This window comes from Centropristis striata, chromosome 17 (genome assembly GCF_030273125.1).
Source record: "Centropristis striata isolate RG_2023a ecotype Rhode Island chromosome 17, C.striata_1.0, whole genome shotgun sequence".
In the NCBI taxonomy this organism is placed as follows: domain Eukaryota; kingdom Metazoa; phylum Chordata; class Actinopteri; order Perciformes; family Serranidae; genus Centropristis; species Centropristis striata.
The window spans coordinates 4,996,998-5,061,424 of NC_081533.1; the positions used below are offsets into that span (position 1 = coordinate 4,996,998).

Genomic DNA, 64,427 nt, shown 5'->3' on the forward strand with positions numbered 1-64,427 from the left:
TCTTTTAGTCATTTTGTGTGTTGTTTTTGTCTTTTTTGCTTTGTTTTCACGTCTGGATGTGATGAACAAGTCAATCAAATCAATTATCCGTAAAATAAGGCTGTTTATTGTTATTTGACAGTAGTGAGTGTTTGGCAACTTTTGCTTGAAATGATATAATGATAATAATGATGAAAACATAACTGGGTGTGATCATGAACATTTTTTAATCTGTATTTGACTCGACTTGTCAGAAATACAGAGTCATTCTGAAAACATTAACAGCATGTTTGGTTTGGAAAGGACAAGAAGAGGAATCAGGTCATGCTTTTATGACAATACAGTTCAACTGTTTTGTACTTTTCTTTTTCTTATCACTTACTGAACATTGAACTCATTCAGAGTGAAACTGGCACAGGTACAATTTTATTGGTGTTTTTTATTGTTCCCATATCTTCATCCACCCACTGACAGGATGCAGTATAACTCTATGGAGTCTTTTATTTTTGAATCCTTTTCATCCTGCCTGTATTCACCACTTAAAAATGTTTAAATGCCATGTTGTATTTTTATGTCTTCTTTTTTTTGTCATTTTGTGTCGGTTTTTTTGGTCATTCTCTGTCTCTTTGCGTCTTTTTTGGTAATTTTCTGTCTTTTTGTGTGTGTTTTTAGTCATTTTGCATCTTTTCGTGTCTTTTTGTGTCTTTTTGTAGTGATTTTGTATCTTTTTTTGGCCATTTTCTGTCTTTTTGTGTCTTTTTTTGTAATTTTGTGTCTTTTCTGCTTTGTTGAATCCTTTTCATCCTGCCTGTATTCACCACTTAAAATGTTTAAATGCCATGTTTTATTTTTCTGTCTTCTTTTTTTGTCATTTAGTGTCTTATTTTAGTCATTTTGTGTCTTTTTTTTAGTCATTTTGTGTCTTTTTGGTCATTTTCTGTCTCTTTGTGTCTTTTTTTTTTGTTGTCATTTTGTGTCTTTTTTGGTCATTTTCTGTCTTTTTTTGTCTGTTTTTAGTTATTTTGTGTGTTTTTGTGTCTTTTTTTTTTGTCATTTTGTGTGTTTTTGTGTCTTTTTTTTTTTCATTTTGTGTCTTTTCCGCTTTGTTTTTACGTCTGGATGTGATGAACAAGTCATGCTTTGGTGCTTTTGGAGTCTCCTGAGGGATAACTATGTTCATGCCATTCTTCTTCAACTCAAATCTTTCCACCTTTATATCAAAATATGTGCAAAACTTTACAGTTTACAGTTAAACTGCTCATTAACTCCAAATAAAATAACAATATTTATTGCATACTTATTGAATTTGAATTGTTGCCATGTTTTAAAAAAAATATATTTTATTTATTTTATAGTATATAATATCGTTTTGCGTTGCCTTTTAAATATGGCAACATTAAGGTCATTGCAGCTTTCTTAAACACGTTACTTTCCTAGTAAGTCACATGATTAAAAGACAACGTGAGGCATCAAAACCTGTCACTCCAACTATTCAGAAGGAGGTTAAATCCTTATTCTGTGCCAGCTGCTGCAGATCATACATGCAGATTGTGCATAAAACTGTTCCTCAATATTGTCACAGAATGCACTTTGTGTTGATTTATTTAGTGTTGCTCAGCTCTTTGCTTGCCCATTTGAGCAATATTGTGCGAATGGAAATGTAGGCTACCAATGAAGGTGCATGTGTGCAGATGCAACACAATGTGACATTTTTAACTAGAAATTTTCTTCTGGGGAAATTCTGAAAGGGCCACGGGAGCTACTGCCGATGTGTGTACACTATGATGAGATTCTTCAGAGATTTCAAACTATGCCCTTTAACCTCAAAATGTGTGTGTGTGTGTGTGTGTGTGTGTGTGTGTGTGTGTGTGTGTGATTAAAATCACATCAAGTTACCTGTGTGTGTGTGTGTGTGTGTGTGTGTGTAGCGAAAATCGCATAAAGTTACCTGTGTGTGTATGTGTGTGTGTGTGTGTGTGTGTGTGTGTGTGTGTGTGTGTGTGTAATTAAAATCACAAAGTTACCTGTGTGTGCATGTGTGCGTGTTTGAAGCAGGTGTATGCATGCGTGAGGAGTTTGCACACTTAAGCGCATGTGTGTGTGTGTATCTGTAACTGTAATCACATCAAAGATCAAAGGCAATCAGATCAAAGCAATCAACAGAATTAACTGACACCTGTTAATGTTCCCAAAGAGTGACAGCAGCCAGAGGTGGACTGGAATTTCTGGCCTCGAACAGAAAGCATTTTTGGTAAAACCATAATAGCTATCATTGATCTGACTTCACTTTGAGCGTCCTGAGTTCTTCCTGAACGTCTACATTTGTAAGCTTTGTTAGAGCGATCTAAAAAAAACTGTTACATCTCCCTTTTTCAGAAATCTTCCTGCGTTTTTAATATGGGAGCCAATGAGGCTGTTGGTGCGTGTTGGTGGCACATCTATGCGTCCTACGCACAAACTATAACTCTGTCAGCTTTACCAGAGGATTGTGAGTGAGAAGACAAATTTTCCTACGTTTCTATGTATACATTATTTCTGTAGAGTAGAATTTGCGGCCTGGAGCGCAGTTTTCAAATTTATTTTTTGACAATTTTTTCTGTCCCTCTACACTCTGGCGATGATGTCACACACTGTGACACGAACATTCCATGCAATACACACCCATTATAATCTCAGAATTTCTCCAAAAATGATCATGGTCATTGAACAGGGATTGATAAAAAACTATATGACCTATCGAAACGTGGATTAATACACTGATACACAAGACTTGTGTCTACTGTTTAAAGTTTAAATGGAGTCTCTAGGTGAAATTATGCCGGAGAAGTAGACGTTTAAAAATCTCCAATTATTGTTCTTTTTCGCGTGTCTACGTGTTTTTGTTGTAGCAACAACTGTAAGAAAATGGGATGAAATGCAAAATGAAAACATAACTGGGTGTGATCATGAACATTTTTTAATCTGTATTTGACTCGACTTGTCAGAAATACAGAGTCATTCTGAAAACATTAACAGCATGTTTGGTTTGGAAAGGACAAGAAGAGGAATCAGGTCATGCTTTTATGACAATACAGTTCAACTGTTTTGTACTTTTCTTTTTCTTATCACTTACTGAACATTGAACTCATTCAGAGTGAAACTGGCACAGGTACAATTTTATTGGTGTTTTTTATTGTTCCCATATCTTCATCCACCCACTGACAGGATGCAGTATAACTCTATGGAGTCTTTTATTTTTGAATCCTTTTCATCCTGCCTGTATTCACCACTTAAAAGTGTTTAAATGCCATGTTGTATTTTTATGTCTTCTTTTTTTTGTCATTTTGTGTCGTTTTTTTTTGTCATTTTGTGTCTTTTTTGGTCATTATCTGTCTTTTTGTGTCTGTTTTTAGTCATTTTGTGTCTTTTTGTTTCTTTTTTTAGTCATTTTGTGTCCTTTCCGCTTTGTTTTTACGTCTGGATGTGATGAACAAGTCATGCTTTGGTGCTTTTGGAGACTCCAGAGGGATAACTTCGTTCATGCCATTCTTCTTCAACTCAAATATTTCCACCTTTCCAAATATGGCAACATTAAGATCATTGCAGCTTTCTTAACCACGTTACTTTTCTAGTAAGTCACATGATTAAAAGACAACGTGAGGCATCAAAACCTGTCACTCCAACTATTCAGAAGGACAGTTAATACTTATTCTGTGCCAGCTGCTGCAGATCATACATGCAGATTGTGCATAAAACTGTTCCTCAATATTGTCACAGAATGCACTTTGTGTTGATTTATTTAGTGTTGCTCAGCTCTTTGCTTGCCCATTTGAGCAATGTAGTGCGAATGGAAATGTAGGCTACCAATGAAGGTGCATGTGTGCAGATGCAACACAATGTGACATTTTTAATAATGTCACAATAAAAGGTCCATGGCCCCTGGGAATATAATAATCTTTAGGAATATTAAAGAGGAGTATTCTGAAAACAAAAAGAGCTTTGTGTGCTCCTGTCTGCCAAGCTGCTGCTTATTCAGTTCGGTAAGTTTGTTAAACTTTTTAATCACTGCCGGACGGTTTAAAATCTGTTTTAGATCACTAAAGATACACTGTTTGTTGCAGAAAGAAAAAAAATCACTTTATTCTACAGGAGAGGTTTTAAGTAGAAGTTTTAAAAATGTAAATATTTCAATATGTACAACAGACAACATTCATGACACTTCAGTACTTGGAAAAGTGATTATATATAGATTAAATTAATTCAATTTAAATAATAATAACAATAATAATAGAAAATTATAATAATAATAATAATAATAATAATTTATCAGAAAAATTCAACTTGCGTCTTCTCTTTATGATGTATGTCATTATAACTGTTATTCTGCACAAAAACATGTTTTAGTTGTTCCCACTTACATGATTGTGCTGTGCTTTTATATTTTGCAGTGAAATACAAGACCACAGTGAGAAAAAATGTATAAAAATAAATAAATAAATAAATAAATAAATAAATAAAAAAGCCTGGTGGGGTTCTTGGGGATCAGAGGGTTTAGGCTTGAGCCTTCAAAATAAAATACGTCAGTAATCTATGTTTAGGACATTTATTTAGTCATATTTAGGCATATTTATATATATATTTTTTTTTTTGAAATGCTCTTCTTCTTTTCTCTTCTTTTCTTCTTTAACATATAGCACTCCTGTAGCGATGACAGTAGTACCTTCAGGTTGAATGCACTTATTGTAAGTCGCTTTGTTCAAAAGCGTCAGCTAAATGACATGTAATATGACAAATTGTAATGTAATAGACACAAAATGACTAAAAAAGACACAAAATGACTAAAAAAAGACACAAAATGACTATAAAAGACACAAAATGACTAAAAAAAAGACACAAAATGACAAAAGAAAGACACAAAATGACAAAAAAGACACAAAATGACTAAAAAGGACAAAAAATGACTAAAAAAGACAAAAAAATGTCCAAAAAAGACACAAAATGACAAAAAAAGACACAAAATGACTGAAAAAAGACAAAAAAGACAAAAAATGACAAAAAAGACACAAAATGACAGAAAAAAAAGACACAAAATGACAACAACAAAAAAAGACACAAAATGACAGAAAAAAAAAGACACAAAATGACTAAAAAAATACACAACTAAACTTTACAAATTAAAAACGACAGAGGGCATCCACAAGGACAGCGTTTATTCAATGTTTTTGAACAAATAATGTATTTTTGGTGGGATCGTGGCAGTGTAGTTTATAGGGGGGGTTTCTTTTCCGGGGGTTTTCAGACGCCTCCGGGCAGCAGCATCATGGTGTGGATGGTGGAGAAGTGGGTGATCCCATAGGAGATGACCAGGGAGGACTCCTCCAGCTGCTCCGTCTTGAAGACCATTCGGAAGTCCCCAGCTGTGCAGACATAAAGAGACTTAACTCAGACGTCTTTACCACAGGTGAGAGATAAGATGTCATGTAGGCCTACACTGTAAAAAAAACAAAAAAAAAACATAAAACCTGTTGTTTTACGGTAAACAAAAAAACAACAACAACCGGCAGCTGTGGTTGCCAGACTTTACTTTACCGTAATAAATACGGCGCAACTTTTTCTAATATTACGGTAAAATTATTTTAGCATTGTTGATTTCACATTTAAGATTGCCATTTTATTCCAGATTTTACCGTAAAAAATAAAACGTTTTTTCATCGAAATAAATGCTGTTCTGCCATATAATTGAATAAATTAAAGATTTTACCGTTAAATATTACCGTATATATATATATATATATATACATATATATATAAAATTTATAAATATATATAAAATATGTAAAATACTTATACTACTTTATAAATAAATGTATATAATAAAAACTTTATATATAAAATACTTTTTCTCACTATATATATATACATATATATATATATATATATATATATATATATACATATATATATATATATATATATATATATATATATATATATATATATACATATATATATATATAACAGTGAGAAAAAGTATTTTTACAAAACATGTATATAATAGTGAGAAAAAGTATACATGTATCTTAAAAGAGAAAATGTAAAAAAATGTGTTTTGGCTGATATATACATTCACGGTGTATCATTTTACGGTCTTTTACTGTCATGGTTTAGCAGTTTTTCACCGTAAAATCTACAGACATTTTTTTCAGTGTATAGCAGGAGCCCATCATCAGTACTGTGCGCAAATTGTCGCTCTATCGCATTAGAGAAATTAACTTTAACACTCATTGCCTACTGGATTCTTTGTAGCTTTCACTTGAAAGCTGTTTTAAATGTATTATTAGGTTATTAGTTATAAGCTTAAACAGTAACGCAGTCTATCCATTAACAGATTGACAAAGACATGCCGTTTATAATTTGTTGTTTGATATGTTTATTTATCATGTCAGTAAGTGTTATTTAAACGATTAAAACGACTTTTAAAATGACTGTCTGTGGATTTTGATCTGCATGTGAAGATATATAAAATACCACATGTAATGTATTTATATTAGGTCTATTTAGAGGAGCGGCTTTATTTATAAGATAAACATGGAATATTTAGACATTAACAAGAGAAGAAACACCAGACGTACCGATCTTCAGTCGTGCAGTAATTTTCTCTTTTAGTTGCTTCACAGTGAAATTCTTCATCTGCTCGTCAGTGTCGCACAGATCCACGATCATATTGTTTGTTGTGGGATCAACTACGTTCAGCTGAAATGGCATTTTGCTCAGTGAGGACTGGATGAGGAGTTTGTTTAATTTGGTTCAGGTGCAAACCATGCAGATGCAAAAGAAAGGAAAGCTTTTATAGGCTACAGGGTGTTTCTTATCTCTCATTTTAAAATGATGCGTCATCCACGTTGACTGAAAATCACATGAGCACTGGTAATCCTTCAGTGGAACCTCTGTCTCCTCTGCAGTCTTTGTTGTCGTGTAGCCTTGAACCTTTGAGGAATTCAGCAAATGAACAGAAAAAAACAGATCTGAGCAACAATTGAAACTGAACAGCCAACATGCTGCCCGTCGTTGTAGCCGTTTTAATTGGACTGCTCTTCATCGTTTGCTTATTTGCTCCTAAAAAGCTGTACAACACTTTGACACCAGAAAAGAGGTTTAATGATACTAGCAACAATGCAGCAACTGGACAGGAGAAGCGTTATGACCCCAAGGACTCCACACTTGTTTTTGTCGACGGAGATGATGATATGGATTGTGAGTACCCAACAAATCTGAGTTATTAGATTAGGTTAGATTATCTTAATATTCCTAAAGATTATTATATTCCCAGGGGCCATGTACCTTTTTCTGTGACGTTATTAAAAATGTCACTATATGTAATTTTGCACATAGTTTGTTTTGAAGAGTTGCAGCTAACAAGGAAAAAAGCCTATAAATACACATGTTTTATGGGAGTTTTTTGTATATAGTTTTATTATATTTACATTTTTAGCTTTTTATATATTCATATTTATATCCTATGTTTACATTTTCAAGTTCCAAAACAGTTCATTGGGCATAATAGCCCAAGATTTCAGAGGGTTAAAGAATAGTATTACCTCATTCTGTGATTTGATTTTGAGCGATTTATGAGACAATGATGATATGATCAATTTCCGGTACATTTCCAGAAAGTGAAGCGGGGCAATTTTAGAAATATTCAAAATTTGAAAAACATGACATTTCAACAGATTTATTTGTGAGTAGAACTTTATCAAGTTTTAATAATTTTATTGAACAATCAATTTTTTCATTGAACAACAAAAACATGAATTTGAGTTAAATCCCCCCCCCCCCATTAAAAAAAAGTCCCATTCAACATGTTAATGTAGAATTGAACATGTGATGGAGGAATGCACAGTGCATGTAGGGGGCGTGGCCTCCACAGGGGGCGTGGCCTCATTAGCCCTGCAGTAAGCAGTGTGGATGTGATTGACTAACAGTGTAGATATTCAAGTGTACTTGCATGAAATCTGGTTGTTTCAGTCAAGATTATGCTCAAAAAATAGATTTTCCCCAAATATATTTAAGTTCCCTGTTAAGGGCCGACCTTCAATTTAGTAAATTCACGGTTTATTCCCATAAATCCTTGTTAATTCCCATGTTTAAATTTTCAAAGTTTACAACTTTGAAAATTCCCAGAATTTTGCAACCCTAATCCAGTAACACTTGTTTGTGTGTGTCTCATAGTTGAGTGCAATGACTTCAAGTCTCTCAAAGCCAAGATGTCCTGCGGTCACACTGTCACTCCAATGTCTCTCACCATCTGGTGTCGCAAACAGCTGGACCAGGTATCATAAATAGTTGGCAGAAACAATATCTAAACAGTGACTAAGTTCCTTTTTTTAATTAACATGAACAGAAAGTTTGACTTTTTTTATTTTCTATCCCAAAGGGCGAGGGCAGATTTGTGTGTGGTGTCTGTGATGCTGAGTGGCCGTATGAGGAGGTCCGTAAAATGGCTCTTCTGACCCCTGAAGAAATAAAGCACTTTGAAAAGGAAATGTTTGCTTACGCTGCCAAGAATTACTTTGATGTCAAATCAGTAAGTGTTACACGATTGATTTTCTGTACATTGTTGTTGTAAATAAAATAAATGAAATCGTATTTTTCAACCAACCCCACTTCCCAGTGTCCTGGCTGCAAGTCTGCTGTGGTGAGAACTGACCTGAATGATCTACGGGTCAACTGCACGGTTTGCAAAGCAAAACAAAATAAGACCTTTATATTCTGCTGGCGGTGTTTGAGGGAATGGAAAGGTCCAGCAGCAAGTTCTGACCGCTGTGGAAATGAAGTGTGCCAAGGCCCACTGAAAATACTAAGAACCTGCCCTGATATCAGATTTGAAATTGTGAGGGGGGTCACTGGCTGTCCCTCCACCCGAGCCTGTCCCACCTGTGGTTTGCTGGTGGAGCATAACAGAACTAAATGTAAAAACATCACGTGTTCTCGATGTAAAGTGGAGTTCTGTTTTGTGTGTCTGAAGCTCACTGAAGAATGCCTGAAGCTAAAACGAAACTCGTGGTTTGAACTTTGCTCCACTGGTGTAGCACCAAGACAGACCTCCATACCTGTATGGAACAGGAAGTAGTCTGTGTGCAATAACTTCTGTTGATTTACCACTCTTGAGACCCATGGTCTGAAGCATATGGGTCTTAAAGATTCCTTAGGTCTTCTAGTTTCATATGATGCCAGTATTTCCAGTATATTCCTCGAAGTGAAAAAAAAAACTGTGAAAATTGATATTATATTGCCACACAAAACATCGCTTTTTTTCGTTGTCTGGTAACATTATATGATTATACAACAATGATAATCAGCTATATACCAACTCTGAGCCTAAAAGATAATTTCTCTGTACAAATGTTAAAATGTGCACAAATATCATTATACACTGTCATAATTAATCATGTTAATGTTGTATTTACTGTTTGTTTTGCCATGTTTTTCTTATTATGCTATTGTATCATCATTTGTTATCATTATGTGTGGGGCAGGAAGCAAAAAATAAATAAATTAAATAAAATAAAATAATTTGAATTCATTATTTCTCTTTTACATTAAAAATGATCACAGAGACGGGAAATAAAAAAATAAATTGAAGCAGTTGTTGTTTTGGACTGGTGGAAAGAAAACTTCCAAAATCCACATTTTGCTGTTTATTTTACTTATTTGTTACTTGTTATGGTGATAGAGAGCATGTGGAAAAAAAATTGTCGCTTTTGTCTGGCAAGGCCCCTTTATTTTGCTAAGCCGCCTGACTAAAAGGAGTAATGGTCATTTTAAAGACCTGGAGGTTTTGAAAATGGGGCATTTCTTGGAGTCAAAAATTGGTCAAACCTTTTGTTAGAATTTTTTTTAGGGTTAAACCATATTTGCACCTGACTAATAGGTCATTTCATTTTAAATCACATTTGGATGAATGGGTCGTTTTTGATCCATGTGTGTAAACTTGATGTCATAATAGAAAAACTATTTTTCTTCATAAAGAATGAAAGGAAAATGGATATAAATAAATTAATGGTTAATGAATTAATGAATGGATTACAAAAGATGGATCAAAGAAACACACAGCCAGCATTAAATAACATGGGAAATGAATGTGGGTCATTTATGACCCATGTTGTGCATTAGAAGGGGGGTCCATATGATGACTGTTGCTGTGAGAGATAGAGATAGAAAGGTAACGCTTACCGAGTTCTGGTGATCATATAATGAAAGCAATAACATGGAGAGGAGGCTATAAAACACAAGTTGTACTTTCAATTGCTTCTCAGCTGTCTGACCTCTAGCTTAGAGACACGATGATCTTATGATACCACAGAAACTAAAATCCAGAGAAGGAAAGAGGCCCTGCCAACAGGTTTGGGTGCACCTGGTGTCCGATTATCCAAAATGTTGTTAACTTTAAAAGTATCTCCATGGATTTCTCTCATTTTTCATGAATTAACTCATTTGTCTCTTCCGGGCCCTGTGTGTGTGTGTTCTTGTACTCCCTACATAGTGAGGACCAGAACACGTTTTTTTTAACCAACAGAGTGAGGACATTTTTGCAAAGTGAGGACATTTCGGCCGGTCCTCACTTCTTTAAAGGCTTTTTTTAGATTTCAGACTTTGTTTTAAGGGTTAAAGGTTACATGATAATGATAATTAACTGAAACTGTATTGTGTGGATACAAAACTATTTTTTTTCATACATAATGAAGATGGATCAGACAAAGGAAATAAAGGCAAAATTTACTGTGACCTCTTTTAATCTCCCACCCAACAAATACCCCATTACAAAAAACTAAAAATGAAGCTCTGCGTTAGTTCAGGTGGAATACGGTAGTCACGCCTGCTTGGCTGTCAGCTGGTCTGACAACCGCGCCAAGCCCAACCAATCACTATCACACACACACAACTAGGCGGTCCATTTGAACTGTTCTGCCTCTCATTCCTCCTGCATCGCATCACTCTGCTGCACACACTGCTGCGTTAACCTCCCTCCACCACCCCAAGCACCACCTGTACAAACCAGAGTAAGAGTATTTTTAGGATGAATTATTTGCAGTGTTGTAATGTCTGCAAGTGTCAGTACTATTGCATATTCAGGTTCTGCTCTGCATGTCCCTGGGGGATTGAATGTTGCACTCTCAGCCAGAATCTGTTGCATGCTGCACAGATACTGCCTGATAGCTTCTAGAGCAGAACCCACACCGCCAAATACAACTGTACCAAACATCTTGCAATAAATGGTTAAAATCATGACGAGAGTATTCCTGACTGAACTAATAAAAACTAAACTAAAACTAAAGCATTTCAAAAAAATAAATACTAAACTAAAACTAGCAAACTCACTCATTAAAAACTCATTAAAACTAACTGAATTTGAAAACAAAAATTCACAACAAAATTAAAATGAAAACTAATGAAAAATCCAAAACTATTATAACCTCGCAAGGGAATTCATTATTACAATGATGGTCCTCACAAAGATAGAAGTACAAGTGTGTGTGTGTGTGTGTTCTTTCTTTTCGTTTTGGTAAAATAGTCAGTAGTCATCTGCAAACAACAAAATGTTATCCTAATCTACCTTATCTTATCAATTATCTTACCTAATCAATATGTTTTCGTCATTCATATAAAGTGACCTTCATACTTTCGCTTATGTGCAAGAAGGTTCAGGTTGTGTTAAAGGCATGTTCTTTGACTGCTCTTATCTGTATTACCTACAATAACAACTGCCATAATCAGAGTTTCGTCCTCCACATCTCAAGAAGTTGAGACACATGAAGTTCTTCATAATCTTTATTACTTGACGACCTGAAACTTCTCGCACGGAAGCGAAAGTATGAAGGTCACTTTATAAATTAAGCCCAGCTCACTGGTTGATGGTATAGTCCAGGGTTGGGCAACTTAAATGCTGCAGGGGGCCACAGTTGTTAATGTTCACTACCACAGGGCCACATATAGGACCGTGCACTTAACCAGATATGGTGAAACTGCTATTTTAAATATGTTTACAGTGCAGTAACGTAACATATTTCATGCTCTAATGCATGTAGAACAGTATAAATAGGAAGACAAAAGGTTTGAAGCAAATAAAAAATAACCACTTTAACCACTTACTGTGATTTCTTTTTTTTTTTCAGTGTAAGAACAGCAGACCAACATTAATTGCAAGAAGTAATTTTGTGCATTTTTACACTGCACTTTTAAGATTTCATGTTTTTGGTCATTTTGTGTCTTTTTTTGATGATGTCATCACTCTAGCCTCTCCATAGGGTAACATTGGGGGGATTTTTTGGTGTGTTTTTGTCTTTTTGTGTCTTTTTTTGTTCAATTTTGTGTCTTTTTGTGTCTTTTAATTCTTTTGCACGTATTTTAACAAATATGTACAATATGTCATTTTTGTTTGAGTCTATGGAATCTGTAATGTTTTCATTTATCAGAGGATGTTCAAAAATAACAGTAAAGAGAAAATAATACTTCTGTAAGTGCAAAATAAGAAACAAATAATAATTTTATTCAATGACCTACAGGATCTTGTTTGAAATAAAACCTACTCCGTTCTTTAGTGGTTTATAAACTCGACATCCCTCCAGGTATTCATCGGTCTGGCACTCCCCCTTGTGGAGGTGAAGATAATGACACCCAAACCCACTAAAGAGGAAAGAAAGACAAACATTAATGCAGGAAATGTGAGGAAAGGAAAAAACGGACCCACAAGTTAATATGTAGAAAATGAATACATAATTATGAATCTACCTGCCGGTGCAGAAAAAGGATGAAGATTTGTTCTGGCAGGTTGATAAAGAACCAAACATGGCTCCTTCACCTAATACAAAAACAATTAAAAAACCCATTAACTGATCTTATCAAGCTGTTTTAATGCATTTGCATCTGTAAGGCTTTGTGTGTCTATTTTCCTGTGTTCTTACTTTGTTTTTACCATACAATAACCAGATTTTGCATGTTTTTATAAGGTTATTACATTTAATACATTACATTTTTCCAGCTTCTCCCTGCCTTGCTGAGCCTGAAGCCCATGTGATCGACATGACCCATATATTTATTTTTTATTAATCATGCTACACATGTCTGTCCTGTCAATCAAAGGTAGCCCCGCCCCAAATGATACGATTCTTTATCTTCTATTTTCTTCTAAATGGGGCCATTATTAGAACTATTAACATCAGATTGTCTTGAAGAAGATTTTTACTAGTGATTGAGACCATAGTGTTGTCCTAAAAAACATTTGAGGTAATAAATCAAATGAGAAGTTTTCTCATTAGGGACCGAGCACTAACAGTGGGAGGACCCTATTGTTATTGGTCTGTCCTTCTGAAAAATGAATCGCTAATTTGGAAGCTTTGTCATATTCCAAAACTCACCATTTTTGGAATATACGTCAATCTCCCGTGAAATTTACATATTCTAGTATTCGCTGGAATGGGCGTGGCAAAATGACTCACTAGCGCCCCCAAAATTGAATTCCCTCACACAGGTTTGTCGTAGATGGGAAGACGCACCAAAAAGTCTGGAGAAGCCATTCCCTAAATGGAACAGAAAGTCGGCCATCTTGGATCGAATATGGAATTTTCGTATTTTCATTTCCACGCCGCATACTTTAACGAACTCCCCCGGGTCCGTATGTTGTTTTTTACAAATTCCACATCCACATTCAGGCAGTATGTAATATCCTCCAATATCCTCTAGGGTTGAAATTCGGAATTTGCAAGTATTTCAATGAGTCCTATTAAGGGTTAAAATGAATTACTAACACAGTGAACTTGGTCTTGTGTCTTATTCAGTCATTTATTCAGGATGATTGTCATGGGTATTGGAATTTAGAAAACATAGTAAATGTTGCCATTACATGAATATACTGTAGATATGGCCAACATGCAACAAGGCACCAAATGCTATAAAAAAAAGAAAAGGAAAACTCTTCCAAACGCTAGTCATTGCATACTTCATCACTTATTACAGCATTCAAATGTACCTCTAGGGCAGTAGTTCTCAACCTTTTTGAGTCGCGACCCCCAATTTAACATGCATGTTGTCCGCGACCCCCACTCACTGAACAGAATCTCACATGCACAGTTCGGATCACCCAAAAAAGAAACAAGATGACCAAAAAAGTAAACAAAATGACCAAAAAAAGACACAAAATGACCAGAAAAGACAGAAAATGACCAAATAATGAAACAAAATGACCAAAAAAGACACAAATTGACCACAAAATGATAAAAAAAAGACACAAAATGGCCTAAAAAGACACAAAATGGCCTAAAAAGACATAAAATGACAAAAAACAAACACAAAATGACCAAAAAAGACATTAAATGACCAAAAACACATTAACACATGAACACTTTAACACAGTGGAGACAGAGATGACTTCCTAAATGATTTGGCGACCCCCAGAAATCATCTCGCGACCCCAATTGGGGTCCCGACCCCAAGGTTGAGAATAGCTGCTCTAGGGAACAACGTTCACATCGACTGTTGTCTTTTCAGGTGTCTATATTTCTGATGGAGAACTCGTTCACCAGGACCCTCTGATGCACTCAAATGTTGAAGACAATATTGACTACATGTCCTCAGATATTTAGTGTATGAACTTGTTCCCAGTATGCCAGCATTATTTTAGAAATGATTGTGAAATGTAGTGCTTGCATGTGTGGTTGTGTATGTGTGTACATGCGTGCAAATAGACAATATATGCTTTTTAATTGCCATTACACACTGGCTATGATTTTGTCAGTGCTTGGCTACCACCCTATGCTGCACGAACCAACCAGGCTCTTGTTAAACTCCTCACTTAATGATATCATGATCTAGAGTCCCAAAAAATGTAAAGCAAAAAAACAACAACAGAGAAATAAAAACTGTGGTCTGAAAGCGGTCAAACAGCCCTGCAGGGTGGCGGCTGCAGGAGATCTCAGAGGTCTTTTCTCTCTAAAAGCCCCGTCTAACGGCTCAGGTTTTCTTTCAAATCCAGTTCCTGCTCCTCATCTGTGGCTCCCGTTCAAGCCGATGTGTAAACTTATGTTTTTTATGTTACCTGAAAAGTCACTAAATCTGTCAGCTAATTGTAGTGGAGTAAAAAGTAAAATATTTCCCTCAAAATGTAATGAAGTGGAAGTATAAAGTTACATAAAATGGAAATACTCAAGTAAAGTACATCAAAATTGTACTTAAGTACTTGAGTAAATGTACTTACTCACATTCCACCACTGCAGTCACATAAATATAGAATAGGAAAGAATAGGTTCAAGCCGATGTGGTTCGACCCTTCTGTGAATTGTTCAGGGCTAGCTGCATGGCCCAGACGCTCAGAGGCCTCATGTAGGCCAGGGAGCGGTAGATGCCCTTCTCGCAGTAGGCTTCAGGCGTCTGGAAGGCCATGCCCAGCCTCTCCCACACAGTTCGGTAGCAACCTTCCGCCGTGCGCATCCCCTCCTCCTGCATACCCTGAGGACCAAGACAAGCGTTAGGACTGGGCTCATTATTTGCAAACTGCGTTTGTATGTGTGCCCTGTGTTTTAGTTTTCCTCTTTTAACCCTACGGAGTCTTATAGGGCTATTTGTCCATTTTTGAATCCTTTTCATGTCATTTTGTGTCTTTTTTTGTCATTTTGTGTCTGTTGTTGTGTCTTTTTAGTTGTTTTGTGTCTTTTTTTTGGGTAATTTTGTGTCTTTTTGATGCTGATACTTTTGTACTTTTACTTCAGTAAGTTTTGAATGCAGGACTTTAACTTGTAGTGGAGTAATTTCAGAGTGTGGGATTAGTACTTTTACTGAAGTAAGGGATCTGAATACTTGTTCCACCACTGCATACAGTCAACACAACCAGCTGTACGGTACAACTTCAATTTTTTGGATAAAAGGCCTATTTACTCCTTGAATGGAATGCAGATATTAAAACTACACACACACACACACACACACACACACACACACACACACACTTACCTCATGGATCATGGTGGCTGCCAGTCCATACACTACTCCAATCCAGACCTCATCCGACTGGACACTGGAGCGGTCAGGGACTCCCTCAGGACGCATGCCGTTCACCGCCCCCATCTGGCCTCCAGCGAAGCTCATCACGTTCAAGTCAAAGACACATTTCAGTGCGCTCTGGATTTTTTCTTTTGGAAAAGCCTGGAGGGAGAGAATAAGTGATGCTGAGAGCACACAGCCGATATGCATGTCCTTATCTGAAAACATTGATGGAAGTTTGAACAAAAAACAATTACTTGCAAGAAGTAATTTTGTGCATTTTTACACTGCACTTTATTTATAGAGCACAATTTTAACAAACACAAGGTTTCCAAAGAGCTGCACCAAAAGATAAATATAATAAATACATGACACAACAAAAACACAATAAAAAGATGACGTAGATAATAGAACAATAAAATAAAATAAAATAGAATAAAATAAATAAAATGCACTGCCTGCACAAAATAAAATATGCATGTAACAGACGGCAATTTATTTATTTAGTTATTTTGTGTCTTTTTTTGGTCATTTTGTGTCATTTTTTAATAATTTTGTGTCTTTTTTTAGTAATTTTGTGTCTTTTTTTGGGTCATTTTGTGTCTAATTTTGGTTATTTTGTGTCTTTTCTAAGTCATTTTGTGCACAACTGGATATATAGACTAGTTCAGGGATGGCCAACTTAAATGCTGCAGGGGGCCACAGTTTTTCATGTTCACTACCACAGGGCCACATATAGGACCGTGCACTTAACCAGATATGATGAAACTGCAATGTTAAATATGTTTACAGTGCAGTAACTTAACATATTTCATTCTCCAATGCATGTAGAACAGTATAAATAGGAATAGAAAAGGTTTAAAACAATAAAAAATAACCACTTACTGTGATTTCTTTTTTTTTCAGTACAAGAACAGCAGACCAACATTAACTAAGTAATTTTGTGCATTTTACACTGCACTTTTAAGATTTAATGTTTTTGGTCATTTTGTGTCTTTTTTTTTGTTCATTTTGTGTCTTTTTTTTGTTCATTTTGTGTCTTTTCTGGTAATTTTGTGTCATTTTGAGTATTTTTTGTTAATTTTGTGTCTTCTTTGGTAATTTTGTGTCATTTTTTGGTGATTTTGTGTCTTTTTTGTTAATTTTGAGTCTTTTTGGTGATTTTGTGTCCTTTTTTTGGTGATTTTGTGTCTTTTTTTTGTGATTTTTTGTCTTTTTTGGGTAATTTTGTGTCTTGTGTCATTTTGTTTCTTTTTTGGGTGATCTGAACTGTTTGATTGTGTTCAGTGAGCGGGGGTCGTGGACAACATGCATGTTAAATTGGGGGTCGTGACTCAGAAAGGTTGAGAACTACTGGTGTAAACAGTGTCTGGATTTCCTGGACTTTGGATTAAACTTCCACTATCTCTGCGGCCTGCTGGGATGTAGGTGTGGACTTCCTCGTCTCTGTTGGACGTAATAAAAGTTAAGTGTCCTTTCCTGTAACTGTCCAGGCTTCTGCTACACTCCTGCTGCAGGTTGATGTGCATTATCAGCTGGTTTTGTTCCACAGAACAGTTTGAGAAGGCGTCACTGAAACCCATTTGGATAAGAGCAGCTTTCAGAAAACACTTGGCAGGTGATTGGATGAAACTTGTCCATCACAGGCTTCAAAAGCCATTTAGGAGAAGAGTGAACAAACATATTTTCCATTGATAAAAGCCTTTTTTAATATTTTCTCATCTCCAATTCTGATAATAATAACTGATGCTTTTGCAGCATCTACGCTCACATCTTTCAGCTGTTGTTTTGAACAGACTTTGGCCTCTCTGTAACTGTCAGTAGCTCCTCACAGGACGCTGATGCCTTTTCTTGAAGCTCTACAAAATGGATTTTGTGTAATTTTGTGACCTGTCGATTCTTGCGTGATTCAGTGATATTGCACTTATAACTTCACCGAAATTGTATTTACACGGTTGCCCATAAGGTTGGAATAATTTTGTTTTCAAACATACAATCCTGTTGATTGTGGTTTAATTTTCATTGTGATATGTTTGGAAAAACAGAAATAAAAGAATACATCAACAAACAGCCCCAGGATTAAATAACAATAGGTGCAAATCTCTATACTGTTTTGTCTTATTAAAAAAATTAACAACAAACAGAACAAGCATCAAACAAACAACACCAACTTAGCGATCTCTGTTTGTTTACAACAGGCCGGTAGCAGTCGTCCTTCAGGCGATCGCTATCCCGGTACTTTCTATCTATTTCATGTCAGCGTGAAAGACGTGAATATCGAGCACAAAAAGAAAGACAGCTGCTACCGGATCGTTTATTATATATATATATATGTAATTTTTTGTCTTTTTTTTGTTATTTTGTGTTTTATTTTTAATAATTTTGTGTCTTTCTTTGGTAATTTTGTGTATTTTTTTGGTTATTCTGTGTCTTTTTTGTGTCATTTTGTGTATTTTTTTTTGTCATTTTGTGTCTTTTTTGTAATTTTGTGTCTTTTTTTTAGTAATTTCATTCATTTTGATACTGCCTCCAGCGGCCCCCAGGTAATTTTTAGTTTGAGAACCCTGATCTAAAACCAAACGTCACCTCCAGAGTCTCTAAATCCCTCTGGGGATCTTTTTTTGTAATGGAGACACGCAGAGTGAGCGGACTTTAAAGAGGGCGTGGCCTGAGACTTTCCCAGCGGACACTCTTCCCCCTAAAGGAAACACGGCTACTGATCTCATAAGTGGCCTCTGTGAACTCCAGATGACGGAAATCCGTCGTAGCGTCAGAGAACTTTAATCGATGTGTTTGATATACTGTAATTTGCAAACAAAAACTAATGAACACACTGATTAAAAAACTTGCCTGGTAGTCTCCGTCTCCCAGTCCGGACGCTCTCAGGAACCAGTGGCCAGCACACTGGTCAGACATGACGCTATTAGAAAGGTCTCTGCCACTGCTGTCATAGTTGTAGTACTTGCCTGAATGAAAGGAAAATATAAAGGAAAAGGCAATTCATGTCTTAAGCAATTTAACTGCAAAACAGACTGATTGATTTCATTTTTACTGATTTTTTAGGGGTCGGTGACAAATAAGGGTTGGCAAGATGTCAAATGGTGTAACCACAAAAGAATGATAAATATAAGTATAATAATATATAATAAATATATATATATATATATATATATATACAGTAGGCTAATAATATCTCAATAAAACACTTATTTTGTGAGTATCACATATACAACTTTTACAAGTGCCTACAAGTGTCATGAATATTGAGAGAAAAACGTGTCTCCACATGCTATACATATTGAACTATTTGCATTTTTACAACCTCTACTTGAGACCTCTCCTGTCCTCTCCCCTCTGCTCTGTGTAAACAGCCTGCAGTTCTGTCTGATGTTCAGTGAATTAACCAAGAGACTGTTCTGGCTCCATTCCTGTTCTCACTGTACACAGCAGACTTCAAATACAACTCTGAGTCCTGCCACATACAGAAGTACTCAGACAACACTGCTATTGTGGCGTGTATAAGTTATATGTAACAAGTTGGACTGGTCCCTAAACACAGACGCTCTCGACAAAAAGGGGCATAAAAAACATAAAGTGCCATCAGTGCCATATAGGCTGACCTACATGCTAGAAAACGTTTTGCCAACTGGTGCCCCACCACTGAAAATACTTCACTCCAATAACAAGTAAAAGTGATGCTGTAGATGTTTAAAAGGGTGCTAATTTTATCTCCAAATGAAGGTAGCTCAGCTGTAATCTGGAGAGGAACAAAATATGTCACTTAAAAGTGGTGGAGTAGAAGTATAACGGCATTAAATGGAAATACTTGGGCGTTCCCGGTGGCGCACCTGGTAGAGCGCGTACAACAGAGGCCCAGTCCTCGTGAGCGGGCGGCCCGGGTTCGAATACGGCTCGGCGCCCTTTCCTGCATGTCTTACCCTCTGTCTCCCCCTTTCACTCTCTGTACTCTCAATAAAAAAAGCTACAAATGCCCAAAAAAAAAAAAATGGAAATACTTGAGTAAATTGCAAGTACCTCAAACTTGTCCTTAAGTACAGCACTTGAGTAAATGTACTTCATTATTTTTTATAATTTGCAAACCACTGTGGAACATAAATATCTTGCTGTAAATGACTGTATAAACTGTAAATGTAATGTTATTTAGCAGCATTGGCTGTAATTTACTTTACAGACATAAATACATGATGTCCAGCCTGTTTGATGATTCGCTGAAATACTACATAAAACATATAACACCCATCTACATGTATGAAACAGAGATTTAATAAAACATCATTGATCAGAGTCAGTGTCAGCAGCAGTGTCAAATGTTCAGATCTACTCAATATTTACAATGTGACTTTGACTTAAAATATTTAAAAACAGCTATTCCAAGTGACAAAAAAGATCACCTGTAGATTCAGATATTCTCTTTGTTATTCCATCACTTCCACGGCTCTTTTCTGTCTTTATCCCTGCTCTTTGGAGCCTCTTTTTTCTCTCTACAACTTGAAGTTTTTGATCCCTTTGTCCCAGTTTTTGTGTCCAGGTTGCAGCTGCTGCCTTCAGTCTCCTTGTCGCTGTTTGGACTCTTTGATTTTCTGCTCAGCTTTGGTGAAAAGTTCCCCCCACTGTGTTCACGCATCCTAGAGGGACTCTGCATGTGTGCTGTCCTGCACCGAGCTGCAGCAGAAGAGCAGTCACTCGGGGAAACATGATATGACTTTCCATCACAATGACACATACATGCACCGACACCAGCCTCTCTTTCCTGTTTGGCACTATTTCCTTCTAGTCTTACCTCTGTTACTGCCTCCTTTTTGATTCTCACAGCTTTAGATTCTGCAGCTCTGGTCCTTATGCTACAATCCTTAACACTTGTTTTAGTCTTCGCTAGGATATCATTTGGTGTTTCCCAGACAGTCTCATTTGCATTCAGTGTTTTCTTTGAAGATGCACGGTTTTGCTCTATCATACTGTCCACATGGTGCAGGTTTGTATCAAGCTGCCGTCTCTTCTCATGATGTTTCCGTCCTCCGTCTTTTTGCAGCATCGCAAATTTTGACGTCTGTGTTCGCAAACTGTCTCCATCTTCCACAGAGTCTGACTGAAGCATCTCATGGTGTGTCCTCCCACAACCTGCTCTCAGGTTTGTCTGTTTCATCCCGATCGTATCATCGTGGCTCTTCTTTAATATCTCGCCATGCAAGTGCTGCACAGTTTCCTGTCCTTTGAAGCTTTCCTGCTTCGGTTGACGGTGAGAAACGAGAGCCTCTCCTCTCTCTGCCTCCTCATTCCTTCCTTCTGCCTCCACATCTGACTGTGTACAGAGAGACTCCTGGTCACCTTCATCAGTTTTATCGGGATTCTTGCTCACTTTAAAAGAGAAAAAAATGTGTTATTACTGACAAAAAACAGCAGAAGTTAACAGTGTTGGGCTGTAACAAAATCACATTGTCACCACATGATTATTGTGGCCAAAATAATTTACAACAATGACATAATCTCAATATATATAAGCAATATATCCATAAGAAAGTCAAATTCATCTTTAACTTTGTTTATCGTGTGTTTTATAAATGAATTAGACTTAGAATAAAAGTGCAGCGAGGTGGAGAGAGTCTGGAACCAAAACTGACCAAAAACGTACAAGAAAATATGGGAAAATTAAGAATTAAGTAGGATTTTTATGAGGATAAACACTCCTGGATCTAATTTCTTTTTCCCTTTTTTATTCATCTATTTACTTATGTATAAATATTTGTTTTATCCTATTTATTTCCCCTCTCAGAAACTATTATTCCAGTGCTTTTATTGGTACTGAAGTTGGCACCACTTATTGACTAAAAATACTGATAAATTATCATCCTGAAGACACACTGAACCTGAAAAGTAAAAATTACACAAATTATCGTAGAAGGAAAATGTAAAAACAGGCACCATTTTCAAAATTTGAACTTTCCGACAGTTCTCGAATGGATCATAGGTTTAGAAAGTTCCCATAGGTTTAGAAAAAGTAACCAAAACAAAGCTAAAAATTTTGATATTTCTGTCAAAATCACTTTATTCTACGTGTCTCATTTAAAACATCGCCAAAAATAAAGCATTTGTAATAACTACATCCTGTTAAAAACATTAAATTCTAGACATTTTTCATGGTTTTCTTCATAATGATTTTGGTTATAATCAAGAAAACCATGGAAAATGTCTAGATATCAGCTCTTAAAAAAAAGTTTGGACACCCCCGTTTTTTTTTGACCTAATCATTATTATTTAATCGATCGGCTGGATTCAACTCCACATTAAGTAAACGGAAATAAAGCAGTTTTCATCTTCAGTGGCTGAACAAAGTCCCTTCTTGTTGACACATTTTAAAAACAATAACTACTCTAAATGGAACTAAACAAAAATAAATGAACTGAATGCTGTACATTTTAAAACTCACCCTTCCTGTACATGAGGAGGTAAGCTGTAGAAGACCTCAAATACTTGTCTCCAGCTGCAAACAGTTGCTGTTTCACCTGAAGGATTGAATTTCATGATGTTCAGTGGTTGAATGTAACTAAGTACATTTACTCAAGTTCTGAACTTAAGTACAATTTTAAGGTACTTGTTCTTTACTGGAGTATTTCCATTTTATGTAACTTTATACTTCTATTCCTTTACATTTTGAGGCAAATATTGTACTTTTTACTCCACTACATTTAGCTGACAGCTTTAGTTACTTTTCAGGTTGAGATATAACATAAAAACATGATCAATTTTAATGCATCAATACATAAATCTAGTAATAGATGCAATTCTGCATACTAAGTACTTTTCCTTTTGATACTTTAAGTACATTTTTGATGCTGATACTTTTGTACTTTTCCTCTCTGGTGGAAGAAGTATCCATATCATTTACTTCAGTAAAAGTATTAATACCACACTGTGAAATTACTCCACTACAAGTAAAAATCCTGCGTTTGAAACTTATTTAAGTAAAAGTACCAGTAAGTATCAGCATCAAAATGTACTTAAAGGAACACTCCACCGTTTTTTCATATTAAAACATGTTATTCGGTCAAGTAAGACGAGTTGATACAGACCTCTTGCGTCTCAATGCGTGCACTCAATCGCCCTGGCGCGCGGCGCCACTTGGCTAGCACTTAGCTTAGCCCAGTTCATTCATTAGGATCCAAACAGATGGACAGTTAGAAGCGACCAAACTCCTCCACGTTTTTCCTATTTAAATACAGCTACACGAGTAGTTAAACGACCAAGTATGGCGACACAAAATAAAACGTGGCGCTTTTCTAAGCGGATAAAAAGGATAACTATAATGTATGGCGGAATAGCACTTGGGAGCACTTCGACTCGGCGCAGTAATATCATCACTCCTGAAAAATCTTCTCCCCTCAGGAGTGTCCATCTGTTTGGATCCTAATGAATGAACTGGGCTAAGCTAAGTGGGCTAAGCCGCACGCCAGGGCGATTGAGTGCACGCATTGAGACGCAAGAGGTCTGTATCAACTCGTCTTACTTGACCGAATAACATGTTTTAATATGAAAAAACGGTGGAGTGTTCCTTTAAAGTATCAAAAGTAAAAGTACTTGTTATGCAGAATGGACCCACTCGATGTTTTATATATTCTAAATATATTAGATTGTTATTAGTATTGGTGCATTTATGTAAACAGAGTTTTACTGCTGTCTATGTAGAGCTCATTTTACCTCTTTAATATACTTTATGTGATTTAATTTAAAAACATGCGTAATCACTTTAAATGTATCATATTTTTATGTTAAATCTTCGCCTGGAAAGTAACTAAAGCTGGCAGCTAAATGTAGAGGAGTAAGAAGTACAATATTTTACCTTAAAATGTAGTCAAGTAGAAGTATAAAGTTACAAATGTGGAAATACTCAAGGAGTACCTCAAAATTGTACTTAAGTACAGTACTTGAAAAAATGTACTTAGTTTCATTCCACCACTGGTTTTACTTCAGTAAGTTTTAAATGCAGGACTTTTACTTCTAGTGGAGTACTTTCACAGTGTGGTATTAGTACTTTTACTGAAGTAAGAGATCTGAATACTTCCTCCACCACTGATGGAGTTAAGGAGAATTAAAAGCAGCTTTATTAATGTAGCACATTTCATACACAGGACAACTCAGAATTAAAACATACAATTAAAAAGCGAGAGGACAGAAAAAATAGAAGGGCAGAAAGAAAGTATATTATATAAAAATAAGTGGAGCATAAAATAATGATTGAACAGACAAGGCAAATAGAAGAAAAAGTGTTTAAAAGGAGCTTATCCATAAACACATGAAAAGAGAAATATGTAAGATAAGATAGAACTTTATTCATCCCGAAGGATATTCTGGTTCCAGCTTGCTCCAAAGATACAAAACAATTACAAAAACAATCACAATATAGGATAGTATAAGAAAACAATGAACAAAATATCTAGCAATAACAATAAATAATATAAATATCACACTACAAAATAAAAATAAAAAATAAAGTGCAGATGACATGGCAGGATGTAGTAGACAGATATATTGCGCATGATAATGAAAATGAAAATAGAATAGTATAGACCGTGGTATTGAATATTATGTATTATATATATAATATAATACTTTAAGCAGTGTGAGGATTCGTGAAAAGAGAAATGAGCCTCCTTACCTTGTTCACAGTGTCGTCGTTGAAGTGATACCACACGTGAGTCTCAAAGGATTTGATCTGAGCCGTATAGTGACCTCCTGTTAGATTTCCAAAGTGGTCGACGAGAGCGTAGAGGTCGTATTTGCAATTCTGAAGAGACGGAAATGGAACAAAGTCAGAGTACTGATGGACCGTTAAAGCCTTTAGTGGCTGAAAGAAGAAATAACAGGCGCGTTTCCATCAGGTACTTCTCCCTCTAGTGAACTGATGTGGATGCTCAGAAAGTACCTGCCTCGGGTTGCTACCAGGCGGCAACCTCCTGGTCTGAGCAGGGAGGCCAACCAGGAAGTGCCTTCAGCTGCATTCTACTGAAAATGACAACAGGGGGCGCTAAGTGTGGCTGCAAGAACATTTCTGTCCATTCATTTCAGTGCAAAATGAGAAAACTTCTCACTTGATTTATTACCTCAGAATTTTTTTCAGGACAACTCTATGGTCTCAATCACTAGTAAAAAATCTTCTTCAAGACAATTTGATGTCAATAGTTCTAATAATGGCCCAATTTAGAAGAAAATAGAAGATAAAGAATCGTATGATTTGGGGCGGGGCTACCTTTGATTGACAGGTCACTAACAAGGCGAGACGTCATCAGGAGAGAAGCAGAACAATGCGTATCCACGGCAACGTGTCAATAAAGTTATATATAAAGTTATATAGATATTAAAAAAGGATGTTTAGCGGTTTGGTCTCATAACTTCGACCCTTTCACTGTATCTTCACTTAATGACAGTTTATTTGAATGTTCATTCATTACCATTAACCGCTTATCCGCAATCGGGTCGCGGGTGCTGGAGCCGATCCCAGCTAACATTGGGCGAGAGGCGGGGTACACCCTGGACAGGACGCCAGACTATCGCAGGGCTAACACATAGAGACAGACAATCACACTCTCATTCACACCTACGGGCAATTTAGAGTCCCCAATTAAACCTAAGTGCATGTTTTTGGACTGTGGGAGGAAGCCGGAGTACCCGGTGGGAACCCACGCTGACACGGGGAGAACATGCAAACTCCACACAGAAGAGCCGCAGGCGGGAGGCGAACCGGCGACCCTCTAGCTGTGAGGCGAGAGCGCTAACCACTACACCACCGTGTAGCCCTTATTATTATTATTTGAACGTTTTGTTCATTAAAAGTCTTGTTCAGCGTTTGTTCAGTTTTCTGAGGTCATTAACAAACATTTTGTTTTTGTTTTTTGCCAAAACTAACATTAACAAGTTAATGCTCCAGTTAATGCTACAATGAATCAGTCAGGTTGAGGTGTAGAGAGGTGATCAGACCCCTCTCCTCCTCCACAGTCCAAATATGGTCTGCTCCCTGTTTCAGGAAACAAGATGGCGGCACAAGATGGCATCAAGTGTAACACTGAACTAGATGTTTCCAACGAGCCACAAACCAACGGGTGACGTCACGGTCACTACATCCATTATTTATACGGTCTATGATGGGAACCGAGGCTGAGGGGAGCTGCTAACTAGTGGGCGGAGCCAAAACACTCAGCCGCTTTCCAAAAGGTACTCAGTGGAAACACGCCTATTGATATAGAAACTGACCTTGATGTGTAAAGTTTCGGGGACGTCCACGTTGCAGTGAAGCTTGATGAAACATCGGAGCTTGTTGTCGAAGCTGAATCTCTTCAGCAGGAGGGTCAAAATGTCTGGACTCTGTGTCATCTCACATTCCTAGAACACATCATTAAAAACAAACTGCATGAGCACGAGAGTTACAAAGTCACAGAGCAGAGAGGAGAGGACAGGAGAGGAGAGGTTGTAAAAATGTAAATAGTTCAACATGTATAGCATGTGGAGAGACTTGTGGACTCTTGGAAACGTGTTGTATATATAAAACTAATTCCCTGAAACGGCTTGGGGTTAATCCATTAATTCACTTATTTTGGGAATGGGCTTATTTGGTTGTCTTTGTATTTGTCTTTGCCTTCATTTAAAGGCAAAGAACTTTTAAATATTTCTTCTTGTTTACATTTTAACACATTTTTATATGTTTCTTGTTAATATTTTTTTTTCTTATGATGATGAATATGATGATATTTTAACACAGGAAATTTACCCATTGTGGGACAAATAAAGGAGTATGTTTTCTTCTCATATCTTATGTTTCCATTTGTACATGAAAGTGAATAATGCTTTAAAATGCTTTTTTAAAATTGGTGGCCAAATATGACTCAAAAATGAAATTGGCCTGCTTCATTTATGGTTGAATTAAAGTAATTTTGTTTTTGGGAGGCAAATTATTTACTTTTATCACACGTTCGTAGCTCCACAATTATCCAAAAATCATATTTGTGATTTTTTTTTTGGTCAGAATTGACATCACAATCATGCATTTTTAAGTTGTCTCTAATAGCAGATTTTTTAAAACAATTTATTTTATTTTATTACCATTGTTTTATTTGTTTTCCGTTAAATTACCATTTTTAAATATATCTTATCTTAATTATCTTGTTGTGGGAAGCCAATATCCAAATTAAAAATTAAACTAAATTAAACTAAGCCCTAGGTGTTATGAAAATCTCACTTCATATTGAACAGGAGTTTTTTTTAATTAAAAATATTGTAACAAATTGTTTTTCATTTAAATGTCTGGAAAAGCTCTATAATAAAATGTAATTAAATCGTTTTTCAATGTGTTTTGTGAGTTCAGGTCTCATGATGTCGTCTCATATCAATTTCAGGACCCTGAATTCATCGTCCTCAATAGTAAATTTATGAGAAATGATGTAAAAGTTTTACAAGCCATTAAAAGGGTAATCTTTTTAACAAACACTCACAAAGTGTGCATCTTGCTTGTCGTTGCACCGGCTGCAGAACATCTTGTTGTCCCCGCAGACTTTCTCTCCCTTGAAGAACGCCTTCAGCCCTTTCTCCTGCAACCAGCCTCTATTTATTCATCCTGCATGCATTACACAACACACAACTCTTATTTATGTTCAAATAAATCACCATCCTCGTACCACGCTGTAGGTTCGACCAGACAGATCTTCCACGGTGAGCGGCAGAATCCAAAAAAAACTCCTGCAGTCGTTCTTCTCTTTGCAGCGGAGGCACTGGGACTTGTGATTCAGCTCTCCTTTGAACATCTGGAAACAGAGAAACATCAGAGTTCAGTAAAGCTGTGACAATACTGCTGCCTAACTTGACTGTTAAAGGAATATTCCACTGAAAATCTTTTTATTTCATATTAAAAACTCTCCTCCTGTAGACTTGAAACCACCCCAGTAACAAATATCTACGTTTTTTATCTTTTGATCCTCTGAACTTAAAGTAACTCTACTTTAATATTTCTACTTAACTACATTTCAGAGGTTAACACTGTAGTTTTTACTGGACTACATCTATCTGACAACTATTCTATAGATAGAAATATGAAATATAGAAGTAAATTTGAAGTAATTAGAGATATGTACAAACAGAAATAAAAAAAAAATCTGAAATATAGAAAAACATTTGAAAAAATACAGAAATGCACAAATAGAAATATGAAATACATTTGAATAAAATATAAATATAGAAATACACAGAAGTAAAAATAGATAAATACAAATAGAAATAAAATAGAAATATAGATATACATCTGACGTCAATAGATATATGTACAAATAGAAACAAAAGAAAAATATGAAATATAATAACAAATAGATATTTAAAAAAACAAATAAAACAGAAATATGTCATAGTGACTTAGAAAGAAATAAGCAAAAATAGAAATATGAAACATAGAAATACATTTAAAGTAAAAAGAGATATGGAGAGATAGAAATAGGAAATACATTTGAAGTCAATAGAGATATGTACAAATAGAAATATGAAATATAGAAAATAATTGTAAATAAATAGAGATATGGAAAAAACTGAAATAAAACATAAAAATGAAATATAGAAATACATCTGAAGTAAAGATAGATATAGACAAATATAAATATAATTATGAAATATAAATTGTGCATCCCTCCATTTACTCAAGATGTATTTCTATATTTAAGTTTCTATTTTATTTTTATTTTGTACATATCTCTATTTACTTAAGACTTGTTGCATTTATACTTTGTAAAGCATGCCTTTTTTTTAGCTTCATTTTATTTAAAGACTTATTTCTATTTCTTCTACAGCAGCAACTGTAATAAAATCAATTTCCCCCTGTGGATCAATAAAGTATTTATATATAAAGTATTTCTGATCCTGATCCTGATTCTGATCCTGAATTGATCATTAGAGAGATTGATCTGATCCTATACTAACCCGGGTCGCCTCTGAGCTGGTCAGACACAGGATCTTCTCAAAGTACTCAGCAGCATCACGTTGCTCATAAACTGAAAGTCAGAGCGAGGACAAAACATATCATTATTATTATTATTATTATTACTATTATTATTATTATTATTATTATTATTGACACACAAGCACCTTCAGCTGCAGTTCGATGTAAGTCCAAACTTACCGTTGGAGATCCCCAGTTTGTCTGTGACGTCGTGAGTTCTGGCGATATTTCTCTGTAAATCGTCAAAGAGCCTGACCAGCTCTGGTTCAATGGTTGCTGAATGTTCACTGCAGGATCTGTGACCATGACAACATTATAAACTTTATTAAACTTGCATTAAAGTAACCAGTGACGAGCAGATTTGTCATGTAAGTCTCAGCAGTAAAGCATCCCATAATGTCAAACAATTCCTTTAAGAAACTCCAAAGAGGTGAATACAGGGAGTTTCAATTGATCAAGCTAGTCAAAAAATAACTATAAAGCAGGGTTTACTATATATACGGTCTGAAGAGAAGAAGTCAGACTCTAGTTTCACACCACTTCATTAATTGGAAACACAACATGATCACTAATATTAGCACTGTACAGCCCTGTAATATGTTAAGCTCTTAGCAACACTGCTAGCTAGCAAAAGAAAGCAAAGAAAAGAAAAAGAAGCTAAAGATATCGCTTTGTTGCAGCAAATTCCATCCATCTCAACATTTTTCATCAGAAAAATGGGGCAAGGTGATGGTACCCACAGCAGCGGTGCCACTGCTACAACTCACGGCGGGGAAGACCTGCAGGATGCTAACACCACTAGCTCAAGTTTACTGGAGACATTTGGTGGTGGTAGAGCCTGAGCTAAGTCCTCTCACATCGCCAGTGGAGGATGAGATGTTGCCGGCCGGGATCGAACATGAGAGTGCCGTACAGCAGAGGGATGAAGATGAAGACTCCTGGTGTGAAACTGTTACTGATCCAGCGTTGTGGGAAAATATATCCAGTGACAGAGTAAAGAGTGTTCTCATTGAAAGAGGGCCTTCTTCATTTCACAACAGAAGAGGAAAATACCCAGCATCGGCAAGAGACTGCGGACTAGGTGGTCGGGTTCGTTCTTTAACCAACGACATGATGAGCAGTCGCCTGCCTAATGGACAACTAGCACCACGAGAGTGGTTGATGTATTCACCATCAACTGGCCATGTGTTTTGCTTTGCCTGCAAACTTTTTGCGGGAACAAAAAATGCATTTGTGGACGGCTTTTGCGACTGGAAACATCCACATCGCATTTCAGAACACGAGAGGAGCCCAGTCCATATGCCCAACACGCTGACACTGATGCAGAGGATGAGTGGAACTGGCGCAATCGACTCAGCCGTGAAGAAACAAATTTGGGATGCGAGGGAATATTGGAAGGATGTTCTCCGACGTGTAGTGGCAGTGATCAAGTTTTTAGGAGAAAGAGGACTGGCATTCAGAGGGAATGACGAGCTCATTGGATCGCCACATAACGGCAACTATTTGGGGATATTAGAGTTAATATCCCAATTTGACCCATTTCTGGCAGAGCATATTAAAACATATGGCCAGAAGGGCAGAGGGAGCGTCTCATATTTGTCGTCAACAATATGTGAAGAGTTTATTGACATGATGGGAGAAAAAAACAGGCAAGTAATTGCAGAAGAGCTCCGTGATGCAAAATATTTCTCTGTCATTGTAGATTCCACTCCTGACCTCTCTCATGTTGATCAGTTAACATTTATCTTCAGATTTGTTAGCAAGCAAGATAACGTAGTGGAGCGGTTCCTGGCATTTGAGCCAATTCAGAGCCATACAGGCCAAAGTCTGGCAGATTGTGTGACTGCCATGGTGGAGAATCTTGGGCTGGAGTTATCTAATTGTAGAGGCCAATCATTCGATAATGCCAGCAACATGTCGGGCCGGTACAATGCAGGCACATTTGAAGCAAAGAAACCCATTAATCCACTATGTGCCTTGTGCTGCGCATTCTCTAAATTTAGTGGGTGTAAACAGCATAGAGGGAAGCAGTCTAGAAGTAGGACAGTATTTTGATTTATTACAATCCTTGTACACATTCTGCGCTGCCTCCACTCACCGGTGGGAGCGAGTTTTTCGGAACTCTGATATTCATATTGACTTAACATTAAAATCACTGTCAAACACTCGGTGGAGCTGCCGAGCTGACTCCACTAAAGCTCTTTGGCAAAACTATGTTAAATAAGGGAGGCATTTGAGAGCATAGCTGAAGATGGAACTGAGAAAAGAGACACCCGAAGTGAGGCCAGCACACTCGCTGTAAAATTAAATAAACTGGAGACTGCATTTATGACTAATTTCTGGAATACAATTCTGGCTCGATTTCAACTGACAAGTTTACAGCTCCAAAAAGCTGACATAGAGCTCATGACAGCTGTGCACCTTCTTATATCTCTGCGTGATTTTGTATCAGCACAGAGAGGTCTTTTCACAGACTTTGAAAGGGACGCTTTAGCTGTGCCAGGTGTGTGCCAGACATACAAACATGACCTCCAGCGCACCAGAAAGCGCAAACGGTTTGAGGGTGAGAGCGCAGAAAAAGATGCGGTATTTGATGGGAAAAGCAAATTCCAAATAGAAACATTCAATGTGGCTATCGATAAGTTAGTAAGCTGTCTCAGCCACAGAATTGATGCATACAAGCACCTGTGTGATCTGTTTGGTGTTCTTTTCATGCTGGAAAACGCATCTGACCGTGAGTTAATTGACAAAGCGAACACACTTGCCTCTGCCTATCCCGCTGACTTGGACAGCAATCTTGGAAATGAACTGATTCACTTCAGAGCTTTCATCAGATCAGACGGACAGAATGTGTCTATGGCTATAGAGGCCGGACTGGTTTGAGACTTGGACTTTGATGACCTCATAGAGGACTTCTCCTCGGAGAAGTCCAGGAAAAAGCCTGCGGTTTAGGTGAGTTTCACTGTGGTTTTGTGTGGTCCTAGCTGTGGCTCTTTACTGATGTTGATTATTGTTTCCTTTATTACTTTAACGATTTGTTTTAGATGGTTACCTATATTTTTAAAGTGTGTTTTAGTCCATAATACTGCAATGGCTGGCTATTTGCGCTTGCTGTCTCTCCCATAATATGTTTATTGTCCTGTATGTGGCAGGTGCCAAACAAAACAAACCTAAAATGACAGTTAGTTTGTGTGGCTGTGTCTTGCCCGGTGTTGTTATGTGCGTAATGGGAAGATCGCCATTACGTGCGCACTGTTTGCGTGTGTAGACAGGGGCTCGTGGTCATGATAATCCGTCTATGTGTTTATTATCCTGTACACTGTAGGTGCCAAACAATACAGACATAAAATGATAGTAATGTTTTGTGGTTGTGCGTTGCCTGGTGTTGTTGCGTGCGTAATGGGAAGAGCGACGTTGCGAATACGTTACGAATGTTTCCATTAAAACAAGTAACCAAAAAGAACCTTAAAATTGTGATCTGTCAAAATGTGTGAAAAAGTACATTTCTTTCAAAAGATCGTAAAAAACACAGTTTGTCGTAGAAAGAAACTGTAAAAACAGGCATTGTTGTCGAAATTTGAACTTTCCCACAGTCCTTGAACGGATCATAGGAAATACTGATTCTAAAGCTTGTTCTGCAGTCGAGTGTCATTTTTATACTTTCTAAATTGCTGATTAATACTTACACACACACACCATCTAGGGGAAGAATAACCCTTTACCCCCGCTGCTGAAAAAAATCCTAGAGGAAACACTGATAAAGAGCGCCATAATAAAGCTGCTGTACGAACCGTTTCACAGCCTTTCTGAAGTCTTCGGTCATGAAAAGCACCTGAAGCACGCTGTTCAGATAGCAGGTGAGGCCTGGACTGCTCAGGCCATGGTAGTCTAAAGATACAACAGATAACCAACATAAGACACAAAAACTGCCACATTATCATAAAACTCAGAAATGCATGAGCCACATGCTTCACTTACCTGATACGTTCAACCTGTCCAGCTTCTCTCTGAACTGTTTAACTTGGTGATGATTCATACTGATGTCTTTCAGGTGAGAGGGTGGACATTTTCAGATCTGGACTTGTTTGTGGACGTTTGGATTCAACCTGTTGAAGCACAGATACAGGAGACGTTCAGAGACACAGGGAGAAGTCTAAAGTCTGTTAACGAGACAGGCAGATTTGCATCAAAACCACACTGAACGGTATGAGGGTTGCATTACAGGAGAATAAACTTGTTAAACTAGTTTCAGAGGGTTTTGCATGTATTTTGATACTGTTTTGTAACCCAATAATGGTGGGAAAGAGCATCATTTGGTCATTGTGAATATAATAATAAAAACAGACATCCAAATTATGTTTATAATAATAATAATACTAGTTTTTTAATAAAGATTACATTTCCCAATTCAGCTATATGTTGTCCTTTTATGTGTTTGGACAGACTTATGGTCTATAAAAGTTATTAAATAATTAAATTAATAAAATCATCAGTTACGAATGTTTCCATTAAAACAAGTAACCAAAAAGAACCTTAAAATTGTGATCTGTCAAAATGTGTGAAGAGTAAATTTCTTTCAAAAGATCGTAAAAATCACAGTTTGTCGTAGAAAGAAACTGTAAAAACAGGCATTGTTGTCGAAATTTGAACTTTCCCACAGTCATTGAACGGATCATAGTTTACGAAATTTTATTTTAATTTTTATTTATATACAGCCTATGGTTAGAAAAAGTAACCAAAACGAAGCTTAAAACTGTGATATTTCTGACAATATTCGCAGCACTTGTGGGCACTTGGAAAAAGTGTTGTATATATAAAATCCCTTTTATTCCTATCTTTAAAATAATTATTTTGAGAAATTCAACATGTTTCTTCCTCTTTATGATGTATGTCATTATAACTGTCTTATAGACATTTTCGAGTTGTTCCCACTTCTAGCCTTGACTGTGCTGACTCCATAGAGCTGCAGGACTTATATATATTAAAGTGAAATACAAGAACACAGTGAGTAAATGTTAAAAACAAACAAACAAACAAAGCCCTAAATCAGCTTCAGGTTCAGGTGGTTAAATGATTCATGGTCTGATAAAGGTTGAAAGATCTGCATTTTATACAGTAAAATGTAAAAAAGAGCAACAACAAAAAAACGCACTGAAACGGCTTTTTGGGGTTCAGGGGAAGACCGTGAACGCAGCTGTTGTGTTTGGGTGTTATGGAGACCCATGCAGCCTGTCAACCCTCCTCCACCCAGCGAGACATTTTAACCAAAATAAGCAACAATAACAATAATAAGAAGCATAAAGTGGTAGCCACACGTAGCCGACATCATAACTCACACAGTCAGATGACACATGGTGACTTTATAGTTGGCTGTGTAGTAAAATGGGAGGGTGAAACACGAGAGGACTCACCGTGCAGCCGAGGCTCCTGCTGGTTACTTTCACTTTCGATTCCAGCGAGAGTTTGAAGGAGGAACCGGAGAGACAGAGAGAGGAAACACACACAGAGAGAAGTATCTGGAGACTTTACACCTCGCAATAACTATTGAATTCGAGCGAAACAATCCTGCAGGGTTGTGTAGTTTCAGGTGTCTGCGGTGCTTCTGGTTGGGCACAAGAATAAAAGTAAACGATGTCTATAAGGTAAGACATAACTTCCTCTTATATTCTGTTAAGGTGTTCTGTTAATTCACTATGTGTCATTTCTGCCCTTAAATTAAAAATATATCTATATGGGCTATGATAATGTTGTGAGAAATAATCCTATAATCAGAGTGTCCATGATTTTGCCTTTAAGAGTTTTTTTTTTCAATATCTTCCTTATTATTATTAATGTTATTGTTATTATCATTCATATTATTATAATAGTGTATTGTTGTTGTTGTTATTATTATTATTGTTATCATCATTATTGTTATTGTAATATTGTATGGTTATCATCATTATTATTATAATATTGTATTGTTATCATCGTTAATATTATCATCTTTAGTATATTGTTGTTATTATATTATCATTATTATTATATGTTATGTTATGTTATGTTGTGTTGTGTTGTGTTGTGTTGTTGTTGTGTTTTTGTTGCCGACTTTAGCCTGCAAAAAAGTGCAAACGTGACTTTTTTATTATTCTTTTTTTATGAGGGGGTTTTTCGTAGGTGTTTTTGCATTTATGTAAGTCAGGTGGAAAGTCCCGGAGTGCTCGTTCAGTGACTCAAGATTTAATATCATCTCTTGTTTTATCAACAATGCGACTCAAACTATTCAGATTATAGGTTTGAACTATTAATAACTCAATAAGTCAAATCTGAGCACGCACACATAGTATGCACATTATTAGGTTCAGATGGACATCAACTGGTCTTTAAGTGTCTTTATCCCTGATTTACATTGATAATAAATCAATAAATCTGGTTAGAAATCGAAACCAAACATGACGGCCGTTTACTCCAGAACTTGCCTAATAATAGTCTCATTTTTTACTTTTACTTAAGTATTAAAGTAATCTAGTAATAATTGTATGTATATTTATTAGTACATTGTAAACATGGACTGTTTATAGATAATTCGGCATACTTTGTCTTTCTTTTTATGTCGCAGAATTTCCTAAATGTAAGAAATATTTTTAAAAAACAAAAAACGAGGTTGTATCCAACAGCGAACTCACAGCTGACGTCACGGCAACGTCATACTTCCTATTTACGTCCATCAAATTAAGAGACGTAGTCCCGAGACTTAAGGCACTTTTATGCCTTTTTTATTAATAATTATTGGTAGAAAATCCATTTATATTAACCTTTAATGTTAATGTTAATGTCTTTTTTTTGCTGCTTTATTAAGTCTCAGAATGTCCCAAAAATCTGATTGTTATATGAAACCAAGTCTCAGATGATAATAATAATAATAATAATAATAATAATAATAATAATAATAATAATAGTCATGACATTGCGGCTGTAAACTATTATCCTGTATTTTTACACAATTTTATTGTATTAATATATTATTATACCTATAATTATCGTACTAAATAGGACACTTTCTATGTGCTTTCTATCTTCTCACTTTCTTTCTTTCTTTCTTTTTAAAAAAAACATATTTCCTGTACAGCTTAGCTTATATAAATATTGTTTGTGTACTTTCTATACGAAACATATGCTTTTATGCCCTTTTTATTCTATATCTGTATATCCTTTATGTTATATATTTCTATGCATTCTTTATATTTCATATATATTAAAACATCTTCTTTAATGTAAAATTAAAAATACACTTAATTTCCAATATTAATAACGTTCAAAAGCAGTTTTTATGTATATAATGAGTCTATATTTATTATATATTTATGTATGTATTTATTATCTTATTTTTTAATTCTTCTGCTGTGAAGACTGAATTTCCCCACTGCAGGATAAATAAAGTCTGAAGTGTAACTTTTAAATCACATTTTTCAGTGATAATAATGCCTGATTTATTTTTTTTCACCCCATACATAGCATCCAGAGACAGGAGCAGGTGGAGAAGAAGTACGACCCGCTGGACAGCACCCTGCACTTTGTGGACAGGAAGGACGACTTGGATCCAGTGTGTGATGATGATGATGATGATGGTCTCAGAGCGGAGATGTCCTGCGGCCACGCCGTCACTCCGGACTCTCTCACACTGTGGTGCCGCAGCCAGCTGGATGAGGTACCTCATGTCCTGAAAACACACATTAGTATGTAAACTTTAATTACAGCCACCTGGGAAGGAGACACGATACAAAGACAGTTGGCAACATATATTTATTACGACAAAAGACATGTAAAGGATGAGTCCTTTTCCGTGATGGAATTTAATTACGTTTATTTACTTAAGTACAATTTTGAGGTACTTTACTTGAGTATATACATTTTTATGTAACTTTATACTTCTATTCCACTACATTGTACTTTTTACTCCACTACATTTAGCTGCCAGCTTTGGTCACTTTTCAGTTCAATTTTGATGTATTTGTGCTTCACTTGACAATTTCTACTTATGGAACTTTAAACTTCTACTTCCAGTAGGAGCAATTTCAGAGGCAAATATTGTACTTTTTACTCCAGGAACTTTTCAGTTTCAAGATTTTACATTAAAAAAAACCACAGGATCAATTTAAAATGATTATGCATTTTTATAAATTAAACCACACACATAACAGTACAGTCTCATTTAGCTGCCAGCTTTAGTCACTTTTCAGGTTGAAATTTAACATAAATCAGTATAAATTAAAAGTGATTTGACATTTAAAACACATCTATTTAATAATATATTTGGAATATATGCAACAATCTGAGTGGGTTCATTCTGCATAACGAGTACTTTTACTTTTGATATTTTAAGTACATTTTGATGCTGATACTTTTGTACTATTGCTGAAGTAAGTTTTGAATGCTTTTACTTAAAGTGGAGTAATTTTGCATTGTGGTATTAGTATTTTTACTTAAGTAAAGGATCTGAATACTCCACTACATGTAGCCTGTATTCTTCTGCACCTACTGACAAGTGCAAGGCATTGCAATTAAAAATTAAACAAAATGCTAAATGAAGTGAAAAAGAGTTTACTCTTAAAAGAAACAGCACAGAAAGTTTAGTGATGTTTCAAATGAGCACACATCAGCAAAGTGCACAGAGCAAAGTAAAGAACATACACTGGACATTTCCTAGAACATAGTTGTAATAATAGGACAACATTTCAAGAAAAATAGATCAAGTGATGAAACTGTATTTGAAGCTCTGATTTTCCTGAATGTTTATTGTAAATATCACCCTTGTTCCCCTCTTTTAGCTGTAACCCAGCATCAATTCTCTGCCTGTTTTCTACAGTATAACTCTGATCTGTTTCTTCTCCTTGTTGATTTTAAGGGCATATACAAATTCAGATGCCCTGCAGTGGTGGAAGGGACCAAACAGTGCAACAAGCTGTGGTCGTACCAGGAGGTGCGCCGACTGGCTGATCTGTCTGTTGAGGAGATGCAGCACTTTGAAGAGACCATGGCTTGCCTGGCTGCTGCAGAATACTTTGAGATCCAGCCGGTAAGTGGCTCAGTGGATGTAGCATTTAAACTAGAATGTCCTACGCCCAAACTATAACTCTGACAGCTTTACCAGACAAATTTGAGTGAGAAGACACATTTTCCTATTGTAATGTATAAATTATTTCTGTAGAGTGGAATTTGCGGCCTCAAGCGCAGTTTCCAAATTTATTTTGTGACACATTTTTCTCTTCCTCTCCACTCTAGCCATGATGTCATCCACCCTAGCCTCTCCATAAGGCAACATTGGGGCGATTTTTTCGCGTGTTTTTGCTGAATAATTATTGTAATTTGAAAAAAACGTTTGCTGAAACCCTTAGAAAAGTCATAGCACACGGGAAAAAACACGAAAGAAACGGAAGAATAAAATCTAGGATTAAGCCCAATGAATGGTATATAGTATGCTTTTTCAAGCACACTCAATTAGCCCAGTGAATAACATGTAGTGTGCCTTTTGAAGCACACTCAAATAGGAAAAGCCTGGTGAATAGTATATAGTGTGCTCTTTCAAGCACACTCAATAATCCTAATTCAGTGCACTGATTTCCAAATGCTGTGTTTCTGTTTCCTACGCTGTTTTCCTCCTTCAGTGCCCGCAGTGCAACACGAAGGTGGAGAGGAAAGATCTGGGCAACCTGTGTGTCCGGTGCACCATCTGCTCAGCTGATCAGAAGAAGACCTACCAGTTCTGCTGGCAGTGTCTGGGGGAGTGGAAAGGTCCAGGTCCTCGATCAGACCGCTGCGGCAACAACGACTGCATCAACAGAGACCTGCAGCTCCTGCAGACCTGTACGACCATCAGCCTGCCTGCGGTGGAGGGGGTCTCCAGCTGCCCCTCTGTCAGAGCCTGTCCCACATGTGGCATGAAGGTGGAACACAGCCAACAATTCTGCAAAAACATCAACTGTCCTCGCTGCCACGTGGAGTTCTGCTTCGTCTGCCTGAAACTAAAGCGTGAATGTTGCAAAGACAGTTCACCGTATAAAATCTGTCCTGCTGGTGTGGCGCCCAGACAGACCTCCATCCCTGTGTGGCAGAGGAAATGAAAAGGAAAATCTGTACCTCTTTAAGCATTTGATAAATGATTGATTCCATTTATTAATATTACATTACCCTGCAAACTCTTAACAGTTGTTGATACATACAAGTCCAAAATATGACGCATGAGTACAATTTTGAGGTATTTGTGCTTCACTTGACAATTTCCACTTATGTAACCTTAAACTTCTTCTCCACTACATTTTAGAGGCAAATATTGTACTTTTTACTCCAGTTATTTTTCAGGTCAAGATTTTACATAATAAAAAAACAAAACACAGGATCAATTTAAAATGATAATGCATTTTTATAAATTAAATCACAAAACAGTACAGGGTGTCCATCAAATGTATAACTTTACAACTTAAAACAATTTATTACAAAAGCAAATGAACAGACAAATATGTGGAAATTATTACAAAATGAGGGGTAGATATTGAAGTTTTTTGCCTCATTTTAATACACCTCTAGTTGCACGAATCACATCAAGACAGTACTTGATTTCTTGTTGAGTTCCCTGTAGAGCCTCATCAATGGTCCCAATGACATCACTGATCTTTGTTCAATACACGATATATTTAACATAACCCCACAGAAAGATTTTTTGTTTCAATAAACCATGATACACATGTTTGTACAGCCATTTTATAGGGGTTCATTTACCACTACTTATTCATCAACAGGGAAGCTGAAATACACAAATGCAATGTGATTAAACACTCTGATAACCACTGAGTACATACAACAAATCTGAATAAGATATCTCATCAATTGCCGTTTTTTTAAGTTGTAAAGAGACTTTATGGACACCCTGTATATTAAGTAACTTAACCTACATTGTAGATAAAATGCTGCTTATATAAATGCTTCAAAAATAATAATCCAATAATATATTTGGAATATAAAAAAAACAATCTGAGGAGCATCATTCTGCATAACAAGTACTTTAACTTTTAATACTTTAAGTCCATTTTGATGCTGATACTTTTGTACTTTAACTTCAGTAAGTTTTGAATGCAGGACTTTTACTGTAGTGGAGTAATTCCACAATGTGGTATTAGTACTTTTACTGAAGTAAAGGATCTGAATACTTCTTCCATCACTGATTATAAATTGCACATGACAAAAATGTCTGATATTTTATAATACTGTAAACAGAAATTACAGTATTGAGCTACTGATGTTACTAATCATGAATTATATATCTACAAAGTGAAACAAGTTCATTTTCATATCAGAATTTCTCGAGAAACCTCATTCAATAAAGTCAGTGAAATGTTCAAATTGATGCTTTTTTATTATTATTTATTTCATTTATATTTACACAGTCTGATTATTAAACCCCAACAAACTTGAGTTATTCAGTTTGCATCAACATTTAGCTGGTAAAATGTAGTTGCAGGAAAAATGATTAAACATACAGCTTGATATTATCACAATAAAAACAGCGATGTAATGTGTATTCATGTCATTTAAATGAGCAACAGTCAAACAAAATGAGTAAAACTTTCAGTGATTATTATTATTAGCATTATGACATTTAATTAATGTATGACAGTCAAGGCTTTTTTATTTATTTACTTTTTTAAATTTTATTTTATTTACAATGATTTAAGCAAAGTAGATTCATAATACCCATATATGGCACAAGTGCTGATTAAAACCTCTCCCCCAGCGTAAATTAATTTAGTTAAGATTTCAAGATTAGATTTGTTGTCATAAATCTTGCCCACTTTATCAATTATTACAGATTTTTATGCATGGACTAAGTCAATCATCCTAGATCATGCAAACTGGATTTATTATAAATCCGAGCTTTTATTAGGAGATATAAACGTTTATAGTACCCCCTAGTGGCCAATTTTGATTTATGAACGATGAAGACTGAAGCAATTATGGATCCAGCCCGAAGTACTCGAGTTCTTCTTCTTCTTAAAAAAAAACGTGTAATAAGTTTGATATTTTTAGAACAGAAGGCCAAATGAGCAGAGATTTGAAGGGTGGATTATGCAACTCATCTGCCAATATTGGTGACGTTTGGTCTTAAAGATTTCCTCCATTAAAAAAAATATGATTTACTTATTTTATGTCCCCTAAAATGCCCTTATTTTCTAAACTGACGACAAACGTTTCTGTGTTAAGTTTGTTTTCATATTATTCAACTGGAGGAGAGATGTCTTTGCACTTCCCTACAATCTGAGAAATGTACGCAAGGCAAGCTAGATAAGATACATCTTGACTTTCAAAAGCCAGACGAGGAACCTGAACCTCCAGTGCAGAGAGATCTTGTCAGTACAGAGAGCAAAAACACATTTAACATCATAGCAGATATTGTTTGTTTTACAACAGTTAACACTGGGCCAGATCCAGAATTTATTTTGATGTGGGAAAACCATGAAATATTAAGCATAGCAGAATATTTTCACATACTTTAAAACAAGTCTGGAGGAAGACTAAGGGTTTTATTAAACACCTCCTAAAATAATAGGGAGAAAAACATAAAAAAGAACAAGAACAGCAATTATAGCTGTTAGTAATAACTCTGGATGCTCTCTGGTCGGCTCCAAAGGAATAATCACCTGGTGGAAAGGAAAACCAGGAAGGAATTTATTTAGACTAACATGCTATATAACAGTAACTAGAAGACACAGAAAACAAGCTCTATCTCAATCTGAACAGCACCCAAGACAGCACTTGAATATCAACAAAACTGACGCAGATTTGTTCGAAATAATGCAGTTCTCTTACATCTCTTGTCTTTGACTTGGTCTGAGAGGACATCTGACCCTCTGAGGTTTAGAAGTGAAAGAACAAGATATATTTAGTGATTATCTGTGTCAAAATCAATTTTTGTAATCACAAAGCATTTCCCTTTCATGATTTACACTCCAGAACAAGTCCAAATTTCAACATATACAACCAAGAAATGTGCCTTTGGGAAAAGATGCTTTAATAATCAATTTCTTATTGAGTGAGTTGCTTTCACAGGGCATCTGAGATTATATATTTTGCAATGCTCTGTTCATAATCCATTAGCATAATTGATATATTCATATATGTTTGTAATCCTACCTCTGTACATGAGAAGATTTTTTGTTTATATAGCACGAAAACAAAGGTGACAACACAGAGAAAACACTTCTGGATGAATATAATATATCTCAGATTACTATTGATAAAATTAATTAAAACTGGTTTTATCAAACATACCTGTGAGCATTTGGTTGTTTTCTAACCAGCATAGTTCAACAAAAATAACGTCCATGAATTTCCATGCTTGTTGGTATGTTTTGATTATAAACCATCTAAATGGCATAGATTGAGTAAAGTCCTCCATATTTTTGACCACTTTGATATCAGGTTGTAGATTGGATTAGTAGTTTGTATTTCTGAACTCATATGATACAATAACAGAAACGTCTCCTCCTCTTTAAAAGGTAGAACAAGAAGGATTTTCCTCAAAACAGGGCCAAGGCTCACACAAGATTCTCTGTAAATCCTCTCAACTTTGAAACGCATTCACAAACCACAGAAAATTTTGCTCTTAGTGTAATTAATTTAAGTTTAGGTATGATAAGCTTACAACAACCAAGAACCAAGCAACAACAAAAAAACATTGTGTATTTGTTCCAGAGTCTCTGTGAGCCTCTCGGAGAATTCTCATCTGGTGGAAAAATAAACCATAAATGAGTTTCTCTTGGCAAACATGTAAAATAAATAAATATATTTAAATCTACCAGACAAATTAAATATGTTATTGACTGAGCTGCAACAAAACAAAAATGACTTAAATGTGTTTAAATGGAACAAGGCAGTTAAAGTCTCATATTTAACAGTGTTGAAGTTTGAACTCTGACATTGTGCATAAGAATAATAAGCAGAAATGTTTTTAAAAGATATATTAAAGGGATAGTTCAGCTTTCTTGAAGTGGGTTGTATGCTTTGTTAATGTGACATGTTTGTGATCATACCTCTGTACACGAGAAGATATGCAGTCTGGGAGCTGGTGAGAAATCATTTTGAAATTAGTGTTTATATAGAACAAACAAACAAAGGTTGTGTGACAACACACAGAAAGCACTTCTGGATAAACAATGTAATATCAGATTATTATTGATAAAATTAAATAAAATGGGTTTTATCAAACATACCTGTGTGGTGGTTTTTTAACCTGCATGGTTCAATAAAAAACAATGTTCATGAATTTCCATTTCATGTTTGATCCAACTGTTGGTATGTTTTGAATGTGTAAAATCTAAATGCCATAGATTAAGTAAAGTCTTCATACCTCTCTGACTCGATCGTCATCAAACTCATACCAGGTTTGGTCCTCATCAGACAGGATGGTGGCTGTGTAATGTCCACCACTGAGACTGCCCATGTGATTCACCATCCCATACAGACTGTATCTCTTGTTCTGCAATGAAGAACAACAATCAACAACAATAAAGGACAAAGTCACACATACAATAAGATTTCAAGTAATTCCAATAGAACACCATAAATCGCACATAAAAGTCACTTCCCCTTACCTTCGTCTTTAATGTGTGTGGTACATTCACCTTGCAGTCTGATTTGACATATGACATGGTGTTGTAGTCAATGTCAAATCTCTTGAGGAGTAAAGCCAAAATCTGAGGATCTTCCACCATCTCACATTCCTAAACAACACAAGAAACATTATTGAACACTATAATCACACTATATGATCTCAGTATCATACAACATAGTTTCTAATGTCAAAACTCACTTTTGTTGCATCGGTTTTCTTTTGACATTCTTTGCAGTACACATTGTTTCCTTTCAAGTCTTGAAAGCTACTTTCCTGGGGAAAAGAAATGTTGTAATTCATTCCCAATTAAATTAATATTTAACATAACATAAAATACTAATTTTGGCTGCTTACCACGTCGTAGGTTTTGTCTTGTGTGTCATTCAGTGACAGTGAAAGAGTCCTGAATGGATTCGTCTCTTCAATGATGATGTGACCTTGGGAGCATTTTGTTGTGCATCTCAGCCTTCCTTCAAAAACCTTCAAATGGAAATATAATTTACAACACAGCTTTCTGATTTGTTAATCTGTAAATAACATTATATATTTCATAAGTTCTCACCTCAGAGGCCTTTGGGCTGACTTTACGTAAAATCATCTCCAGGCATTCAGCTGCATCACGCTGCTGATAAACTGAAAAATACATTTTTATTTAATATATAAATTGAAGCATTTAAAAAAAGCATCTTAGTTAACTTGTTATGAATATATGACTTTGTTATATGTTGTCTCTTGTTCTCTGAATGCTGTTTTTGTATTTATTACAGTCCAGTTTACCATCTTCTGTCATCTCCAGAAGCCCTGTGATGTTTTCTATTCGATAAGTCTTTTCCTTCAGGCCTTCAAAGATTTTTCTCAGCTCACGATCAGCTGGTGATTTTTTCTTCAACCTTCAGGGAGAGAGCAGTTTCTCAGTGAATAGTGACTGTTAACTGTCTGTCTAATAAGCTCTCTGAGTGTTGAGTGTGATGCCTCCATATAAAACACAAATGCATCACTTGAATACCTTGACTTTCTTGTACTTATTTTACATAATATTTTCTTTTCATTGTAAATGCTCTTGTACTTTTATTTCTGCAGATGAAAGCAGCTGTTTCAAACCTGCTGTTGAACTCTGGTGTCATGTAGAGAACCTGCAGGATACTGTTGAGGTAACATGTAGCTCCCTGATTATAGAGACCATGATGACTGTCTTAGAGGAAAGAAAACACAATGTCATCACACCATCTCCATTCATCATTTATAGTTCTTTAGTTGGTAACCCATCTTGTAGAAAACAACCTTTATATTTCACTGCATCTTTATATGACTCATCAAAGTGATTACTGACTCTGTCCATATTGTATTGACAGTAGGTCACATCATGACATGGGTAAACATGTTATACTTTCACACATAGGTCTCAAAATGTGTTGTTACTGTTTGTTGAAGCAAAATCAATATCTAACACCATACTCTGATTTCATTAGTGTGCTTGGCCTTCACTCAGAGTTTCTCCCGACCCGTTACTTCTCAGAGAATAGAGTAATACTTACTTGGTTGCCCCATAAATCCTGTCCTTTGAACAGCAGATGCAGTGTCTGATAATCAACAAAAATGAAATCAGATTTATTGGCCAAGTATGCATACACAGACATGGAATTTGGTGGAGTTCTAGAGTTGAGAAAAAGTAGTGCACAAATGAAACAGGTGTAGCCGTTTGTTTGTGGACCATTTGAAGCATAGAGTTCAGCGTTACACTTGTCGCAATCTTGGTTTCGGAAACTGGGATCAGACCATATCTGGACTGTGGAGGAGCGAGAGGGATCTGATCACTGATTACAGCCTCTCTACACCTCAACCTGACTGAGAGAAAATTAATTAATTCAATTCATGCTAGCATTAGCTGGAGCATTAACTGGGATGTTAGTTTTGGCAAAAAACAAAAACAAAATGTATGTTACTTACCTGAAAAAAAACAAAAACTCCTTGGAGTGTCTAGTCCAACCAAACGCTGAAAAGGCATTTTTAAAAGGGTCAAAGTTATGAGACGAAACTGGAAAAGGTCCATTTTTTTCTTCTTTTAAACTTTATTGATACAGTGTCATGGATACGCATTGCTTTTCTTCTCTCCTGATGTTAGCCACCTGTCACACTCTGACTCAGAGTGAGGGTAGGTTGCCGTTTGGCACACTGGAAAAATTCCCCCAAAAACCAACTTGTAAGGGAAAACTGCCTTACAAAGATAATGACAAGCCGCAGTCAAAAAGTGAAGGTGAAAAAAAAATCCCATTTATTATGATCAACCACAAGAACTATTTACATCAAAAGAAAACTACCAAAACATCAATTCAAAATTAAATACATTTTAGCTCAGCAGTCCCCCAGCGACTACCTCTAGTGAGCAAAAAAACTCCCAATATAAAGTCTAAGCTCCTCCCTCTGGAACAGACCATTCCAGGCCATTAAATAATAAATGAATGTTTAAATGTTTACATAAGTACATTGAACATCATCACTCAAATATTTCAGCCTTATATCGACATGGGGATACATATTCTATAGCAATACTTCAACCAATAAGCCCTGAAACAAAGAGGAATAAAAGAAACATTGGTTTGGCCAAATTATGTCCCACATTCCACACAGGCAAATAAAAGGGCAGCATTCACTGTCTTTAGGTCCTTTCACCAACCAGGAAGTACTAAGGGCGGTAAGAAAATAATGCATAACAAACAACAAATGTACATAAACTGTGTAAATGTTAATGAGCCACTATTTCTAGCTTTAACTCTAGTGTGTGCACCCACCAGGCTATAGTTAGAAGATATCAGGCTACTCTTAACTGCACACTTATGACTTTCTGTTATAGGCAGGGTGATCTCCCACACCACCTGTCAATCAAAGGTAGTCATGCCCCTCTTTGCCTGAAGATTGCTGTCTAGCAGGCGGCAACCTCCGGGTCTGAGCAGGGAGGCAAACCAGGAAGTGCCTAAAGCTGCATTCTACCAAATATTGCAGCACGGGGTGCTGACAGCGGCTACAGAAAGATTTCTGTCCATTCATTTGAATACAAAAGGAGAAAACTTCTCACTTGATTTATTACCTTAGAAATGTTTTTTTAGAACAACACAATGGTCTCAATCACTAGTAAAAAACTTCATCATCATCATCATCAATCATATGATTTGGGGCGGGGCTACCTTTGATTGACAGGTCACTAACAAGGCGAGCCGTCATCAGGAGAGAAGTAGAACAATGCGTATCCACGGCAACGTGTCAATAAAGTTATATATAACGTTATATAGATATAAAAAAAAAGGACGTCTCATAACTTTGACCCTATTTTCACTTAATGACAGTTTATTTGAACGTTTTGTTCATTAAATGTCTTGTTCAGCGTTTGGTTGGACTAACAGACACTCCAAGGAGTCGCTGCTCAGTTTTATGAGGTCAGTAATGAACATTTGGTTAGCCGGTTAGCCACTGTTCGCGACCACCGTGGAATTTTTGAATGAATGCAGGCTTACACACTCCAGAGCACTAACTCATACTTACAGACGTGTGTAGGGCTTACCTGAGGTGGTCAGCCAAAAATAATTGTATGATTGAAGGGTTTTGCCTACCTCCTGTCCACTAGGGGCAGTGCAGTATTAGTTTTGCCATTTTGGGGAATGTCTGCTTACATGTCAGACACCCACATTTCTGTGTTCCATATTTAGCATGTGTTCACTTAATTCAGGTAAGTATGTTTATCTTACCATGTTCATGTTGAGTTAGTGATTTGTATTTTGCATTTGCTTATGTAAACAGAATTCACTTATGTTGTATTGTTGTGCCTGCAGGGCTTCCACATTGCTGTCATTAAAGCAAAAAAACTGACATCAAGGAGTCTTTCTTCAATGATGGGCTTTATTTAATAGATCTATGAAATAACAAAACAAATTTTGCCTTCAAAATAAAAATAAATTACATGTCAATGTATCCACATCACAGCACTGACCTCCTATGTCAGAACAAACAACATCCCTCTTCTTGCCAATAGCAGTATGCAGCCTGTGCATACAAATGATTATGAAGAGACCAAAACTCTGAAGAAATACAACAGAAACAGCAGAATAAAACACCCTCAGTTCCACAGCGGCTGAAGCCACACACACATTCACGTCTTTGAACAACCTGAAGTGCACACTGCATACACAGGCACACTCTTTGTAGCCTAGGTAAAAATTACCTCTTTCTTCTTCTTTTTTTGTACATTAAATGTAAAGTTTAACTTTAAAAAAATTATATATGATTAACTTTTTTGTACATAGGTCTATACCAGGCATGTCCAAACTATTCCAGAAAGGGCCGTGTGGATGCAGGTTTTCCTACCAACCAAGCAGAATCACAACAGGCACGAGTCGTTTAATCAACTGATCTCAGGGTTCAAACAGCTGATCAGTCCAATCAGGTGTGTTCTTGATTGGTTGGAACAAAAATCTGCAGCAGCATGGCCCTTTCTGGAATAGTTTGGACATGCCTGGTCTATACAAATAGGTTGTTGTTTTTTTGTTTGTTTTTTTACAGCGGAGAGTTTGTTTGTGTACTTACCAAAATGAGCACTGAGCAGAGCGATGTCCTCCTTAATCCAATCCGAACTCGTTCAGTATCAGAACTTTAACCAGTCGACTAAAGCTGAACTGAGCTCCTTAAAGCTTTCAAACATTTAGAGATGAATGAAGCTCTGGTTTCAACTGTGAAAGTGGCTGCGGGCAGATACTCCAAAAACAAAACAATACCTCTTGTGTCTTTTCCTCTTTTCTTCTCCCTGACCTTGATGAAAACCGCCGCGACATTAAGGAAATATGCGAAAAAGAGATTAAAGTAAAGACAAGATAAGTGCTAAAGCAATCCGACTGCACTCACACTGCGCTGAGACATAATGAGGCGGAGACGGATGTTAGTAGTTTGTGTGAAATGGGCTGTGCCTCGCAAATTAAACGTAAATATACGTAATTAATGCGATCACTGTTTATACATTCTGTTTGTGTATGTGAACAAGCCTAATGTATTCAAATAAATCGATAAGAAATGTTAATTTTGTAAAATTGAAGAGGAAACAGACTCTGTTTTATGACTGTGAATATGCCAGAGTCAGTCTGAAAACATTCACAGCACGTTTGTTTTGGAAAAGAAAAGGAGAGGAATCTGGTCATACTTCATATTTGTTCCATCACTAAGCAGGACATTGTTTTGTTCTTCTTTTCTTTCCAATCACTTAGTGAACATTTAAACACTCCCTTGTTCTGGTTTATTTTTATACTGACAGAATGTAGTCAAAGTGTAGGGACTCTAAGTTGAACAATTATAATATTTATTAACAGGCAGAAGGAATAAACAGAGATAAACCAACTAAGTAGCACAGAAAAAGGAAGCAGCTAAATCTTCAGGGTCTCCAAGGCCAAAATAAGAAACAAAAGTCAATCACTATCTGGAAAATAAGATTCAGCTACCAAACAAAACAGACAATGCTAAGCTCCCTATAACAAAAAAAAACCAGGAGAAAACAGGTTAACTAAAATGGCAGATGACCCCTACCAGGCTTCCAGACACTCTAAACAAACAAGTTGACTCAGCTGAGACACAAAAACACAGAGCAAGCTACAACACAAACTATATGCAGTCAACCAGAACAGGTCAGTGGCAAGAGAGAGGGAAGATCACTGGCTCTGGAGGTAGATAACAGCTCCCCTGAAGAGCAGATCACACTCAGGTGAACCAGGTATGCAGAGAGGGGCGTGGCAGGACCAGACCAGGAACACACAGAACACGCCTCTCCTCACTGTGGCGGCGATACAATTCGTAATATAAAGTTATTTTGCGTTGTGTTGTCGTTGCTGTCTAAACCTCGACCACCTCTCTGTCCTCCGAAACATGCGCGCGCACTCACACTTACACGCGTGCCCACCTGTCTGTATCAGTCTCTATCAATCTCTATCTCTATCAATATCAGCCTCTCCGGGCCGTCACAGGTGGGTCACAGGTAATTACTTGGGTATTGATATAGATTCCTTATTCTATATCACGGTGCCTCCTGACTGAAAAATGTTATGTGAAGTTTCTCACATTTAGCTCTCAAAGTGCACAAGATGTATGCATTACTTAAAAAGGTACAAACATTTCTCCCGGGGAGGCATTCCTGGACCCAGATGGTTATTTTCTGACAGTTCACACCGCTGACATGATGATAAGATTATACGCTACTTCATTGTAAAGAAAGAAAGATAAGAGGGAAAAGATACTTACCGACAGCTGGCCTTTTTTATTACAGGCAATGTTAAGGTAGTCCAGTTTTACTTTTATCAGGCCTATTTTCATTCAAATGATTAAAATAGTTTCAGGTTAGAAAATTACCTTTCAATTTTCCTTAGGTCACTGGCATTGTAAATTAAAGTGAATAATTTCTATAATATTTTTTCATTTTTATTGGAATTTTAAAGCACAAATATTAAAATAGCTTCATAACAAGAATCTGATGATCCTCTTTAAGTCTTTTAAGTGGCTTACACGTTAATTCGTTTATTTATTTATTTGTAAGTTTACAAGGCTTGTGGTGAGGCTTGTCATCTGTCATGGGAGGGGTTATGAATGGGAGTCATGTTTGCTGCTGTATATGTTCTTATATGTTTCTCTGTGATATATGTGGGAAGAGGAGTTATCTGTTATATGTTGTATATGTGGGAAGAGGAGGCATTTGGTATCTGTGTGCTACAGTGTTGCCACACTGTGCTCTGCCCTTTTCTATTAAATGTATGCTGTCCTGAGAAAAACCTGACTGTGTGAGAACAATTATCCCTTTGCGGACAATAAAGAACCTAACTAACTAACTAACAAAACTGCTTGTGGCCCATAGCATACACAGTGAAAAAAGAAAGAAAGAAGAATAAAGAAAAGAAAGAGAAAGAAAAAAATAGAGAAATGTACTCTATTATTATTTTTACATTGTTTCTGAGCAAATGTTTTGTACTTGTTGTTTCTTCCAATAACTGAACATGTGAACATTTACCACTCCCTTGTTCAGGTTTATTTTTATACTGACAGAATGTAGTCTAACAGGATTGAGGAATCAGAGCTGCTCTTGCTGATCAAAACATTTTCAATCTTTTGTTGAAGATTTTCCACTCAAAGCAGTCTGTAACAATATCCTTCGCTCCTACAGCCATCAGGCTGTCTCATTCTAACAAAGCTAACAGACTCACTGAATTTCCCCTCGGGGATAAATAAAGTCATTTTGAATTTGTATTGTGTTTTTTATTTGACAGATATCTGAAGTAGTGCTATTTTGTTAAGATTTTGCGAAATTGCTTCATTTTTTTTCTTTTTTCTTTCTGTAGGAAGGAGGCCAATAGCAGCTTTGGTTGGAATAGTTTTATTTCATCCTGTTAAACCAGCAATCATATGACTTAAAGTTATTTAGGTATATTGATAAAGTACACAGAGTGGATCCACAATAACAGCATTTAAATTCAATGTTTTATGATTTTAAACAAGTAACGTATTTTGGTCGCATTGTGGCAGAGTAGTTAAGAGTCTCTGTGATGTTTTTTTCTCCGTCTTCATCTCATCAGACTCCTCCGGGCAGCAGCAACACAATGTGGATGGTAGAAAAGTGTTCGATCCCGTAGGAGACCAGCAGCTCTGACTCCTGCAGCTGATCGGTTCCGAAGACCATTCGGATGCTCTTGGGCCATTCTGTACAGAAAAAGACTTCACTCAGGACTTCACACAGGTGATAGCACGAGCCCATTATCACTACTGTGCTCAAATTGTCGCTCTATCGAATAAACTAAACTAAAATACGTTTACACTCATTGCCTAGCCTACTGCACTCTCTGTAGCTTTGAAAGCTTTTAAAATATATTATCAGGCTGTTATTAGCTTAAATAGTAATGCAGTCTATCCATTAACAGATTGACGACTGTCCGTGAATTATGATCTACATGTCAATGTATACATAATTACAGTAGCCTATAGTTGGTTTTATTTTATTAAAGATAAAAAATAAATATGTAGGCACACACATTAACAAGAGAAGAAATACTAAACGTACCTATGTTTAGTTGTGCAGTAATTTTCTCCTTTAGTCGCTCCACAGTGAAACGCTTCATCTCCTCCTCAGTGTCGCACAGATCAACGATCATATTTTCTCCTTTGGGTCCAACTACGTTCAGCTGAAATTTCATTATTCTCAGTGAGGACTGGATGAGGAGTTTGTTTAATGTGGTTCAGGTGCAAACCATCCCGATGCAAAAGAAGCGAAAGCTAAAATACAGGGTGTTTATTTCTCATTTTAACTTGATGCGTCATCTGTCACATGACCGCTGATGATCCTTTGATAAAACCTCTGACTCCTCTTCAGTCTTTGTTGTTGGAGAATACACGGAGTCAAGATGGGCTCCTTTTTTTCAACGGAGCAAAATACTGAGTCAGAACCTTTGAGGAATTCACCAAATGAACAGAATACAAACCTGAGCAACACTTTGGAAACTCAAGAGGAGAACAGCGGTTCTCAAAATCTGACCAACAATTTGGAAACTGAACAACCGACCTCCTGGGAAATTGAAGAGCTGACCAACGCTTTGGCACTTGAAGCTGTGATGCGTAGACGCAGGACCAGAGCTTTAAATGAATATATGAGGACCAGAGCTTTAATTGAACAGCTGATGAGGGATTCTCAACAGCAGCGCAACAATGTGACACCTGAGCAGAGGGTTAGTGATGCTGGACAACAGAGCAACAATGCAGCAACAGGAGAGGAGAAGCGTTATGACCCCGAAGACACCACACTGGTTTTTGTTGATGGAGAAGATGACATGGATTGTAAGTACCTTACAGTAGTTTTTTTGTTTTTTTTAAACTTATCAGGATTATCTTAAAGAATATTATTACCTCATTCTGAGCAATTAATGATACACTGATGATATGATCATTTCCGGTAAATTTCTAGAAAACCTTACAATGGAGAATTTTGGAAATATTCAAAATTTAAAAATCAGAATGATTTTTTGAACAGATATATTTGTGAGGAGAACACTATCAAGTTTTAATTATTTTCTTGTACAATCAATTCTTTCATTGAACAACAAAAAACATGAATGTTGAGCTGAATATTACTCCTCCCGATGACCCCACCCATTCAAAAAAGTATGTAGGGGGCGTGGCAAATGCATTTTTGTAAATGCAGGGTTTATTCACATACATTCCTGTTAATTCCCATGGAAAGTTTCCAACTTTGAGTATTCCCGGAATTTTGCAACCCTAATCTAGTAACACTCGTTTGTGTGTGTCTCATAGTTTTGGACGATGACTTTAAGTCTCTCAGAGCCAAGATGTCCTGCGGTCACACTGTCACTCCAATGTCTCTCACCAACTGGTGTAAGTGGCTGCTGGACCAGGTAAGGTATCAGTGAAAATTTCATAAATAAATAGTTAGTAAAAAAACAACAACCAATATCTAAAAAGTGACTACGTTATTCTTTAACTAGAAAATTTCCTCTGGGGAAATTCTGAAAGGGCCACGGGGGCTACTGCCGGTGTGTGTACACTATGATGAGATTCTTCAGAGATTTCAAACTATGCCCTTTAACCTCAAAATGTGTGTGTGTGTGTGTGTGTGTGTGTGTGTGTGTTGGTCTGTGTGTTTGTGTGTGTGTGTGTGTGTGTGTTTGAAGCATGTGTGAGGAGTGTGCGTGCTTACGCACGTGTGTGTGTGTATCTGTAACTGTAATCACATCAAAGATCAAAGGCAATCAGATCAAAGCAATCAACAGAATTAACTGACACCTGTTAATGAAAGAGTGACAGCAGCCAGAGGTAGACAGGCTGGAATTTCTGGCCTTGAACAGAAAGCATTTTTGGCAAAACCATAATACCTATCATTGATCCGACTTCACTTTGAGCGTCCTGAGTTCTTCCTGAACGTCTACATATGGGTTTTTTTTAAGAAAAATGAAAAAATAGCTTTGCTAGAGCGATCTAAAAAAACTGTTTCATCTCCCTTCTTTTAGAAATCTCCCTGCGTTCTTAATATGGGAACCAATGAGGCTGTTGGTGCGTGTTGGTGGTGCATCTGTGCGTCCTACGCCCAAACTATAACTCTGACAGCTTTACCAGAGGATTGTAGTGGAGCGGCTAAGTGATATAATCTTTCAGTTTATGATACAAGCGTGAAAATTGGCATGAACACTCTCCATGGGTCATTTGACAAGAAAATTGTCCGAGACATTTAAAATTTTAAGATGGCGGCCATTTTTCAAGATGGCGGCCATCTTGAAATGCATGGAGCAGTTAAGTGATATAATGGTTTATTTGGTGATACAAGCATACAAATTGGCATGAGCAGTCTCTGTTGGTCACTTGACAATAACCCACCCACAGTTACTTGAAATTCCAAGATGGCGGCCATTTTTCAAGATGGCCGACACCTTAGTGGAGCAATTGAATGATATAATGGTTTATTTGGTGATACAAGCATAAAAATTGGCATGAGCAGTCTCCATGGGTCACTTAACAAGAAAATTGTCCGAGACATTTGAAATTGTAAGATGGCGTCCATTTTTCAAGATGGCCGACACCTTAGTGGCGCAATTCAATTATATAATGATTTAGTTGGTGATACAAGCATAAAAATTGGCATGAGCAAAATCTGTGGGTCACTTCACAATAAGCCACCCACAGTTACTTGAAATTCCAAGATGGTGGCCATTTTTCAAGATGGCCGACACCTTAGTGGAGCAGTTGAATGATATAATGGTTTATTTGGTGATACAAGCATAAAAATTGGCATGAGCAGTATCTGTAGGTCACTTGACAATAAGCAACGCACAGTTACTTGAAATTCCAAGATAGCGGCTATTTTTCAAGATGGCCGACACCTTTGTGGAGCAGTTAAGTGATACAATGGTTTATTGGGTGATATACGCATAAAAACTGGCATGAGCAGTATCTGTGGGTCACTTGGCAATAAGCCAGCCACAGCTACTTGAAATTTCAAGGCGGAATTTTTTTTTTTCAGGATGACTGCCGCCTGCCATGTGGACCTTTAAATTATGAATTTTCTCATAGAAATGTATTGGGTTCCTCAAGAGAGGTTGTTTGACTGTGCTTTGTCTGACTCCTTGCCCACGACCTGTCCAGTTTGGTAAAACCTGACAGGAGTTCCCTCCCACCGGCGTAGCTCTCCGGGTTCACCGAGGTACACAGGCTCCCTTACCATGAGGGCTTTTTTAAATACTTTTTTAAATTACTTTTTTTATAACTAGCCATTACTACTGCCATTAAACATGTCAAATAAATACTAAGGGGTGGGGAAACACAGTTGTGGTGCTGAACGGACAGTGCTCCAAAATAATAATTGAGCAATGGTTAATACTGAATGGCAATAATGACAGATCCAGAGGCAACAGCAGCTCTGGCTGCCACGGAACCATGACAAACAGTATCTGAAACTATACTAGGGAACTAAACTGAAAATGTGAAAGCAATGTTACAAAGTAAAAACTGAACATGTCACAGTAATAGGCTGGTGACAAAATAGAACATAATGCGCCGATGTGGCGAGGGGAAGCCGAGCCATAGGCCTACACTTGAAAACACAAAGGACAACAAGGAATAACACTGGCAAAAGAAACAAGCAAATAAGTTCTAGCAGGGGCAACTGAGTCCATATCTGTAGCACTTACACTTTCCAGTACAAGCCTTGGTGCACCCACATTTTGTCAACTCCCAACAACTCTCCGCAATAGGTGGAAGTGGAGTCCAGAAGACTTTCCACTCCTTGTCCTGTTTACCCATCCCCAGTCGGACGGGCTCGGCATTTGTGGGTGTCTCTTCAATGCCTGTCCCCACACATATCCAGCCTCATAAGACGTCTGGGATCTTCTTGACCTCTTAATATGGATATCTTTGGTATCTTTAGTGTCTTTAGCAGCAGTAGATGTTTTGTGCCCTTTCCAGCTGTGTGTTGTTGAACATAAGTTTACAGCTTGAATGATATTTTGCTCTGTTTCTTGTCAATGAGCTTTCTATGCCATCACCTTCATCTAGTCGGGTTGGACTACGTAAGATAGGCAGAGCATTTATTTTATGAAATAATGGAACATTTCTTGCAATGGTATCATAACCAGTATGATCTTGGTGTCCTGCTGTTTGTTTTCTCAACTGTTATGATGGATTCTGCAATGTCTGCAGCAAATTCAAAGGCAGAGGCCGAGGGTTTATCCTTTTACCACCTTTTAATAAGCACTTTGATGTATGGGATACAACTAAGTTCATGCCTTGACCCTACACTTAGTCCAATCGTTCATCCAATGCCATTTTTACCCTGTACGATCTGTACACCACCCGGTTAACTAAAACTACTCAGAGAGTTGTCGTCTCTTCTTTGACTAACTTTACAATTGGCTGACATTGAACCCCACTCTGAGTTTAACAGCAGTCATATATCACCAGTGTGCCCTGGTAGTGCAGATACTCACTCTTGTCTAATCTGTCTATGATCAACAAATCAACACAACTGTATTATGATGTGTTAAAACTTGTTTTCCAGAATAATCTAAAACCCAATACATTTCTATGAGAAAATTGATCTTTTGAGGATCCAGGGGGTGGCCATCTTGAAAATAGAAATTTCAAGTGGCTGGGAGTGTTTTTTTGTCAACCCAAGTAACTGTGGGTGGCTTATTGTCAAGTGACCAACAGAGACTGCTCATGCCAATTTTTATGCTTGTATCACCAAATAAACCATTATATCACTTAACTGCTCCACTTAGGTGTCGGCCATCTTGAAAAATGGCCGCCATCTTAATTCTCGCCATTCTCTGACAATTTTCTTGTTAAGTGACCCATGGAGAGTGTTCATGCCAATTTTCACGCTTGTATCATAAACTGAAAGATTCTGGCAAAAATTAGCACTTAGCCGCTCCACTATTGTGAGCGAGAAGACTAATTTTCCTACGTTTCTATGTATAAACTATTTCTGTAGAGTGGAATTTGCGGCCTGGAGCGCAGTTTTCAAATTTATTTTTTGACAGTTTTTTCTCTCCCTCTACACTCTGAGCGATGACATCACACACTGTGACACGAACATTCCGTGCAATACACACCCATTATAATCTCAGAATTTCTCCAAAAATGATCATGGTCATTGAACAGGGATTGATAAAAAACTATATGACCTATCGAAACGCAAATTAATACACCGATACACAAGACTTGTGTCTACTATTTGAAGTTTAAATGGAGTCTCTAGGTGAAATTATGCCGGAGAAGTAGACGTTTAAAAATCTCCAATTATTGTTCTTTTTTGCGCTAATTTTTTTCCGAGAAAAGTGAGAAAAGTAATAGCACACCGATCCCGATTTGATATATAATTTGTCCTGCAACTCTTTAAGTTGTAGGACTAGTAGTGGGACGAAATTGCGTCCGGAAGAGGAAGAAGAAAAAATCCACAGTATAACAGTAGTGGTGCGATTGCCCCGTGGCCCTAAATATAAATAAATAAAAAATATATATTAAAGGGATAGTTCAGTATAACAGTAGTGCTCGGTGCGATTGCCCCGAGGCCCTAATCAACATGAACAGAAAGTTAGACTTTTTTTCTTTTCTATCCCAAAGGATAAGGGCAGATTTGTGTGTGGTCACTGTAAAGCTGAGTGGCCGTATGAGGAGGTTCGTAAAATGGCTCTTCTGACCCCTGAAGAAAAGGCGTACTTTGAAAAGAAAATGTTCCAATTTTCCAAGAATAACTTGGATGTCAAATCAGTAAGTATTACACGATTGATAAGCTGTTGTCTGTACATTGTTGCTGTAAATAAAATTTAAAAATATCTTTTTTTTAACCAACTTCCCTTCACAGTGTCCTGGCTGCGAGTCTTATGTGATGAGAGCCGACCCGAATAATCTACAGGTCGACTGCATATCGTGCATGATAGAAAAACATAAGGCCTTTACATTCTGTTGGCGGTGTTTGAATGAATGGAAAGATCCAGCAGCAAGTTCTGACCACTGTGGAAATAAGGGGTGCCAAAACCCGCTGGAAATACTGAGAACCTGCCCTGATATCACCTTTGATGATGTGAGGGGGGTCACTGGCTGTCCCTCCACCCGAGCCTGTCCCACCTGTGGTTTGCTGGTGGAGCATGACGGAACTATGTGTAAAAACATTGAATGTCCTCAATGTAAAGTGGAGTTCTGTTTTGTGTGTCTGAAGCTCACTGAAGAGTGTGAGAGGATGGACAATTACTCATGTTTAAAACCTTGCACTGATGTAGCACCAAGACAGACCTCCATACCTGTATGGAACAGGAAGTAGGCTGTGTGCAATAACTTCTGTTGATTTAACACTCTCAAAAAACAAAATTTTTTTATATATCTACTGTGTTTTGAATATATTTTACAGACCCATTAATAGTGGATGAGAGTGGGTGGATGGATGGATGTTTAGTTGTGAGTTTAATCAAATACATAGCCTTTGCAACCACATTGCCATATTTTCCCTATTGTTTTTATAATACATGTACTATTACTTATCCTTTTTAAAAAATGTACACACCATTTCAATCATGATTAAACAGTAGACAGTGGAGCAGATGAACTTTACATGAAACTTTCTGGGTGAGCTGTGTGTAGCAAACTTCTTCTTTCTTTGTCTTGTAACAATAAATCATTATACAACAATGATACTCCGCTATATAACAATTTTGAGCCTAAAAGATAATTTCTCTGTACAAATGAGGTGAGAGAGAGACAGGCAGGGAAAACCTGCATAAGCATAAACTCTTTTATACATGATTATGGTGTTGTTGATCCCTGGCGGTCCAAAAATCCTTCCTCCCATTGCTTCTCTTTTTTTCCCCTGTCCACCAATCGTATTCACGAATAGACTACGTTCTTAGAGATCAAAAACTTCTGTCACAGGTTAAGCAGTGTGATTATGAGGCAATAGTCAACACTTGGAAACTGAATGGTATAAGGACCATGAAGGCCCTTTTTATAAATAAAGTTTTCCCCATCTTTGAGCAATTACAAAGTAAATTCAGATTACCACAATCCCATTTTTTTAGATTTCTCCAGGTACGTGACTTTATTAAAGCTAACACGCCTTCGTTTCCTAATCTGCCTGATGAATCCACCATGGACTCTCTGTTCTCTTTTGAGCCCTCAAGAAGGGGTGCTATTTCCTTCATATACACTCACTTATCTAGTTTACAAAACCCATCGCTGGAGTTCATAAAATGTGCTTGGGAGGGGGATGTTGGGATGGTCTTGTCAGCAGAGCAGTGGGAGAGAGCCTTGGAGGGAGTGCATTTGGCTTCAATCTGTGCTCGCCATATCCTCATTCAATTTAAGGTGTTGCATCGCCTTCAATTCTCTAGAGTTAGACTTTCTAAAATGTTTCCCAATGTAGATCCCACATGTGACAGGTGTAAGGCCTTTCCTGCCTCCCTGGCACACTCATTCTGGCTTTGTCCCAACCTGCACGCCTATTGGAGTTCAATCTTTACAACGCTATCAGAGGTCTTCAAAACGGTAGTTCAGCCCGATCCTCTGATAGCTATTTTTGGTATAGCGGGAGGGATGAACGAGAATCTTTCTGGAAATAAACTCAGAATAACCAAATTTGTCACCCTGTTAGCACGGAGATTGATCCTCCTCAATTGGAGGAATCCTCAGTCACCTAGCTGGACTCAGTGGCTGAGAGATGTGAGACAACACCTTAAACTTGAGAAATTGAGATTTATGTTATGAGGCTCCCCAAATAACTTTGAGAATACCTGGACACCATTTATGGATTACAATGAAACCAAGCTTTAACCCTCCCACTTTCCTGTATGTATCTCCAAACCAAGCCTGCAATACGTGACCCAATACGTGACCCATTATAGCCCATCACGATGGGCTATAATGGGATTTTTAATGCAATTGTTAACAGATCTTTTAACATCTATGATGTAAATGTATATAATGTTTTCTGTGTCGCAGTCATATACTATCATAATTAATCCTGTTAATGTTTTATTTACTGTTTGTTTTGACATTTTTCCTCATTATGCTATTGTATCATAATTTGTTATCATTATGTGTTTGGCAGGAAACAAGTCATTCAATAAAAACTAAATTATTGGAATTCATTATTTCTCTCAAATCTAAAAATGATCGCAGAGATGGAAAATAAAGCAAGTAGTCAAAGGCACTGTTGTTTTAGAGTGGTGGGGAAAAAAATTCCAAATACTAATTTTGGTGTTAATTTGACTAAACTTTGTCTATTTGTGTCTGAAGATTTCTCCTTAATTTACCAATAGAAAAAAAAATAATATTAAAACCTCAGAAAACGTGTCTTAATGTTAATAATAAACTGGGGAATTTTCATGGTGATAACTATTAGTTATACATTTTTAGTCATCTGTAATATATGAAAACCTGAAAATGTATGGGGTTTTTACAATATATATCATATAAGGCCAGAAATCTCCACTTCAGTAGTACTTTCAAACATTCAAGTTTAATTCATTTTCATAAATTATACCACATAACAGTATATTAAGTAGTTAAAATGCGGACTACATTGTAGGTCAAACACTGCTTACATAAATGCATCAAAAATAATAATCCGAAATATATTTGGAATATATAAAACAATCTGAGTAGCATCATTCTGCATAACAAGTACTTTAACTATTAATACTTTAAGTCCATTTTGATGCTGATACTTTTGTACTTTAACTTGAGCAACAATTTGAATGTAGGACTTTTACTGTAGTGGAGTAATTCTGTAGTGTGGTATTAGTACTTTTACTGAAGTAAAGGATCTGAATACTTCTTCCATCACTGATTATAAACTGCACATGACAAAAATGACTGTAAACAGAAATCACTGTATTGAGCTACTGATGTTACTAATCATGAATTCTACATCTACAAAGTGAGACTCTTGAAACAAGTTCATTTTCATATCAGAATTTCTCGAGAATATCTCAAAAATATTTTCTTCATTCATATTTCCACAGTCTGATTATTACACCCCAACAAGCTTGAAGTTTCAGTTTGCAGCAACATTTAGCTGGTAAAATGACAGAATGATAAAACAAACAGGTTTCTATAATCACAATAAAAACAATGATGTAATGTGTATTCATGCTATTTAAATGAGAAACAGTCAAACAAAATTAGTAAAACTTTCTGTGATTAATGCATTAAATATAGCTACATGAGATCGATACTGTGAGTATTTCTGGGTTAAAGTGTTTCATTTGTTTTAAATGTGATACTATGAAAATCATACAACTATAAAGGCATTCTATTGTCAAACACATTGAAATGGGCAACAATAATTATAAAGCAAAGTCGATTCATAATTAAAATTATTTTACTCCTGATTACTATGATTTCCGGTTGTTGATTAGATTAGTTGTTTTTATTGTTCAGAAATTGTTATTTCTGAACGCATATGATACAACTAGAAAATTTCCCCTGGGGAAATTCTGAAAGGGCCACGGGGGCTACTGCCGGTGTGTGTACACTATGATGAGATTCTTCAGAGATTTCAAACTATGCCCTTTAACCTCAAAATGTGTGTGTGTGTGTGTGTGTGTGAGTGTGTGAAACGTGTATCTGGAGGAGTGTGCGCGATAACGCGCGCATTTGTGTGTGTGTGTGTGTGTAGCGAAAATCGCATAAAGTTACCTCTGTGTGTGTGTGCGCGCGTGTGTGTTTGAAACATGTGTATGCATGTGTGAGGAGTGTGCGCGCTTACGCGCATGTGTGTGTGTGTATCTGTAACTGTAATCACATCAAAGATCAAAGGCAATCAGATCAAAGCAATCAATAGAATTAACTGCCACCTTTTCCGGCACAGTGACAGCAGAGGTGGACAGACTGGAATTTCTGGCCTCGAACAGAAAGCATTTTTGGCAAAACCATAATACCTATCATTGATCCGACTTCACTTTGAGCGTCCTGAGTTCTTCCTGAACGTCTACATATGGGTTTTTTTTTCCAGAAAAATGAAAAAATAGCTTTGCTAGAGCGATCTAAAAAAACTGTTCCAACTCCCTTTTTCAGAAATCTTCCTACGTTTTTAATATGGGAGCCAATGAGGCTGTTGGTGAGTATTGGTGGTGCATCTGTGCGTCCTACACCCAAACTATAACTCTAACAGCTTTACCAGAGGATTGTGAGTGAGAAGACTAATTTTCCTACGTTTCTATGTATAAATTATTTCTGTAGAGTGGAATTTGCGGCCTGGAGCGCAGTTTTCAAATTGATTTTTTGACAGTTTTTTCTCTCCCTCTACACTCTGGCGATGATGTCACACTGTGACACGAACATTCCGTGCAATACACACCCATTATAATCTCAGAATTTCTCCAAAAATGATCATGGTCATTGAACAGGGACTGATAAAAAACTATATGACCTATCGAAACGTGGATTAATACACCGATACACAAGACTTGTGTCTACTGTTTTAAGTTTAAATGGTGAAATTATGCCGGAGAAGTAGACGTTTAAAAATCTCCAATTATTGTTCTTTTTCGCTCATTTTTTTTTTCGGCCGTCCCATTCATTACAATGCAAAATTTTGGGCAGTTTTTCGCGATTTACGTCGCAAAAAAAATCGTATTCTGTAGAGAAAAGTACTGGCACACAGATCCCGATCAAACCGCACGTTTTGATATATAATTTGTCCTGCAACTCTTCAAGTTGTAGGACTAGTAGCGGGACGAAATTGCGTCCGGAAGAGGAAGAAGAAAAAATACACAGTATAACAGTAGTGCAGCAGTGGTCCCTACAGCTACTGCTGTATGGGACCAGTGCTCTGTGAGATTGCCCCGTGGCCCTAATAACAGAAACCTCTCCTCCTCTTTAGAGGCAGAACAAGAAGGATTTTCATAAAAACAGGGCCTCACACAAAAATAATCCCCCAATCCTCTCAACTCTGAAAGATATTTACAAACCACAGATCATTTTGCTCTTAGATCCATTAATTTGAGTTGAGGTAAAATAAGATTATAACAAAGCAAAAAAAAAGGAACAAAAAAACCCGTTGTGTGTTTGTTCCAGAGTGCACTCTGTGAGCCCCTCGAAGAATTCTCATCTGGTGGAAAAATGTATTCAGAAATTAGTTTCTCTTGGCAAATGCATAATATAATAAAAACAGCAACTGAAAAATAGAAAACATTAAAATCTGATGAACAAAAATGGAACAAGGCAGTTAAAGTCTCATATTTAACAGTGTTGAATAAAACCTACGCATATAAATTAAACAGAACTAATATAATCATAACTTCATGAGAATAATAAGCAGAAATATTTTTAAAAGATATATTAAAAGGATAGTTCATCTTTTTTGAAGTGGGGTTGTATGAGGTATTGATCAACAGTCAATGAGATTATGTAATTTGCAATGCTCTGTTAATGTTACATTAGCATGATTTATATATCTATATATGTCTGTAATCCTACCTCTGTACCTGTGAACATATGCAGCCTGGGAGCTGGTGAAAAATAATTTAAAAATGATTGTTAATATAGAACAAAAAAAAAGATGAAAGATTATTATTGACAAAATGCAATAAAAGGGTTTTATCAAACATACCATTTTGTTTTTGGTGGGTTTTGAACCTGCATGATTCAACAAAAACAATTTCCATTTAATGTTTGATCTGTTTGTTGGTATATGTTTTGATTATAAACCATCTAAATGGCATAGATTAAGTAAAGTCCTCCATATTTTTGATCACTCTGATATCAGGTTGTAGATTAGATTAGTGGTTTGTATTTCTGAACTCATATGATACAATAACAGAAACCTCTCCTCCTCTTTAAAAGGTAGAACAAGAAGGATTTTCCTAAAAACAGTACCGAGGCTCACACAGTAATAATCCCTCAATCCTCTCAACTTTGAAAATGTATCTATAAACCACAGAAAATGTTGCTCTTAGTTTCATTAATTTAAGTTTGGGTAAGATAAGCTTACAACAACCAATAACCAAGCAACAACAAAAAATCATTGTGTATTTGTTCCAGAGTGCACTCTGTGAGCCTCTCGGAGAATTCTCATCTGGTGGAAAAATAAACCATAAATGAGTTTCTCTTGGCAAACATGTATAATAACAACAACTGAAAATGTCAAAAACAAGTTAAATCTACCAGACAATTAAAATATGTCATTGACTGAGCTGTAGCAAAACAAAAATGACTTAAATTTGTTAAAATGGAACAAGGCAGTTAAAGTCTCATATTTAACAGGGTTGAAGTTTGAAATCTGAACATTGTGCCTACACTTATAATTTAATCATAACTAATATAACCATATATATATATATATATATATATATATATATATATATATATATAATTTACATTAGCATGATTTATATATCTATATATGTCTGTAATCCTACCTCTGTACATGAGAAGATATGCAGTCCGGGAGCTGGTGAACAATAATTATGAGTTTAAAGTCATTGCTTATATAGAACAATAAAACAAAGGTGACAACACAACAAAAAACATTTCTGGATAAACAATCTACTATATCTCAGATTATTATTTATAAAATTAAATAAAATGGGTTTTATCAAACATACCTGTGTGGTGGTTCTCGAACCTGCATGGTTCAATAAAACAATGTTCAATTCCCATTTCCTATTTGATCTCTCTGTTGGTATCTTTTGAATGTGTAAAATCTAAATGCCATAGATTAAGTAAAGTCTTCATACCTCTCTGACTCGATCGTCATCAAACTCATACCAGGTTTGGTCCTCATCAGACAGGATGGTG

The 64,427-nt window shown here is 36.6% G+C and overlaps 5 protein-coding genes across 9 annotated transcripts; 3 read left to right on the top strand and 2 right to left on the bottom strand.

Annotated features, from left to right (window-relative positions):
* Positions 1-6,852: 6,852 nt before the first annotated feature.
* LOC131989894 (E3 ubiquitin-protein ligase ARIH2-like) lies at positions 6,853-9,487 on the top strand. Its single transcript, XM_059355257.1, has 4 exons — positions 6,853-7,212; positions 8,188-8,288; positions 8,393-8,542; positions 8,630-9,487. Exons 1-4 carry the CDS (start codon positions 7,014-7,016, stop codon positions 9,086-9,088), a joined length of 909 nt encoding a protein of 302 aa, XP_059211240.1. The 5' UTR covers positions 6,853-7,013; the 3' UTR covers positions 9,089-9,487.
* A 6,527-nt stretch (positions 9,488-16,014) lies between these two features.
* Positions 16,015-33,186, bottom strand: LOC131989883 (ubiquitin carboxyl-terminal hydrolase 47-like). 3 transcript variants are annotated; one of them, XM_059355240.1, is made up of 12 exons: positions 32,954-33,186; positions 32,767-32,863; positions 29,156-29,271; positions 28,957-29,027; positions 27,672-27,797; positions 27,489-27,584; positions 26,254-26,382; positions 24,662-24,790; positions 22,436-22,511; positions 20,792-21,366; positions 18,841-18,956; positions 16,015-16,152 (listed from the first exon to the last, which is right to left on the bottom strand). In XM_059355240.1, the coding sequence occupies exons 1-11, from the start codon at positions 33,009-33,011 to the stop codon at positions 18,873-18,875; spliced, it is 1,557 nt and encodes a 518-aa protein (XP_059211223.1). In that variant the 5' UTR covers positions 33,012-33,186; the 3' UTR covers positions 16,015-16,152; positions 18,841-18,872. The 3 variants fall into 3 exon arrangements, with proteins under 3 accessions (XP_059211223.1, XP_059211221.1, XP_059211224.1); XM_059355238.1 differs by lacking the exon at positions 16,015-16,152 and having other exon boundaries at positions 18,847-18,956; positions 20,403-21,366; XM_059355241.1 differs by lacking the exons at positions 16,015-16,152; positions 18,841-18,956; positions 32,767-32,863; positions 32,954-33,186 and adding an exon at positions 29,716-30,182 and having other exon boundaries at positions 20,036-21,366.
* A 1,307-nt stretch (positions 33,187-34,493) lies between these two features.
* On the top strand, positions 34,494-40,345 carry LOC131989896 (uncharacterized protein DDB_G0292642-like). Its single transcript, XM_059355259.1, has 4 exons — positions 34,494-34,617; positions 36,470-36,662; positions 37,860-38,030; positions 38,620-40,345. The coding sequence occupies exons 1-4, from the start codon at positions 34,607-34,609 to the stop codon at positions 39,073-39,075; spliced, it is 831 nt and encodes a 276-aa protein (XP_059211242.1). The 5' UTR covers positions 34,494-34,606; the 3' UTR covers positions 39,076-40,345.
* On the bottom strand, positions 40,346-48,554 carry LOC131989892 (ubiquitin carboxyl-terminal hydrolase 47-like). Of its 3 annotated transcripts, XM_059355255.1 has the most exons (13): positions 48,195-48,554; positions 45,155-45,199; positions 44,721-44,811; positions 44,397-44,509; positions 44,182-44,252; positions 43,974-44,099; positions 43,818-43,892; positions 43,600-43,728; positions 43,356-43,484; positions 43,219-43,238; positions 43,039-43,070; positions 41,816-41,856; positions 40,346-41,646 (listed from the first exon to the last, which is right to left on the bottom strand). In XM_059355255.1, exons 2-13 carry the CDS (start codon positions 45,165-45,167, stop codon positions 41,533-41,535), a joined length of 954 nt encoding a protein of 317 aa, XP_059211238.1. In that variant the 5' UTR covers positions 45,168-45,199; positions 48,195-48,554; the 3' UTR covers positions 40,346-41,532. The 3 variants fall into 3 exon arrangements, with proteins under 3 accessions (XP_059211238.1, XP_059211236.1, XP_059211237.1); XM_059355253.1 differs by lacking the exon at positions 41,816-41,856; XM_059355254.1 differs by lacking the exons at positions 40,346-41,646; positions 41,816-41,856 and adding an exon at positions 41,879-42,731.
* Positions 48,555-52,033: 3,479 nt separating this feature from the next.
* On the top strand, positions 52,034-58,280 carry LOC131990131 (uncharacterized). The gene is made up of 4 exons (XM_059355530.1): positions 52,034-52,463; positions 52,938-53,038; positions 57,258-57,404; positions 57,499-58,280. Exons 1-4 carry the CDS (start codon positions 52,034-52,036, stop codon positions 57,952-57,954), a joined length of 1,134 nt encoding a protein of 377 aa, XP_059211513.1. The 3' UTR covers positions 57,955-58,280.
* Positions 58,281-64,427: the final 6,147 nt, after the last annotated feature.

What these genes read in the sequence shown, in the direction of transcription:
- LOC131989894 (XM_059355257.1), top strand. Translation starts at nt 7,014, where the DNA reads ATGCTGCCCGTCGTTGTAGCCGTTTTAATTGGACTGCTCTTCATCGTT. An exon ending in GTCGCAAACAGCTGGACCAG is followed by an intron (nt 8,289 to 8,392) that starts GTATCATAAATA and finishes TCTATCCCAAAG; the next exon opens with GGCGAGGGCAGATTTGTGTG. An exon ending in ATTACTTTGATGTCAAATCA is followed by an intron (nt 8,543 to 8,629) that starts GTAAGTGTTACA and finishes CCCACTTCCCAG; the next exon opens with TGTCCTGGCTGCAAGTCTGC.
- LOC131989883 (XM_059355238.1), bottom strand. Translation starts at nt 33,011, where the DNA reads ATGAATCATCACCAAGTTAAACAGTTCAGAGAGAAGCTGGACAGGTTG. An exon ending in CCAGCTCAGAGGCGACCCGG is followed by an intron (nt 27,798 to 28,956) that starts GTTAGTATAGGA and finishes CTCTGTTTCCAG; the next exon opens with ATGTTCAAAGGAGAGCTGAA. An exon ending in ACGACGACACTGTGAACAAG is followed by an intron (nt 22,512 to 24,661) that starts GTAAGGAGGCTC and finishes TCAATCCTTCAG; the next exon opens with GTGAAACAGCAACTGTTTGC.
- LOC131989896 (XM_059355259.1), top strand. An exon ending in GCCGCAGCCAGCTGGATGAG is followed by an intron (nt 36,663 to 37,859) that starts GTACCTCATGTC and finishes GTTGATTTTAAG; the next exon opens with GGCATATACAAATTCAGATG. An exon ending in AATACTTTGAGATCCAGCCG is followed by an intron (nt 38,031 to 38,619) that starts GTAAGTGGCTCA and finishes TTCCTCCTTCAG; the next exon opens with TGCCCGCAGTGCAACACGAA.
- LOC131989892 (XM_059355253.1), bottom strand. An exon ending in TCTGGAGATGACAGAAGATG is followed by an intron (nt 44,253 to 44,396) that starts GTAAACTGGACT and finishes TGTATTTTTCAG; the next exon opens with TTTATCAGCAGCGTGATGCA. An exon ending in AGAAAACCGATGCAACAAAA is followed by an intron (nt 43,729 to 43,817) that starts GTGAGTTTTGAC and finishes TGTGTTGTTTAG; the next exon opens with GAATGTGAGATGGTGGAAGA.
- LOC131990131 (XM_059355530.1), top strand. Translation starts at nt 52,034, where the DNA reads ATGGGCTCCTTTTTTTCAACGGAGCAAAATACTGAGTCAGAACCTTTG. An exon ending in GTAAGTGGCTGCTGGACCAG is followed by an intron (nt 53,039 to 57,257) that starts GTAAGGTATCAG and finishes TCTATCCCAAAG; the next exon opens with GATAAGGGCAGATTTGTGTG. An exon ending in ATAACTTGGATGTCAAATCA is followed by an intron (nt 57,405 to 57,498) that starts GTAAGTATTACA and finishes TTCCCTTCACAG; the next exon opens with TGTCCTGGCTGCGAGTCTTA.